The 72,089-nt window shown below is 41.1% G+C and overlaps 2 protein-coding genes across 2 annotated transcripts; both read right to left on the bottom strand.

The window, feature by feature from the left end:
- Positions 1 to 15,710: 15,710 nt before the first annotated feature.
- LOC142959309 (sodium channel regulatory subunit beta-4-like) lies at positions 15,711 to 25,232 on the bottom strand. Its single transcript, XM_076100556.1, has 5 exons — positions 25,073 to 25,232; positions 16,781 to 16,944; positions 16,321 to 16,540; positions 16,003 to 16,132; positions 15,711 to 15,810 (listed from the first exon to the last, which is right to left on the bottom strand). Exons 1-5 carry the CDS (start codon positions 25,164 to 25,166, stop codon positions 15,711 to 15,713), a joined length of 708 nt encoding a protein of 235 aa, XP_075956671.1. The 5' UTR covers positions 25,167 to 25,232.
- Positions 25,233 to 36,531: 11,299 nt separating this feature from the next.
- scn2b (sodium channel, voltage-gated, type II, beta) lies at positions 36,532 to 45,260 on the bottom strand. Its single transcript, XM_076101004.1, has 4 exons — positions 45,182 to 45,260; positions 37,946 to 38,106; positions 37,579 to 37,795; positions 36,532 to 36,728 (listed from the first exon to the last, which is right to left on the bottom strand). The coding sequence occupies exons 1-4, from the start codon at positions 45,258 to 45,260 to the stop codon at positions 36,532 to 36,534; spliced, it is 654 nt and encodes a 217-aa protein (XP_075957119.1).
- Positions 45,261 to 72,089: the final 26,829 nt, after the last annotated feature.

Here is a 72,089-nt window from a genome sequence, read left to right as displayed (position 1 = left end):
CTCAAAACACAACTGATACACCCACAAAGGCTGCGTGTGTGTGAGCATACGTGTCTGTGAAATGCTTTACACCTGGTTCGACAAGCATTTAGCCGCTTTCCTATTATAAGTGATACATCCATTTGTTCATTAATGTGCTTGTTCACAGTTTTGCCCCTCTGTAGACTGATCACATAATCGCTACACATCCACGACTCTGAAGTAGAAAAACTGTCGCCTTTGAAAAGCGACTGACAAAGAGCTTTGAGGCCTATTCACACAAGTATTTCATGTGACTTCAAGTTTAAGTGGGCATTTTATACGCACACTTTCATCAAAAGCAAACACATAAACTGCTGAAAAAAAAATGTGCAGCAAAGGATTTAATCTTACAAGGCCAGAAAATAAATGACTAAAATCTTGTTGTAAAGTGAACCGGATGAAGTTGTAAAGTACTTTCTTTCTCCCCCTTAATACAAACCAAGTAGCCTAATTCTACATTCATTCCTGAAGTACTTGACCTTGCCTCAGTAATCTGCCCAATTCTGGTTTTAAGATATGCCTCAAACTACTGACTGATGTGGTAGTGGGCTATGATTTGATATGAATTCACTCAATGCAACTTTAATAAAATAAAACCAATAAGCAAATAATAAGATAAATTGGCTATATTGTAATTTATTTGCATTAGAAAACAAGTTCAAAGCAACGATTAACAAAAGCGTCAGAAAACAGAGAGGAGTAAGCTCTGCCGTGGGCCCCTGTGATTCTTGACCCATAGTCCCTTACTGAAGGAGATATGGAACATTTGTATACGGCGCTTTGGCACCAAGCGGAGCGCAGGCAAAGAGCACCGCTCCGGGACAACAAGGGCCGTTTAATGGGGTCTCTATTTCACTTTCCTCGCGCCGGCCCGCTCCCTGCACCTTTTAAATGGGCCGATCTATTAACCGTTTTAATGAGCTCCGCCAGACAAACGCGAGATGCATGGCCCATTGCACAATGTGAGGAGGACGACGCACTCCTCAGCTCCGGAGAGGAGAGCCGCTGACAGACAGCGAGACACCGAGGCGCGCGAGGCCTCTCTCTCTCTCCCTCTTCTCTCAAGCACCCACGCACGCACGCAGAGCTTCTCGCGTGCCGATCGGTCGTGCCAATGAGCAAGCTTTGCATCTAAAAATGCATATGAGCCATATTTTTGGAAACAGGCGGATCAATGAATGATGACTGACTAAATATTGTGGTAAATGTGAAAAATTATGATGTGCCTTGGGACACACACTGAACGGTTCATTGTCACTTGTTAAGCTTCCAAATTATTTTCATGGAGCTTTCCTTTAGATCCCTCTATATATCCTTTACACTGCGTTAAAGAATGGATTTAAAACATTGGCCTGTATGCCAGAGGTCTGTAAATCGCAACATCATATAGGTGGATTATGTGATTCATCGTAATTATTCCGAACAAATTATCAAACATCTCTAAACACATTGTAATCAAGTTTCTTTTTATTGAGAGACAAATATGCTAAGCGGACCTTTAATTAGACCTACACCAAGCTAGTTTGGATCATCAAAGCCCCCCCTCCTGTAGCCCACAATTCACCGCGGGGTGCGGCCTGCCTGCACGCCTTGGCTATACTTAGTTGGGAAGCAAAAGAGAGTTTTTGTGGCGCACCGCATTACATCTGGACGTGCGGACTAATCAGTCAACCTCCATCAATCACTCTTACGTTTACCACCTCTCCATCACCTCCTCTATTACATCCACCCCCTTTTTTTTTAATCACACGACTGTTCTGCAAGGAGGCCCCCGTACATGCCCGTTTTAACACGACTTCTCCGGACAGGCGGGAGGCACACACTGAACGCATTTACCAGCATTGCTCTTATGAGGGGTCTGGGAATTTAAATATTCACTGTTGACACTGTGCAGACCTGGCTGGGGGCCAGAGCGGGCCAGCTACTCGGGGGACACAGAACCCCCCCCGATTCTGACTGAAGAGGTAGACATCTCCGTCTTCCATCTCGAGAATAATAATCATTACACGAGGAATTAATACTCCTATATTCAAAAGAATGTATTTAATGGTTTGCAAGATATACGTCGATGCAGTTGTTGCTTGTTCCTTTTTGCGTGCGTTTCTATAATAAAAGATATTCTTTAAAAAAGTGTTGTGTTGCACAGTAAAAAGAGACTTGGGGGCCGCTAGGAAGAGAATCAAGTGTTTTATTTTCTGTTGTTGTTGAGTATGATGACTGTGTGTGTGTCTTATCAATGTTACAGTATTTTCTAAAAATTGGATAGAATCACAACAGCTCTATACATCCACATTTGCTCTGTTGATTAACTTCACCAGGATGTCTGTATTAGCCATGTGCTCGTGTGAAGTAAACCATTTAAATAGGAACTTGCTCTTAACCTTATTATATGCCCATACGACTACGTGCATCATCACCTGCTGCTTATTGGCGTTAACTGTTAAAATAGTTTAGTCATTCGCTGCAGCTGATAAACCATTTTGTTTGCATGTAGCCGATATTGTTGTGTGCAAAAATACAGGTCTATATGCAAAACGACATATGAACGACATATGAACACACTGAAGTGACTGAAACTCTCATGGAAATCATATAAAATGTTGTTTTGACCCGTCTGCCTATTTTTTTTCCAAAAGGTCTGCAACACAATTCTAGATTAATGGTGTGCGTTTTGCAATGAGAAGAACCTCAACAATTAAAAGTCAGCGTTCAAAACTCAAACGAAAGGCAACAGAGCACAGGAATTTATGCAGAACATTAATGAAAAATATATATTTTTAAAACATGTAGAATAAAGCTTGATTGACACAGCTTTAGAAAAAATATATATAATTCTTGATAATTTATTGTAGCAAATCAATGCATGAATAGCCACATCGATCATCTCCTTGCATACATTCTGAAAGTTGATTGGGTCCAAGTAATTAAATCGATTTAATGACAAGAGTGATATTACACTTAATTTATTCAAACTCAATGGACATTTTAAGTTATCATTTTATCCTAAATACAACAGAGTAAGAAGTCTGCCTCATGCAATAATTAGATAGCACGGAGTGTAAAGTCTGTAAACTAAAACACTCGTGCTTCAAAAGAATTAAAACAGTGTGAATTTGTTTTTGTTTTTTCAGAGTGACATATTTTACAATCGACACAGATCACACATTAATACGAGCTCGGAATGAACTGCGTGACTCACAAACACAACGAGTTACAAACAAGACCCCTGCAGCATATACCGTGCCTGTCTAAATCCTGGTTTTCTCCTTATTTCCCCTCCATCAAACTGCCTCTTCCAAGTTGCTCCCAGCGAGCTGAAGTGACCGGCAGCCCGCAGCAGCAGCGTGCAAGCAATCGCAATACAACTGCCGATGCACGGGGACGTGGGACTTTTTAACCTACAATACACTACATTACACTACAGCGCCCACTACATGCAACGAGCGATTCCGATGCTGGAGCGGACGCCCTGCAGAAAGTTCTTCCATCGCTGCCTAAACTTTAAAGTTCACACTCTTCTCGAGACAGCGTTTAATTATTTTCCTCGCGAGAATATCATCGGTTTTGACACTCTTGACAGGGGAAAGAGCGGATTCTGGTTTGCTGGCGGAGTAGGAAATCGCTTTACAGAAACTATTGATAAACGCGGTGATAACAGCGACAGTCGATAGGTATAAAAGATGGCATGTTTCAAAAGGAAAAAAAGAAAGGGATGTTGCACCTACTCGTGGCCAGTTTCCGTGCCCTGCCTTTGGACCTCATGGTGCCAGTCTCTCGGCGTGGGTTTGTTTGGATTTTTTCTTGGATCTTTTTTTCCTCCTTTTTGTTTTTTCTCTGTCCTTTTTCTCTGGGTTTCTCAATCCAAACGCGCTATCTCTCCAGCATTGTCAGTCTGGACACCTTCGCACATGCGCACAGCCCGAGATCTGCCGGCAGCAAGTGCCAGAAAAAGTTTCGGACGATTTATCACTTTGATATCAACCTGATCTGGTCGAGATGCGTGTGAATCGTGGACATCTCTCCCGTTTCGTGTCAAGAGTTCCCGACGATCACTAAGCGAGAAAGCAGGGCAACACTGCAAAAAAAAAGAAAAAAAAAAAAAATGCCCGACGTCGTTGAAGTCTCAGAGTCAGTCCTGTTGTTTATCTAACACGTGAGGAACTTTTCTAAACGAGATGCGCCCAGCGCAGCGTTGACTTATTTCAGGACTTATACCTCGGAACTATTTATTTGAAATGAAGGCAGAACAGGGCAACACTAGTCAGATTGGACAAAAGTCTTCTCACAAGTCAAAAACAAGTTACAAAGCAATGCAATAAAGATGTGCCGATCTTTTTTTAAAGGAAAAAAAAAATAAGTTCTACAATGAGCAGTAAATGAAAAGCTTTCGATGGATTTTTTTTTTTTGCAGTGCAGCATGCCGGATCTACAAGAGTTAGGACATTAATTACAACGATCTTTATTCTCAATCTTTACAGTGCACCCTTTCTCTTTAGGTGAAGTCACATTAATCAACGTTCACTTGAATTACCAATGCTGGATATAGTCATTAAAGATTTTATATATTTTAATTGTGTTTTGACCATTATGAGCACTGGAAAATGAATGAAAAACGTCCTCTCCCCCTCTCCCGCTTGGGCACCCGACTGACAGCTCTAATATGAGAGTGCCCAGGTTCTTTCCTCCCTCTCTCTCTCTCTCTCTCTCTCTCTCTCTCGCTTTGTGCTGACAATTATTAATATGTTAAGTGCTTAGAATTAATGCCTGTTTGAGACGTTTCTTTTGCAGTGCGTAAATTTCATCACTTGGTAATTGCTGAAGGCTCGAAAAGGATGTTTTCACTTGATTTAACTTGGAAGGAGAACGGCTCTATCAAGAGAGAAAAGAAGAAGAAGAAAAAGAAAGACTTCTGTCCAAACCTTCATCTCAGTGGGTGGAATAATGTTTGGCTCAACTTCTTTTCGTTTTGGATTTAAAGAAAAGGGCCACACTCATAAAGGCATGCCATCCAAGCACTAAAAGTCAATAAAATCACTGCATGTCTGCCGTTATCACATAAACATTTTATAGAGGCATATTTAGATACTGAGTCATATATCAACAAAATACCAGCGTACGAGCAGATGCAAAAAAAAAAAAAAAAAATCATGATTTGTTACCATTCTCTGTATTTTATTGCAAAAAACCTATATGAAAAAAATACAGTAAAATTCCATCCACACATAAGACCGGCGCATTGATATAAAGGTGCCTATATTTGTTCCCATACAGACACAGCATAATTACAGTAATTGGCAATTAATTAGACCCGCATGAGATCATGCTGACCTTGTAGATGAACTCTTTAATGGGTTGTGAACTCGAGCTATCGATTCTAAACTGTGTTGAAACTGATTAAAGTCCAGACATCATGCCCTGGTAAAGAAAAAGGAGAAAAAACATAGGGCTGACCAAAACCATGCCATATCATATCAACACAGATAAACTCTCAAACTCTGCGCTAGCATACAGACAATAGCATAACACCCCAATAAGTCCCATATCCACATCAGACTATGGCTGACTTAAGAGAGGTTTAAAATGAATACTTTATTGTGGTTGTATCTCGCTCTACCTCGACTGTAATGACACAAATGAAGCTATTAAGTGGGTTGCGCCTACACACCGTGCCTGAGAAGGTGGCGCGAGAGAGGGAGAGAGAGGGAGAGAGAGAGAGAGAGCTTCAGGCGGCGCGCTCAATTAGACTAAATGGAAACAGTTTTCATTCCCCGCAATAACTCACTCTTCTCTTCCCTCGTCTCCTCTCCCCTCTGAAGCACTTTCTCAATACATATTTTATTATGATACGCTGAACCCGGTGGCAGGGCGGAGCGCCGCGGAGATCCCCACAGCCCCGTGGATTGTAATTATTAGAAATTAATTGGGTTCGAGACCCGCATGGTTGCAAACAGGGTAGATTGCCTCACCTCTTTTACTTTCCGTTACCTTCACGCACAAATATACCTGCTACCAAACGAGTGTTATTCAATATTGCTTAAAGCAAGGACACTTTCATTAAAAAAAAAAGTTTGGGGTATTTTTACTGCGTTACAGTAGTAGCGTGGTCAGCTGTTAAGGGGTTAACAAAATAACATGATCTGTATTAGAGGCTGTGGAGGCGGACTAAAAGTGAAAAGGGAGCCTCCGGCACAAGGAAATTACTAGCGCCAGCGTGACCTTTGAGCAAGGTAATCAATCAAGTGATCAACAGGGATATTTATCTTTGTCCAACCAAACCTGTGCAGAAACAAAATAAAAGATGGAAAATGAAAATATTGATATTCTGGGATGTTGAATTGGGAAGCCTTGAATTATTAAATACAACATCTATTTTTTCTTTTTAGGTACACAATAATAATAATATATTATTACATATTACAAATTATAATAAAATCTGGTCAAAATGAGCAAAACTAAAAAGCCATAATTTTTTAAGAAAAAATAAATCACATTTCAACACTGTAGGCCCACATTTAATCTTGCCTGTTTACTGTATTATTGGCCTACTGAATTTTAGACAAATGTTAGGAACATGTGTTGATTGATTTGTCACAATTTATTTCACCTACTTTTCACACATAATGTTGTAATAAAATCCTGCTCCTCCTGCTTTTTGTTACTGTATTGTTAAAAGAAAACCTGCAAAGGCATGTATTTGGCCCAGTGCGTGCTGCCCCTGTGTGGAGTATTACCAACCCAATCAAATGCATTGAAAGCTTCCAATGAACAGCTAATGCAATAAAATAATACTCTGATGGAGCAAATTATCCTTGTTCACTGGGCAAAGAGTTGATATTGTTTCCAGTTAAAATTTAAAAAAGGACTTTTAAAGCAGACAGGAGTAAGAGGGGTATTTCTGACAAATCATTTAATTCAACATCCACATTTTAATTCTTTAGCATTGATTCATTTTGTGTGGTTTTTGAATGAGTTTTGGATGAAATCACGCCCTAAAAGCCTGGTCAGTTTCAAGGTGAGGGGGTCCTCAACACCAAACAACAGCAAAAACAACACTGGAATAACTCTACTGTAATTTCCTATTTGAAGAAAAATGAGGTCTACATGTCTGATAAACTTGTATTAAATAAAGTGTTTATTGTGATACACCATTCTAGACAAATACAATGTGTGAGGTCTAATATTTCAATACATACAATTTATATTACACTTATCTTTAATGAAAATATTATTATTTTTTCAAACAATACAAATGCTTTTGCAGACATGTTCGTGGAATATCGGGATGAAAATAAGAAATTGCATTTTTTCTCAAAACACTGGCTATGTGTAATATTCTAAGATTGTTTTTATTGAATGAGATGACATAAATTATTAATGACACAAATTAACTGTAATTCAGCAAATAAAACTCATAAACCCATTTCATTTGCATGTTTCAAAATAATAAAAGTCAAAAAGATCCCCTGAGATGAGGTACCAAGCCCAAAACATGCCATATGGTTCTGTATCAGTGCTTGTTCAGCATGAGGCTGAGTTGAGGTGAAAGGATGCACCGCTTGTTGAAAATGCTTTATACTGTACCGCCCCCTAGTGGACATCTTATATAAAGGGAACATTAAGACAAAGTACTGACGAGTGTGTAGTCATGGAGCAATCAAACGTCAGTCCCAGCAGTAAATAGTAAATACTTATAAATAGATGGACCGCAATAGATAGATCACGATCGTGTAGACTGTATATGAAAAATAGGTCAAACTCTCCATCAAGTGAATAAACTCAAAAGCAAATAAACTCAAAAGCAAAGGGTAACAGGTGACTGATTCATGAGCCGGCCTGGCTTGTACTGAAGTAAAGTGCATTTTAACAACCGCTTCTGAACTCAGCATCCCGCATGGGAGACAGACTACGATGCGCTGCTGAGACAATTTGTGGAAGTAGCATTGGTAACATTGGTGTTGGCCATATTTATCTCTGAGGACTGTTAGATGAGAGGGTCTTACGTATGTACACACACACACACACACACACACCCATCAATATCAATGTTCTCCTTGCACAGGTCCCGTCAACAGAGAGATGGGACAAGTAATCAATGGGACAGTCGATCAGGTTTATTTATCTCCGTTTCCAGTAACAGCAGACAGTGGAATCCTTGTCAAGTTCCCGGTTGCAAGGCAATTAAGGTAACATACAGATGGATGGGAGGCTTAGGACACAGAGAGTGAACCAATCAATAAGCTGGACAGCGCCCGGCTGCTGCTTACAGCGCACTTCTCTTGAACTTTAAACTGACACAAATCAAAATTGCTTTGTATGAACATTTTCAGTATAGCTATTGACTTTAGAGCGGAATCAATAATCAACATGCCCTGTTCACCACATTTTGACGGGTGTAAATAATAATAAGCACAAGTGTAAATAATCAAACTGATGATGGCTGATTTCATTTTAACTGCTTTAGCTTCAGGGTCCTGGTATTGTGCATGTTGGGTCACTGTCATGGTTTACCAGGACACTTGAAAAGAACAGAGCCATCTTTATTATTAATAAATGTCATCTTAGAAAGAGGCCTTTTTTTTGATCGAGCTTCTCAAATGTGAGGATTTGTCGCTTTTCTCCGTTTTATATCAATGCGAATAAAATGGCTATGAGTTTTAGATTGTTGACACCAAGCACGCACTGTCCCAAACACACTGAGACTATCATTCCTGCAAACTCATCTAAGGGTAAAAGCTGAACCCTGAGCAGGATAAAATGTGCCCTGCTTTCAGCAGCCGCATCTTAAGCGATACGCTAAAGTCATAGTTCACACTGGCATGAAGTGTCAGCTGTGGTGTTTTGTGTACAAACCTCCTGTATTACAGACCAGACTTTTTTTCCCCCTTATTGATAATATATCCATACGCCTTTGAAAGGGGTCCATACTCAATCCCTATGCCGTTTGTTAGACTTACCCATGTGTAGAAACCCCAAGGAGACAACAGAAGCATGGAAGCGTCCACAGGAGGGAATGCAGTGAGAGCACCATTTTCTCCAGAGGCCAGATGCTATGTTTTTACAAACAACATGCAAAAAGGTACAAATCAATAGCAAAACCCAAACGAAAAATGTGGTTGTTGTCATGACTTTGCTCTACTGCCAGATGGTAAACCTGGGCTCCAAATTATAGTTTTGACTCATGTCAGCACAGGTGAGCACAGGCACTTCAATGTGCAGCTATTTAATAGATTACATCGTACAGGAACTCCACACTAAAGTCAAAATCACTTCGTGCAGTGGCCACAATTGTGACACACCAAGGTCATCACTCTTATGTTTTTCACAACAACGCCGCAGTTGCGCTCCGCAGACTGCATGATGGGACACGCCTGGATGTAACTGTTTTTTTGACTTCCTGTTTATTCTTTGAAGGCAGTTGAAAACTGTCCGACTTGAACGCAGGTTTTTTTCAACGCCCCCTGCTGCTGCATACTTTCCAGGCGAGGCGCAGCTCATCTCGAACGAGCCTATTACTTACTGTTTACATCTAGCCATAGTGCGGCAGCCTCATAGGACATATTACATATAACCAAGATCAAAACTGGTCAAATCCAGCAGATGGCGACACAACAGGAAAGACGCAATTGGTTTACATTGTAGACCAAACTTTTCATATGCAATATTGCATATTTAGATTATCTTAACTATCACAGAAGCAGTGGGCCTTTAACATCATGCAGAATATGACACCAGGTCTGCATTTGAAAATCGGTAATCAAGGTTGATATGGATGTGATGTGAATTCAAATTAAAAATTGTGTTCTTGAGGTACATTTTAACAATCCTTTCAACTTTCATATATTGAATGCACGTGAGAGGTCTTCTTGCTAGTGGGACTTCATCCTTCAGCATCTGGACTTCTCAGGAACCTACGCCAGGATCCTGTTTGTAGACTTCAGCGCTGCCTTCGATACCATCATCCCGTCTCTGCTGCAGGACAAGCTCTCCCAGCTGCACATGCCCGACTCCACCTGCAAGTGGATCACTGACTTCCTGTCTGACAGGAAGCAGCACGTGAAGCTGGGAAAGCATGTCTCAGTCTCTCGGACCATCAGTACTGGTTCCCCTCAAGGCTGCGTTCTTTCCCCTCTTCTCTTCTCCCAGTACACCAACAGCTGCACCTCCAGTCACCAGTCCGTCAAGCTCCTGAAGTTCACGGATTACACCATGCTCATTGGACTCATCTCTGGTGGGGTAGTCAGTCATTTACTTAATATTTACTTAGTCAGTTACTTAATATGCCAGCTTAACCCAAATATAGACTTGAGCGTTTGCTTGCTTTACCAGCTATTGGACTGGATGAGCATTCTCTACGGGCGGATACAGACACAATGAGACTCAACAGTGCTGTGGGAATTTCAAACATTTTATTTCCAGTATGCATTTTTTTTTTTTTTAACAAGTCAAAAGGTTTAGGTGCATAGTCATGAAGGGAGCATGAGCAACATGGTCACAAACACAGACAAACAGCTGAATAATCAGAGGAACGTTGATGGACGAAACCTGGGGTTGCAGAAGTCTACTGTGCTGATGTAAGCAAAATATAGTAATTTGCTGCAAGGTATCGACTTACTATAAAAGACTATAATTCGTATAACATTAGTGTTTAATGTGTAAATATGAATTTGTCATTTTGATTAAGACTAAATAACATTAACAGCTGCTAGAACATTGTTGAAAATTGTTTAAATTCAGGACTGCAGTGGAAAGGTCAGTGTTAGCCGGTGCTTCTAATTCAAATCTCCAGCTAGCTAGCCTTGGTCTATGAGATAATATCTTTCAAGAGCTATAGGAGGCAGTTTGCTATAGGCATGTTATATAATATTGACACACAATAGGTCACAATATGCATCACAGTTTGGCATCGCAAACAATAATTTGATGTTCACTATCTTAGTTAAAATGATTCTAACAATTCTAATTATTCAAATTCTGACAAGGAACACAATTGTGTTAGTGCCAGAATTATAACATATCGCTCCTATTTCATCTCGTTTTTATTTATCATCCCTTTGAATCAGGATTGTAGTAAAGTTGAATTTCCTGCTGAACTACACCGACATTCGATCAGTGTTTAGATCTTTTGATTTGTGTGGAATGTGGGAAACAGAGAGCAGACGTCAGACTCTTGGCTTGGCAGTGTGAGTTTCAGCTGCTAGAAATACAGAAGGAGTATAGAGCAATATCATCTACAGTTTAGCACTGAAATACCATTAATAGAGCGGTAGATGGTAATACAACATAATTACTGTGGTGTAAGTGTATTAAATAAGTTGTGTGTCATTGTAGTAAGTAGTGTAGTAACAACAGCAGACGTGAGACTCTTGGATTGGCAGTTTGAGTTTCAGCCGCTCTGGCAGTAAGAGCAATACTAACTCTGAGTAATCTGGTCAGTCAGAACTCTTTGTTATTTTAGTGAGTAATGTGACAGTAACACTAACACTGAGAGCAATTTGATAAAGGATTCATGTTTGTACAAATTGTTGCGTGTATCCTTTTCCTAAAATATTTAGTGTAAACTTATACACATCACCTCTTTTTTAAATGTAGATAAAATGTCAAATGGGCACTGGAGTTAACAGTATGTATATTTGTAAACAATTAATAGCATTATCTAAAGCAATTAGCAACAATTTAAACACTATTTATATTATGTTGATGTTGTTTTAACTATGGAAATTGCAGCAATGATTTTATAAATTCCTTATGCAGTCATTTCGATCTGTATCAAAATGTGCATTTTGAAATTGAATGTCTCATCAGCTTCCACTAGAGGGAAGATCATCTGATGTGTTGGGCATCGACCACTGGGTGGCAGTCCTACTGTATCTACCGTGCTGTACTGCACCACTGCAGAGAAGCATCCCACACTGTACAGGGCAGACTCAGTACTGCAGCAATCACTACAAGCAGTTGGCAAACCTCAAGGCTCAGGTACGTTTCAGGACAGATAAAGACAAGGCAGGTCAGAGTGTACAAAGGGGCTTCTGTGAGAAAACAAAGATCATAAAAAACAAAGTTAAAACAGCCAATATTTCACAGGGTTCCACAACTAGATCTAGACTGCATTAGATGAGATAGCATTGGTTTATCTTTCACACATATGCCGGTCTGGTTTGCTGGGCATTATGGAGGTTTTCCACTTTGTCACTTCAGGGAAATAAAGCCATGATAGTCACAGATAAAAAAAGAATCTCCCAAATATATATATATATATATATATATAATAATAATGGGCTTCACTCCAGAAAACATAAAACAAAGGGGACCACACAATGGGAGCTGTATCCACAAATATACATATTATGCGTCACAATCCTTACATGAAACCAACCGTTATGCTTTGTAAGGGTTAAAAGTATGAATTAAGAAAAGGGTCAACTCCACAATATTGCTTTTCCTTACAGGAAGACGTTGGATGTATCTTTACAGAGGGATCTGCACAAGACTCGACAGACAACGAAGCAAGTGAGTGTGTGCGTGTGTGAAGTGCTTTCTTATATCCAACACAGTTTTACAACACAAGGATGCTGTATCCCTTCTAACACTGCACAGTCACAGTTACAATGTAAGGAGCCATTACAGTTTTCCAAAGTAGATTAACCTGTCTAATATACAGTATGAACCTAATGCCGATGCATTAGTTCAACTGAAATACAGTAAATACAAACGTCGGTACAATGAACAGTGCCTTGGACAGACAGAGTTGCCGTCACAGCCAGTCCAGACACGTCTATAAAGTGCCTTATAACAGGTTATTGCATATTCGGATGTCTGTCGTATTGCTTCCATTGAAAGCAAAAAGGGGGGAATGCACTCCAGTTGTAGAGGGCAGCAGGTTGACAGAGGTGAAAAATTTGAAAAATATGAAATCAAATCTTGCCACAGAGCTCTGTTCCAATGAGAAAGCATGTATTCGGACAATGCTTAAACCATTTTGACACAACGCCGTTGTCAGGTAAACACAACCTGAAAATGTTGAATTTTGTCAACTCTCCCAATGTGTTACAAAAGAGCAATGACTTTTGAGTCACGTCCATTATTTCCTGTTTTGTGCAGCCACTCTGAACGGTGGAAAAGTGCTGTATTGTTTGTATGCAAGGCCATCGTACTACACCCTGGTATCAAAGTGGCTCCTAGTATGTGTGTGCGTGTGTAGGCGTGTGCGTGTGGCTTTCAGCCTTCATAACTATTCAAGCAATGTGTGAGTGTGTGGCAGGTCCTGTGTGCCAGCTTCACAGACGTGACCTCGCCGACCTCTCTCTACCGAGAGTCGCATCGAGAGCGGGTTCTAGTTTCCAGTCGGCATCTTAGCTCTAAGTACGTTCACGATAATCACGAGATGCAGAAGTGATTTAACGGAGACTTTGTTGGCATCCCCCCCCCCCCCCCTACATTTTCCGGTTACAAGCTATTTAGTTTGAGCATGTTCTAAATTCATATTCATCTTTTCTTTCATTTAGCTTATTTACTCCCAGCTCCCTCCACACTCTTGATCACTTGTTGATCTGTACTTACTAATAAACTTTTTAGGGCTAAGACACCAGTACTATTTAGAAACCCAACACAAACTTCTCATTATCTTCAATGCACAAAATTCATACAGTCACAGCAAGTAGTTGTTGGCTAAACTGAACTTTGAGCAAAACACTGAAAATATTGGCTGATTGTTGAGTCACATGAAATAAGACAGTTGGCAAAGAAAAATGAACCACTGGTCTATAAGAATATTCACACATTAATTTGATAATAACATTAATATATTCAATATTATGTTCAGAATGACTTAAAATATACTATTTCTGGACAATATTAAACATCTATTCCCTGACAATCTTTACATTCTTTTTCACTGATCTGTCCCAATGCTGTGCCACCTGCGTTGCTGAGGCAGTATCAATAGACTAAAGTGTTTTCTTATGGTTCTCAGAGCAAGTTTGTATTGGAAGGTAGCCAGTTAGAGTCTGCATACAGGCGCGGAAATCTGGTAGTGAATTGGTATCCGGAGAATTGCATTACGTTGGCTCTCCCCACTTACAGTATATCCTGCTGATATGCCACTGGGCAAAGTGCCAATTTCTTAAAACGTCTAGCAGAGTTGTTCGATTGTGTGATTCACGCGCTCGCTTTTGAATAAGTGTAAAATGCCTTTCACCCTTTCTTTCCCACAAATACTTGCAGGCCATCGCTCTAAAAGAAGACTCACCTTTCCATCACCCTGACCTGGTTTAAAGGGTAAGAAAAGTTGGAGCAGTGTGGGGAGGTGTTTATCAAGCATTGACGGAGCTTCAGTTGATTGAAGGCGATGTGAAGAGTTAAATGGGACCACACAGAGACACACAGAAATGTTACTGTACTGTGGTCCTAGACAACATATACTTATATGAAGTTATATAAAATGTGCACATGCTAAAAATGCATTGGTTATTAGTCAGAAGCAGCATGATTCATTTCATTCATTGCTTTAGGGAGCTAGGTCATCTAGGGATTGTCTTGGATGAAGGTTAGGGTTGTTTTTGTTTTTTTATAATACGTTTTCTATTTTTTATTTTCCCACCAGCAGAGGGAGCAGAAGCAGAACAGGCACCTGTGTTTCATCTAAAGCAAAACAAAAAACTGTGCATAACTGGATCCTTCAGTCACCTAAGAAAGCCCAGTTGTCAGCCTTAGCTCTGAAGTAGCTGATCAAAATCTACTGTTGGCCTTAATGAACCAAACACCCCCCAACAGTGTGTCAAACCTGGACCCTGCTGTAAACATGCAAGTTGAAATTCCGGCTGGCAATGGCAGTATTTAGGGTCAGATCAGGAATAAAAGGTCAGGGGCAAAGAAATGCCTCGGAAAACACTCTCGCAAACCAACGTATGATTTGTTAATCTCAACAACGGTACAACATGTTCAGTCAGTAGCCTACTACAATATTGGTACCTGGTCCTTAAATGTTAAAATGCCATTTTACAAGCAGTGTTGAAAATATGTATATTTACCAGTTTTAACCAGCAAATTCTATTTATTTTGTGAGTGAAAAATGGCTTACGTTTATGAACAAAACTCTGGTTGAAGAATCCTCTGGTTTTGGGTATTCTGTGCTGTTTCAGTTGACATCATGGCAGTACATAGATTATGGCAATTCATCATGGCATCGAGGTGTGTTTGCTCCCACTGGTCAGGTCTGTTTGGGTCCAAGTTTGACTTTGAGTTGTAGATGGAAGAATCAAACATTCTGGTGGCTTGCCAACTGAGACTAGTTAACTGTATTTTGGAGTGGCAGTTGATTATTGAAACAGCTGAGGATCTGCTCAGTGCAAAGTTATTCCTCTAAGATGAGGTAAAGAGGGTATGAGAACAGCAAGTATATTTGGGAGCAGAGACAGTTTATACTGTTGAGAAAGTGTTAGGTTTTGGGAGAGCAGAAGTCGATAACAGAGGCTGCACACTGTGTAACAAATGGGCTGCCGTGTAGCTGAGAGAGTGATCCAGGCCTATGTACATTCCACACTTTCCAAATCTCAAGCATGATTTAAAATAGAAATTGACATGTTGTATTAGCCGCTAGTAAGATAAAACAGTCCACTGGTAACATCGCTTTCTCTGAGCTTGTACATTTGTCTAACATATATACAAACATACGGACATACTTTGCATTTTACTCATGCCTTTGGTGTCTTTGGTGTCCCTTTGTTGTCTGCTTTGGCTCCTGTAACTCCATTTTCTGTGTTGTCATTTCCTGAGCTCACCAGGCACTCTTTGCTGCAGGGGACAGTGAAAGCAAAAGGTTAAGATGAACACCCACAGAGGGAGGAAACACAAGTGATAAAGGCGACATATCCATATAGCAAGTACAGTCAGTCATATGTTTGATAAGAAGCATATTACTGTCAACTGTCAACTATATTCTGTATTTTCATCCTGTGTTATTACCATAGTCAGTGACCTACTCACTTCTTCTCATCATCCTTCAGCAGAAACTGAAGAACCAAGCCCTTTATCACCATGCCAAAGATAGCTAAGCCAATGACTCCACCCAGCACTGAGACAATGATGACTGTCAAAGTATTTTCAACCTCCTTCACTGGAAAGAGGGAGAGAGGGAAAGACATTGTGAGGGAGAAAGAGTGAGATGAGACACCAGCAGGGAGACACTGTGCATTTGTATCTGTCTTATTAAGGTACAAGCACTTGTAAGCAGGTGTAATCTAAAGCTAGGTGTTTTTTTATGTGCCAAGTGCGTGCAACTGCATGCACTCATGTGTCACATACGTTGGTCCACCACTATAAGAGTGTAGACAGCGCTGTGGTTGCGGTACTTCTCTTTTGGGTTCCTGGCGAAACAGATGTACTTTCCCTCATCTTCGAAGGTGATGTTCCACAGCAGGATGGAGATGTTGTTGGTCTTTGAGGAGCCAACAAACTCCACACGCTCATGGTACACACTGACCTTGGGCTCCACGCCTTCCATGGGAATCACCGCTTCACATAACTACACGCACACACACACACACACACATACACAGAGATGGGTAGTCAGATCAATTTCTATAAGCACATAGATCTACATTAGCATGTGTTAATGTAAAGAGCCCAAGGCATGCAACACAGAAAAGGTCAATAAAGGCCGTTTTTTGTGTTTTATTTGTACAGTATGTCCAAGTTGCTTATGCTTGCACATGAGTGTGTGTGTGTGTGTGTGTGTGTGTGTGTGTGTGTGTGTGTACGGTACCATTTGCATGGTTCCATTGTCATTATAATGCCAGTTGAAGTAGAGTTTATTGATGCCAATGCAGGAGGAGTAGGTGCAGGGCAGCAGGACCGTGGAGCCATTAAGTGCTTCAAGGTGAGGCACTTTACCGACCGAGACCTCCAGTCCAGCAACACTCCATACACCTGAAACCAAGGGAGAAAGGAAAAGACTGAGAAAAAAAACCAACGTAAAAAACACAGATATAAAAGATAGTACAAAAAGAAAATATAGTATGGCACATATACAGTGTGCACCAAAAACAACGCATTCTAGTTCGAAGTTGGGTCAATTATAGTTCAGGTTACTTTGCTTTCAAACCATGTTTTAGAGCATAAATGACAGGCAACATTAAGTCATGTTATATGCTGGCTCACTTGGCTGGGCTTTTACTGCAAAAGATGAGTGCAACTGATGAGTAATGGCATTACAAAGTTAAGTAGCTAATATTACAGTAAGTACAGCTAATGAGTCTCTTTGTTAGTCTAGACTCAAACTCAATTCATGACTGATGGTGTAGCCATAATCAATACTGCAGCCTTCCAAAATAAAGTAAAATGTGCAAATTGACAGCTGACGGTCGTTGCTTTTAAGATCTTCACTTGAGTCGGCTCTGATGCTGATGGCACCAGTTAAGTTTCTCAATCTTAGTATTATCAATAGTATAAGTCATGAAGTCAAAATATAGTGACCTAGTCTGCTACCCTGTTTCCAGTAAAGCCTCTCATTCCAAGTCAAACAACAGTTCTATGAGAGCAGTTGACTTCCCCCGGCCTCCCCCTGGCTTTATGTAACACACTGTAGTAATTATCACACAGTGCCAGCGATTATAGAGAGGAGTCAAGCAAGAGGGGGAATGTGGAAAACATGTTGCTGAGGACAGAATGTCACCGGAATTTAGAAGGATTTTTAGACTATGAACCCCGGATCTGAATGAGTTAATAATTCATGACTGATGGTGTAGCCATAATCAATACTGCAGCCTTCCAAAATAAAGTAAAATGTGCAAATTGACAGCTGACGGTCGTTGCTTTTAAGATCTTCACTTGAGTCGGCTCTGATGCTGATGGCACCAGTTAAGTTTCTCAATCTTAGTATTATCAATAGTATAAGTCATGAAGTCAAAATATAGTGACCTAGTCTGCTACCCTGTTTCCAGTAAAGCCTCTCATTCCAAGTCAAACAACAGTTCTATGAGAGCAGTTGACTTCCCCCGGCCTCCCCCTGGCTTTATGTAACACACTGTAGTAATTATCACACAGTGCCAGCGATTATTGAGAGGAGTCAAGCAAGAGGGGGAATGTGGAAAACATGTTGCTGAGGACAGAATGTCACCGGAATTTAGAAGGATTTTTAGACTATGAACCCCGGATCTGAATGAGTTAATAATTCATGACTGATGGTGTAGCCATAATCAATACTGCAGCCTTCCAAAATAAAGTAAAATGTGCAAATTGACAGCTGACGGTCGTTGCTTTTAAGATCTTCACTTGAGTCGGCTCTGATGCTGATGGCACCAGTTAAGTTTCTCAATCTTAGTATTATCAATAGTATAAGTCATGAAGTCAAAATATAGTGACCTAGTCTGCTACCCTGTTTCCAGTAAAGCCTCTCATTCCAAGTCAAACAACAGTTCTATGAGAGCAGTTGACTTCCCCCGGCCTCCCCCTGGCTTTATGTAACACACTGTAGTAATTATCACACAGTGCCAGCGATTATTGAGAGGAGTCAAGCAAGAGGGGGAATGTGGAAAACATGTTGCTGAGGACAGAATGTCACCGGAATTTAGAAGGATTTTTAGACTATGAACCCCGGATCTGAATGAGTTAATAATTGTCCTCTGATGGTTAATGTGATCAGAGTTTAAAATACGTTGCGCATTTGTGAATTATTTTGAAAATATACTTATATATATATTGCTGTGCTATTTATTTTTGCTCCTTTATTCATTTCTATCGGTGCATTCACTGCTACCGTTTGTGTGTGTAAGACTTGTGTGGGTAACTGACAGCGTGACAGAAATGCTCCCAAGTCAAAACAAAATATTACAAAATATTATTGGTGTCATGTGACATTGTTGTGCAAAGCAGAAAACACACGGTCAACTCTTTCATTTCTAAAAGAGACAGCTCATCTCGTTTGGATATTTGGGTCTTGCCGGGCCGGGCATGTTTTTCCTTCTTTTTATTTTTCCAGTGACAGCTGGTGTAATTCTCAGATTGTGCTCTCACACACTCGGGGGGCCTATTTATAAACGCTCTTCTACGCACTGACCTGCTCAGGCTCACATTGCACTTGGACATGGTGCAAACAGTGTTTGAAGTACATGTATGCCTATGTGTTTGTGAGAAACCTGCCATCTATAGAAGAATTTCGCACCGCAGGTTTTTGCAGCTCTGTGAAGACATCAGTGATAACAAAACCTCACTACAGCAGAATCCCTCGAGTCATTTTTGGATGGAATCCCTGTGTACTTTAGCACATTGGGTGTTAAATGCTCTGGACACACTGTAATCATTTGGGGTGCTCACTTTTGAAGTTGAGATAAATAGCCATTTTTTGGCACTGCCATTCTGCGATAGGCAATTCACTGTGATTAAGTTGCCCAATACCAAGTGGAACTGTGGATGTTAACAATGTATATAGAATAAAAATACTTCCAGTATCATAACACAAGGACCAGAGAAGAGAGCACAAATCAAACACACTTGGCTGACAAGAGACGAGAGAGAATTTTGCAATCCCACCAGTCGCGGCACCAAATCTGGCCAGGGGCGTACATTGCTTGCTACCCCCCCTACTTCAAACACCCTTGCTCAGACCACACCCATCTTCAAACTTGGCCTTCATTTTGATCTCGACGATACACCTATTCCTGCTACGGTATGTGTCTCCAGGACCACATTTTGCCATGATGACTCACACACAGACTCACAAGGTGAAAACAATACCAGTGTCACTGTCGCCGCTGGGAAAGAATGAACCGGTCATTAGTTATTTCTAATGTAATGCAGTGTGTAGCGGGCCTAGTGTTCTTCGCAATCAAAATAAAAGTCTTGATCAGTTAATGGGTGAGGATGATATAGTAAGCAAGTGGATGTCTCATTAGTGTTTCCCCCTCTTTCTTTCTCCTTTGTCTTTTCTCTGTCTCGCATCCTTTAGGCCCAGTGGTGCTGAACCGAATGCGACAAGGCTGTAAAAGCAAATATGTGAATGCAGCCAACCCCGACTTGATCACCAAATAAATTGCTAATTCGGTACATGAGGATTTGGTAATCAACGGGGAAATGATCATAAGTGGTGAACAGACACCAGATTTCAGTGCTGTGCATGAATTTAACTCAACTTTTCAATAACTGTCTGGTCTGTAAAGTATCATGAGAAAAACAAACTGGATACATTTGTGCACATGAATACAGACTCAGAAAGTAATTTATAGTGACAACTTTCTGGTGCCTGTAAGGTTCATGTGGCAATACAGTTTTAAATCTTGAAATGTTGCATTAAAAATACATAATTATGCACTAAAGGTATTTCAGTGTATATGGTTTGGTTGTACTTTCAGTTTTATGAATTAGCTTTTTCTTCTTCTCAGTCTCACCTCTTTCCTCTTGTCTTCTAACATCCGATATTTTTACCTCTCCTCTGTAGTCTTGACTCATCTCCTTTACTTTCAGTAGCAACTCAGGCCACTTGGGTTCTCCTTGTTCTCTTCCGTTTCTGGTTTTGCTCTCTTTCAATGGGCTCTTACGATTCTTTTTTTCGCAGCACTGGGCACTTTTTTTCCCCCCTCAATATTTCCGTCTTACTTGCTCTCAGAACGTTTTCCTCAGGGACGCTATAATTAAATAAATAGAGGAGAGATGTGAGGAGCCGGTCTGTGTATGGTTTGTGTGGTTTTGTTCGTGTCATCGATGCCAGCTGAAAGGTTTCAAAAAGTTTTATGTTGCTGGCTGCTTGTCTTTATCACCGTTAAGTGGATTAATTAATAATATTGTATCTTCTATCAATAAGTACTGGCACAGCGCCATGGAGCAAGGCTTGTAAACAAGTGCCCCAGAGAAAATAATGGTGCAAAGGAAAACAGGGGAGAAAACAAGGGAGAATCTCCCTCCTAAATGGCTCATGCTTTGTGAAAGCGCGCTGATCTTTTTCATATCTGAGAGGAGTGTACCCCCTCGTGCCTGGAAATAGATTTCACACCTCCCTCCTTCTACACCTCTGCTCTCTACTATCCTCTTTCCCTCCGCCCCCTTCCTCTTCTTCTCAAATGTTTTCAGCTTGTCCTGACAAACACCAGTTATGTTGTGCCTGTGTGTGGTACATGTGTGGTCCGTTCCTACGGTATCAACACATGCACTTGAGTGTACATGAGTAATGGTTGTATGATATTTTTAGCTCCACTATCAAATATGTCTTGTCCCATTTGGGAAACATCAATATCTGAATCACTTATGGGAGGAAAAGCAACTGACTGCAAGCGTGTGTGTCCTTGGCTGACTGTGAAGGTGAGTTTTTTTTCTTCTTTTTTTAAGTAGGCCACAGATTAAAGGGTTAATGTGTATCCGAGTGAACCCATAGAGAGCCGACCGAGGACACTATTACCTCTCTGAGAAAAAGAGGGAGGGACAAGTGATGGGAAGGGTTCAGAGAGAAGGAAGGGAGTGAACAGGAAAGGGTGAGAGAGACGAATGGCGGAGCAGGGGTAATGGAGGTGGTGCAGTGGGTGGGAAGTGATGGAAGGGGTCACGGGGGGGATGGAGAGGTAGTGAGACGTCCTCTTCAAGGTGAGTAAAGTGACAGCAGGGCAGAGAATTACAACAGCAGCTAAGTAACTAAATCAACAGCGGCCCAAGGCTGGGTCACGTTTACACTGCACATACAGACACACACTTATGTAGTATGATAGCCACGCAAACAAGCAACAACATGTGGTACAATTATCACATTTACACGCCAACTACCGATACCGACTGCTGTGGTTTAACCGGAGCTGCACTGAATCTGTTTGCCCCATTGCTCTTTCTGCTGTTTGTTGTTTATTCTCTACAACTAAATGTGTTGCATAATCCCGTATGATAATGGCACTTTAGAGTGAAGAGGATGAAAGGGGTATAATGTCGGTGGGTTGAAGCGATAGTTGTTTTGTGTGTTCGCATATCTTTGAACGTCTTGGAATCTTTGTTTTTAGAGGAGTGCGTTTGGTCCTTTAAGTAATCCGGGCTCTGAGGGCTTGTCCGTTATAGTGAGGGCTTGTAATATCAGTGGCCTCTCTTTGTGAATGATGTACAGTGGCGGCTCCCGGGAGGAGGGGGGGGGGGGGGGAATTGTTACGATGATGGTTAAGGTCAATGGGTGATTTAACCTATGTCAGCTAGAGGCTACATATTGTACAGAATTTTTTTGTGTATAATTCAGACACCAGATGTATTTATTTTATTTTTGGGCCCTCTTCAAACTACTCAGTGGTCAGATCGAAGAGGTTTGAACTGTAATTTATTAAGCTGATATTCCAACAGTGCTAACACAAGACTAACCTTCTATTTCTATTGTGAAGTTTGAAGAAGCGCTTTGCTAAAGCAACACATTGCCTGTTGATTCCAGCTTCTCACACATCTCTGGCCATGATATCAAAACCGTTGTTGAGTAGTTTAAAGGGCAGGACTTTTAGAAATATTTGAATATAGACATTCTTTTCTCTTTATTCCACATCTGGCTTTGTTTGGAGTTTTGTTTCATTTGTATTTCCCCCGGCTTTATTTCTGTTTCCAATGGTTCTGTTGAAAGAGATTGCTGCAATGTTTTGGAAAAGGAATGTAATTCCAAAGGAAATGAATAATGTGAAACGGTTGGTTTTATACAAGCATGACATTTCAACAGATGTGTAATGGCCATATAAGGATGCATAACCATATGCTGTATATTCTAGAAATTGCAGAATATAGATAGTGATTTTAAGTAGTGTCATGTTGGAGAATGGAGATGGACAACACTGCCACAAATGAGATGGCAATTGCAGCAGGGGTAAATTTGATTCATCATGATATCACAAACTGAAGAACTGCAAAGAATGGAAAGACAGCACCTTCACAAATCAGAACCTGTGAATTGTTATTGGATTGACACCCAAAGACGGCTTCCACAAAATGAGTTTGGTTCAAGGTCTTAGGAAGGTCAACAACAGAAAATGAGGGAATGATGGTGATCGATTGATGATAGGGAAGGGACCACAGTGGGACCTGGTTTGTTTTTAGATCAAACATTTCAGATATAGAGATCTATATAGGAGTGTTTTCCTCTAAAACACTTTCAGCACACCAGAGACTGTTAAATGTGTTGCTTTTTTTACCTTCCATCCCTTATTTGGTCTGCAAGACGTAAGTTTCATGCTGCTATACAGGGTTGTACACCGTTTAACTCTCTGGTAACAGTTCTACTGGTTCCTTTTTTTGTTTTGTTGAAATAAGATTGTCTTATCGTGCCTCAACTGCATCGGATTTACCAGATCTCGTAGCAATTAAGAACAGAATAAAAGAAGGTGACCTACTAATTACAACAGCAAATAGCCCAAAGCTGAAGCAACACAACTAAATATACAGACTAGCATCCAACGCCACACTATAATAAACCATACAACCAAAGACAACAAAGTGCTAAAAACACATGTTTTGTTGCCTGCGTGATAAAGCAGGAGTTATTTTGATAACTTTGCCAAATAAAATCTCTCTCTCTAAAAATTCTAAAATCTGGAATGCGGGCTACTGTATAATGTACTCAAAGTAATACAGCTATCTTGTTGATGTGAGTCACAGTGCGGAAGAGAACTCCCTTGTTGCAGTGTTCTCCGTTGGAGTCCAAATGGGTCACATGTAGTTATCAGTGAGTGTGATTTTCATTCATCCTCACTCATCCTTAATAAAGCATTATGTCACAATGTTACAGGTAAAATGTCACGTGGTGTGGCGAGACAATATGGTGTTAATGATGGTGCAATGACAAGATGGTGTTGGATTTAGCTCTTTTCAACACTTTTGTATGACCCGATGACCATAACCTGTATTTCTTTTCCTGTTTTTTACTGAATTATTTAGTTGTTAGCTTTTCTCATATTTCATTTGTTCGTCACAAATGTTCTTCCTTTTAATCTTCTCATCTAGTGACCTTGTACAAGCATTTAGTGTGTGATAAGCTGATGCCAGATTGGTTTTACTGGGGCCATTGTGACAAATGTTCAAGTAGGACTTATCTTGACTGAAATGCAATACTTTTTTTTTAAACATAAACTGTGTGAATTCAGTAACAATCAGTAACAGCAATATATTTGTGGACCATGTACTTAAAAAAAAAAAAAAAGAAAGAAATGAATGTGAAAACAAACAATTACAAGAGAAAAAAACAGCTGCTAGCTGTGAAAATATTCCTGCATGAGATTTTTGGGTGTAGAGTGGACTTTAAGATCAAGATAATATGAAATATCATAATTTGGTGTACCTTACCTAAGGGTAGCACTTAAATTAAGTACTTAACGTAACCCCTTGGTCTTGTTTTTGTGTCTTAAGGCTCAACTGTGTTAAGTTTCAAAACAACTGAGAGAGAGCAGTACATTTGGCGACGTGGAGGCAGAGTGTATGAGCAGAAGCACAAATCACCACTGCACCGCACCACTACGTCACTACCAGTAATACTACAACCCCCCTCCCCCCCATAACACACACACAAGTTATAACTGTAGCTATAACAAATGCTTTTATGTACTCTTAGAGGCATATGTTTTTCTACATTTTTATTTCTTTGCATTTTATCAATTTCCCTCCTGAAAAATGATTAAATACAGGCATGAAGAGGCATCTAGCAAGAGTTGGATGTTAAATATTGACCTTGATGCCCTCAGCACAGCAACAAGTAAACATCACCTGTGACATCACCATACATTTTAGCCTTAAGATGTGGAACGAGAACGATGAGACAGGGGAGCCAAAGCAGACGTGATAGAACAGCAGATGTTGGCGTGGAGTAATGAAAAAAAAAAGAGTAAAGATTTACTGTGAAAGCTGTGAACCACCCACCTAGAGCCGCATAAAAAAATACTTAAGCAAAAGAAAGGAAGGGGAAGAGGGCATAAAAACAAGAGGAATGTAAAGACAACATGAGGCATGTGAAAATGCTATACAGAGGAAAGAAGTGCAATGTTGTTGTGTAATGTTGAGATATAGTGGAAGAGTGAGGAGTGAGGAGTGAGGGGCAGCTGAAGGTACAGAGAGAAGTATAACTCACCGAGCAGCAGTGCAACTGCCAGACCAGTGTGAAGCAGATCCCCTGATCTCAGCCGACCAGAGACACTTGAACCGGTGCTGTCCACTGACGCCATGACACCACTTGTCTGTCAGTCTGTCTGTTTTTTCGTGTCTGTCTACGTGTGTGTACAGAACGTGTGCCTTTGTCAATCTGTCCCCCGTCTGCCAGTCTGGTCGGCCTGAACTGTGTCCAATCTATGCAAATGTGTTTGTGTGTGTTTGTCTCATGTGTCTCTGGAGCAAGGCGGGACACTGAGCTGTGCAGCTGAAGTCCTGCTCTCAGGTCCCTCCCTCTTCTCTCCTCCTCTGCACTCTGTCCCAGGAATGAACAGAGGGAGGAAGCACAAAGACAGAAGGATAAATTCCTTCACTCCATGCAGGCCAGAGAAGCAGAGGCAAACTGCAGGAGAAGAATGCAGCAGCAGTTGAATGAAGAGTGCAGGCTCTCTGTCTCTCTCCCTCCCTTCACGTCCTCTGTTGCTGTCTCTTTCACACTCAGTGGTTGATTATCCAGCGAGGGAGAGTGTGAGGCGTAAAGCAGCGAGGAGAAGCAATGCAGAGAGGTAGCGGCGCAGCAGTGTGGTGTGAGACAGCTCCAACAGCAGCAGCAGCAGCAGCCAGGTAAGCAGGCTGGCTGGTAAAACCCACAGGAGGAGACATAGGCTGGAGGTGGGGAGGAGAGCGCACGAGAGAGGCACGGTGGGATGCTGGAGCAGAGCCAGCAGCCAGGCAGGAAAAGCAGAAAGCGCGTGTCTCCCCGGCCAGCGCAGGAAGGAGTGAGCAGGAGAGGTACTGCAGCGGTAGAGGCGAAGAGAGAGTGAGAGAGAGGGAAGGAGGGGATACAGTGGAATGGCGAGGGGGAGGCAGGGGGCGATAACTGCTGCCACATGCACGCACATACACACACACACATGCACCCAGCGCGGTAAGGCTGACTCAGCCTTACTCAAGAGGGTCTCAGAGTCGGACACGTGCTGGGTGCTTCACCCATAGACCACATACCTCCGTCTTCACTGCATCCTTTACGCCTGTCTCCACTTTCATGCGTCTCACATTTCATGCTCCTACTAAACTCTCGATTTGGCAGGCTAATACATTGGCAAGATGTCATGTTTTATCTCTTTCTTGTTCCCTCTTCAGTTCTACAGTAGGACTGTACGTTTTTGGAAGGGCTTGTTTTGAAATGAAAACATAACAGTAACACCACAGAAACCTTTTGGTATTGCATTACTGTTCTAAGGCACTACATATGCAGTATACTGCATGTACACAAGCACGGGCCTGTGTATTTTAATACATTTAGACTTTACTATTTGCATGACACAGGGTTTTTTGTAGATGTTTTTTGAAATGATTTGCTTGGTACATTTGACTACAAACCAGCAAAAGGCCCAGACAGCATCCTTTGAGGCCTGTGGACCAGAGCTCAGCCTATCCTCCGTCGTCTGTTCTTGAAACCTTTACAATCAGCAAACGTGACTGTACTGTAAAGACCTGGCCTTGACGTATGTTCTTTGGCTTTCAATCAGATTGTCACAGACTAACTTCAGAAACTGGTCTCAGTTGATATGCCTTTGCCTGCAAGGCACATAGGTGCAGTAACATGTCAATCACATGGAACCACCAGGACAGTACACAATCTAGTTCAGCCTTCAACACAACACGGCGGCAGTGAAGGATCACCAAAGTCCACAACTTGAATTTGCAGTCTGACCTCCTTCCCAAGATTCATGACTTCCTCGCACATTGAGCGACACATCAACAGTGTAATCACCAACGTCAGTGGCCCATTTTTTATAAACCGAATACAACTTCCCATTTCACTCAAACGTGGACAAGTAAAACCTAATATTAGCAAGCAAGGGGATCTATCTGTCTTTGCTTTTGCAGGACACTTTTATTGTTGTAACTGCTAAAACGATTGAAGTGTACAAATACCTTGCTGGACCTTAGTGGGTGAGCTGCCTTTTGACACGCTGTAGACTTGCACAGGCATGGCAAAGGGGACTGTTCCTCATCTGTTAACTGCTAGCACTCCATGTACAACCCCACCACCACCACCACCACCTACTTTACTGTGGAACATAATTGACCCCTTGGTCCATCCACATCTCACAGAAAATTATTCATGCATCCGATTAGTCATACTCAAAGTAACCACAATCACCCCCGACTCAGCACACCCACTGCATCGTCACTTAGTGCTGCTTGTCAGGCTACAGGAACAGAATAACAAGATGCGAGGACATTTACAAATATTTCTTTCTTCTATTGCTGATACAAACCCCCACAATATAGATGCTTGAATCCTATCTTAGCTTAAACATAAACCTTTGTGCTATAGTTTTTATTCTGATGTTTTCTTTATTGTTATTTTTCCTCTAGTGTGGCTGCGGTTGCACCATATTTATCTGTAGTTAGTCAGTTAACATTTCCTGCATTTTGCGTGGATGCTTGACCACAACACGCACGTGCACGTGTCAGGTATTGTCATTTCCAGGTTTTAGTGTGTGGGGGGGGGGGGGGGGGGGGGGGGGGGGGTAGTGATAGATGAGTGAGATACATACCATGATGCAGCAAGCTCCTTGTAGATAAATACGTCAATGGATGCTAGAGGCAAATACATAAATACACACGCATATATGAGGAGAGGGGGAATGGAATGCAAACATGCAGTGATACATGTGTCTTTGCATATGCACACCAAGACATAGTCACATGTGAGCACACATGCACGCACACACACACACACCTGCCTCTGGACAGGGTGACCTTGGATGCTGTGTATAGAACGGAGGCGGAGCAAAAGAGGACATTACACTGATGAGAGGAGAGGAGAGTGTTAGGGATCAGGAGGGGTAAGAGGAAAGAGAAGTTCAAGGGGAGGAAAGATGGGAAGAGCGGACAGGGGAGAAGGAGAGAAAGGGGGTGGGGGGGGCGATAGGAGCCAGGGGAGGAGAGATGACAGGAGGCAACGGAGGGAGGTGAGATGAGAGGCGGAGGGAGGGGGAGAGCGGAGGATCTGTTTCTGGGACGGCCAGGGCAGCGAAATGCTGCAGTGAAGCCACACAGCTGAGCCGGTCCGAGCACAGCTACTGAGAGACACTCAGCTCTCAGCCCGTATCTTCTCTCTCTCTCCATACCTTCATCTTCCCACCACTTTCACCTCCCACTCTGATTAACCTTCTTCTCACCCCTTACTTCAACCTGCCCCCCCCCCCTACTCTCCATATCTCTCTCTTTCTCTTTGCACCAGCCGGTGAGTGAGCAGATTTCAGAAAGCATCCTGAGTGGAGGACAAGTGGGGCGGTCCTCTCTCTACCTCTCCTTTTCATCTGTCCTTCCTATTTTTCCTCACCCTTTCTTACACCTCATCAATTTCCCATCAATTCTTCATATTTTTGTTGCTTGTAAATGTTGCTGAATGCCTCTTACTCTCTTGTTCTTCCCTCCGTTCTTGTCTTTGCGTCCCATTCCTCTCTTTTTCCTGTCTGTTTTGTCCCACGCGGTTTGTGATCCTGGTTTTATGTCTCTCCGTCCATCGTTCCGTCGGTGGGGAACAGGGACCATTAAAAGGTAAGTCCTCTCTAAAGTTAAGAGCAGGTCTGCAGTACACACCTGTGCAGAATATGCAGCCGGCCTCTTGGGGGAGAATTTGTGTTGGAGGCTTTCAGCCTCACAGTTTGTTGGATTTTAGTTGGAAACTGCTATGATTTACTTGATGTTGGTCAGACGTTGGCTTGATGTCGAAAAGGTTTAAGTACAAAAATGTTAAAAAAGATCGCAAAGTCTGTGGGTTGGTGTGTGTGTGTGTGTGTGTATGCGCGTAGTGTAATTGCAACTAGAAAGTTTAAATACACTTATTAGGTATCTTACACATTGTCTTCTTCTTCCTCTACTCTACTTGCTGTTTCACTGGCTTTATATAGTCACAATAACATTTTGTATAATTCGATACAACATTCTTGAAGTGCATGACATGTGTCATAGTCCTTATTGAATGCACACTTTGCAATTTAATCATTGGTTGGTTTTGTTTAGTAATTGTTTTGATGGTTTTGTCTTGAATATGTTTTTTTGGATGAAAACTACGCAATCTACGGAGGTAGTAATGATAGTAATGAATTCTTAACTTCAACAACTCATAATTCAATTGCTTGAAAAAATACACGAAAAAAAATGTGCATTCCATTTATGGTCCCACTCTGTGGTTAAAATTGACAGTCTGCGCAGTGGCCTATTTTACTATAGCACCTAAGTCATCTGAACTGACACACATTATCTGTAAACTAATGTGATTATCAATGAAACTTTTTCTTTTAGCCGTGTTCGAACAACAGCACTGCATGTAAAATATTAGACCCCTTCATGTATATGAACCAGGCCACTGGGCTGACGCAGTGAGGGTGCAAACGAGCTCTGGCAAAAAAAAAAAATGCAGGGTCATCCAGAAAAAAAAGTTGAACCAGGCTCAACTGTTACTGCGATGCACTGCTTTGACCGGAACTGAACCAGCCAATCAAATACATGCAAACGCACAGCTGGTGGATCCTTTGTAGCCTGAAATACCTCGCGCTTGAAATTATTGCGATTTTTTAAATACTGTTTAATAGTGTTATAGACAGCCTTGCACTATTTTGGTGTCCGCGCACAGGGCTGTTTTTTTTTTAATCTGGGCTACAGTTCAGAACCAAAATGACTCCCATTTGTCTGCAAACGCTGCAAATACATAGTCTACATTCACAAAGTCACCTCTGGCTGACTCTCAGCGGAGCAGTTCCAGGTTGTCCCCCCCATGATGAGATCAGCTTGGCTTCCTGAGTTTGAGACTTGTTACTGCTCACATACATGCGTAGGGTCAAAGCACATGAGCATACTGTGGAGCAGTCAAAACTCTCATGCTCTGATATAAGGCTTTAAACGGAGTTGCTGGGGCCTTTCTGTGTGGATCTGCATGTGTCCACTTTGCTTATTCAGTGTCCTACCACCGTGCAAAAACATGCTAGTGGACTATAAATTGCATGTAGTTGTAAATGGTTGCTTGCTATAGGTGTCAGCCCTGCAGCAGACTGGTGATAAACAGTGGTGTTCCCTGCTTCTTGACCAGTGTGAGCTGGGAAAGGCTTGAAAAGGAGTATCGATAATTAAAAGATGGATACAAAGTGAAATACAGAAAACTGTGACATTTTGCTAAATCATCTTTATTCAAAATACACAATGTAATGACAGCTGCATGTTCAGAGGCAGCAAAGTGTAAGCATTAGTTTGGTGTTCACTAACATTTAAAGTTGTACAAGAGCAACTATTGTGGGCAGACTCATAGCCAGAGATGGTAAACAGCGATGCACAATGATAAATCTGTCTACTTCATCGTACAATATTAATGTTTTTGTTAGTTTAGTTGTTTGAGAAATACAGTATATACAATATACAGTAATCTATCTGACTTCATACCGCCAAATATGAATTAGCCCCAAATGTTAATCAGTCCTCACCTCATGGGTGAACCACACAATCCCTGCAACCTTAAACAAGCTTCAACCCACTCAGATAGCAGTGTCCCACGAAATGTGTCAGACGGGGCTCTCCCAACCAAATAACTCTGCAGTTAAATGCATACAGCCAACTATTTGAATATATCAATACATCACCATTTTATTATAGTTCTTAACAGCATGATTGTGTTAAATGACCATATTGATCACACAATACACCACATATAATTATAAAATCATGAATAATAAAACCATAAAAACCCTTATTAAGTTATAGGCCTTAACACAGGCCTGTACATATTTTTTTTTAAATGTCAGAAACCAGGAATGGCCAAGCCACCAGATTTGGAAGTGCCAACCACTCTCCGAAATCTGGATGACACAGCATTACAGGCATCATAGAGACATCACTCTGTGACAGCTGGCCTGTCGTCACAACATAGTTAAAACAACATTCAGAGAATAACAAAGCTCACATGCTGCAACATGTAAAAGTGGACATTAAATATTAATATCAAGAGAATATTTTTTTTTACATTTAAGGTGCTCCAACCAAAGACATGATCAAAAACAAATGCACTACCAATACATGTCCCATTTAACCATACAATCATCATGCCATGTTTCTGTAACGGTCCAACTTTCCCATATACCACCTTATTAAAGTGAGCTTTATGTGATGTCCTCATTTCCATTCCATCCGCATGCTCTCCACTAATTAAACTGATTATATTAGAATTGGTATGAATGTGTTGATGTGCAAAAGAATATATACATGTTGATACACCACTGATGAGGTAAAGGCATAACTTTGGAGACAGAGCTTGGATGTAAGTTTTAAAACTTTCATAACTATTACATATTAATCTGCTTTAAAATGAACAAATAAAATGTGTTTGTATTGAGGTGTAATGGCTCAGTTTAAAGTTTTTTTATCTCTTAAACCGGGCTCCAGTTGGAAAAAAGATATAGATTATGTGAACGGAAGCTTTTATTTTTTCATAATGTAAACAAAGATTTTTGAATCTTGAAGTTGGCAGATTAATCTCATCTATGTGCAACCAAATACCTCTGAGACTTTATAAATCAAATATGCAAGCAAAACATATTTATGCATGAATCAAAATAAAATCGAAATAAAATTCTGGTATTATAATATTTGATAAATGATTGCTACATATGAGAAAGCTCAAACATGCTTTGACTGACTCACATTGCTGTGGCTTTATCAAGTTAATGAATTAAACAGAACATGGTTACATTTCTTAATTCATTATAATATTTTTCTTTTTGATATGCACTGTTTGACATGCATTCATGGCAGTATAGTAAGCTGTACATGCTTTAAATTGACAAAATAGCAGATTCTACCTATTTTCAATTTAGCACCTCTCTGTCAGTCACGAACACAAGCATCTTGTGTTCTAATTTGGATCATTTGGTATTATTTCCTGTATTAATATGCGTGTGATATTTGTCATGGTAAGGATTACTATAAAATGGTGGCTGTGTAAAATCTACTTTTTGGGCAACCTTTATTAAGTCCTCCCATACATATTAATAATGGTTGTCACTGGCAGGAATTACGTGATTGTAGGTGCAATGTGAGTTTTTCCACTTAAAATAGTCTTTGATATGTTTCTGATATAAATTCTGTCATATATCAGCGATAATTCACTTCACTTTATCTCTAATACCATCCTTTTCATCCAGTAACATTATTTATGTAGGGCAGCATTCTGAGAGGAAAGCTCATCACTGTTACTGACAATTATCCCTATGCAGTGTGTGCAAATAAGTGCACAATGTACTGCAGTCACAGATATTGTAAGCGTTGTATGGTCTGATATAAAGACACATTTTATCCGATAAATAACGGAACAAACATCTGTGTCTGCTACTGTAACCTCTGTATTCAGGCACACTAACACATCATTCTTCGAGACAAGGGCTGGCTGGGTGCAGACGTTTCTGTCATAGGGGTGGACGGTATAACCAGTAATAACATACAGTAGAAATATAAAGATTGGGCGATGCTGTTTGTGTTACTAAAGAATGAATTTAAAGGGTGACATCTGTGTTTTTCAACATGGACCCTATTTCCCATGTTTTTGTGATGAAACTGGGGACAACAATTTTTGAAAATGGTCCAGTATTGAGGGAGAACACTGCAGCTGCTAAAGGGGCTGCAAAGTGATCATATCGACGAAGCACAATTGCGCAACGTCAATTTACATCCAATACAGTGAATGTTTTTACCACTGACCGGCTCAGATTGTTATTATAAGTGTCTGACAACATTATGGAGGGGACCCTACAGAGAAAAACATGTTCTTTACCTTTCAATCGATCCGCTCCGTTTGTTATTGTGGTGTCTCACTCGGAGAAGTCTAGTTCTGGAGTCTGACATCGCATCAACATTGTCGAAATCAGCCAAATATTCAGTCATGACATTGAAAATCTTTAAAAAATCACTAAACTACGCTTTCTGTACTCCAACATAACAAACTCTCACTCACGTCGTCTTACGGCAACAAGTCACATGAAACGGTAACAAGAAGGAAGTGAAAGGTAAGAAAAGCGTTTTATTTCTCTGTTTGGTCATTTCCATAATGTTGTCAGGCCCTTATACTAACAACCTGAGCCTGTCAGTGGCAAAAACAAGCACTTTTAGTGGGCGTGAATTGACGGTGCGCAATTGCCCGATACTATTACATTACAGCCTGTTTCTTTAGGTCTGCATCGTTCTCTCTGAATACTGGACCAGTTTCAAACATCCCTGCTCCTATTAATCACTTAAATACAATAACATGGGGGGAAAGGGTCCACGTTACCCTTTATGTTGCATAAAGTACTCTTAAATAATCACTTCAACTCACTGCATGTTACTCAGTGCAGCCCTTTTTCACAGAAGACATTTTGACATGTCACAATAGAAAAATCGCAGGTGTAAATAACAACATAATGATGGCTGAATTCCATTTCGGTGCTTCAGTGTCAGAGTCCTGGTATTGTTCATGCTGGCTCACTGTCACCCTGGCTGTGTCTGGAATCACTCCCTCATTCATTCACTACTCCGTATATAATACACATTCAATTGTATATTCTATGGTGAGCGGTGAGTGAGAGTAAACTGAAATTTCAGACACTTTTTGTGTTACCACTGACAGTGGTAATGCCATGGGGCTGTAATTTCAACAACTTAAAAATGCAAAATAAAAACCACAGCTACTGTCATGACTTGCAGGGGCACTTGAATAGAGCAGCGCTCTCGCTAATGTTATTCGTACCACATGTGCTTTTCCTGCTATGAAGTCAAAATGTCTGCTGTGAAAAAGGTCTGTTGAGCAGAGTGCAGAATCAGATTCTGCTGACTATGCAGGGCGATGTTTTTTTGCTAGGAAAACATCCACGCAGGTATGAGGAATGTTTTTTTCTCTCTCTCTGGATAACACATGCATGTTATTTAAGGCATGGTGCCAATACTGAGAGATGCATTTAAGGCAGAGTTGAAAGACACTGGGTTCATAGGATGTTAAACCAAAACATTTCACCCTCCAAAACTCTCAAAGCTAAACTGCAGCAGTTGTAAGAGTGGAAACTGAACAATTTACACACACACACACACACACACACACACACATTTGCTGTGCAGTCTGCAGTATGAAGCTCTGCCTCCCCAGCCACTCGTAGCGTTATTAATAGTTAATTCATTATATAATAAACTCCAGGCAATAAAATTAGATATTGTGACGCTGTGATATTGTGCTGTACTATATTGTAGTATACATTTTAGGTCATACCGCCCAGCCCTTGCATGTCCTATTAGTGTGTGATGAAAATTCCAATCCTTATTGAGAGATTGACTCATTGTGAGATAGTCCCTGAAGTTGACTTGTGGCTATGAATAAAAAGTAACATGTGTTTAGCAGGTAAGTTCCCTGGCTTATTTCAAGGAAAAAGACGCAGCTCACACAGACATATAGAAATACGCACTCACACAGACACATTCAGCACCCCCCCCCCCCCCCCCCCCCACCACCACCACACACACACACACACACACACACACACACACACACACACATGCAAAAGATATGGAAGTATCAGTGGACAGTGATTCAAGCAGTGGTTACTATAGATCTTCAGGTAGGGAGTGCTTATGTCTGAAAGAAAAGAGAGGAGAAGAGAATGAACAATATTTGACCGATGCTTGTAATATTCTTGGTAGATGCCCCAATAAAAAAAAGCTTCTCTAGAGATGAAGCCAGCAGGTAGAGAGATCTGGGGCAAAACACACACACAACACACACACAAAGGAACCTGTACGCTTGCACACATGCATACACATATTGTATACGCGTTTCTTTTTTTAACACAGTGCACATCCACAGTCCTCTTTTGACAGAGGGATAAATACGTTTGTGGTTCTGTTGGCTACTGCAATTCTACTAATTGCAATTCTTAATGTATTATGTAACATGCAAAGAGAGCAGTGTCCTGTCAGTCTGGTTTGACTTTGATTTTTATTTATTTGATTAGTTGTATTTCATATTTTTCTCGATACGGTCCATGTGAAGTTCTGTAGCAGACATGGTGTTGATGACAGACGACAACAACAGTCCAGATTGGGTGACCATGAGCAGGTATTTACCGGAGGGGGTGTTGGGGGTGAGAGCTCCACGGGCCGCTGGTTCAATCAGATGACCCAGCTATGGTTGTCTATAAATAAAAGCCAAGAGATGCCCGACAACATCAATAGAGGGAGAAGGTTTGAGGTTTGTAATCCAATTACAGGAGAGAAGAGGGTAGTTAAAGTGACAAAGACAGAGTTATGTCTGAGCTGTGTGTTTTTTCTTTTGTACGAATTACATCTTGGACGGAGACTGAGGACCATGCTGTAAACCTGCACTTTAACACATTTCAAAATAGGCTAAAAACATGTGTGTTTTTGTTACACTGCATGTCAGCATACAGTAATTTTAGGAGTAGGAGTAGATGTTTCTACTATTGACTAGTCCAGACAGAAGAAAGATATGAAATTAAGCCAAATGACCAGACCGGGCGGGATGCATAAATCCCCACAGGCATTTTGTTTCCGTGTGCGGGCCTAATGTAAACAAAATAGGCAGTGCCAGCACGTGAGTGTATTGATAAGGCTGATAATATAATCATCAGCACATCGTCCCTATTAATATGCAGCATACGTGTCTGAATTTTGCACTTATCTGGAAACAACATAGGTGAAGTCATTAACCGAAATGCAGCTGTCTTCTGGGGGGGTGCTGCCAATGTGTGGACGTGGTTTGGACCAGCAGACGTATACAAGTCAACATGGGGCTAACCTGGAATACAGGGGAGTCCAGGGGATCCTCCCGTGGGAATCTGTGCGCTCTTCCATTTCTCCTCTACTCCAACCCCAACACACACACCGTTTCATTTTTGACAAGCTGTTGTTTGAGGACTATCTCACAGTCAAACACATACATTTTTCTTTTTTCAAGCTTCACTTTGATATTCCTAATGTTGCAAGATAATTAAATATATAACAAACATTTGGATAATGCACATCAATTAACAAAGATAATAATGAATCATCATCATCCCTGATTTTCTCTTGGTTGGGGGTCAGCCTGGCCCCCTGGGGCCCACCCATGCTGGGTTTGCCGATGACTGGGCTGTAGAATTTAGGTTTTATGGACGCAATAATGCGGGTGTTAAAAAGTGCTTAAGTTAAATGTAGGATCAAAGTGCCGAAACGGCTATAATATACAACTCTTAATTCATTTGCATATTGATTCCTAGTGGTATGCTGCTGGTGACTGTCGGTATGCTGCTGATGTTCATATGTCATTTCAAACGAGACACACTTTCTTGATGCTTCTGCATCTTGATGCTTCTGCTAGTAACTAGTAGAAGATTTAGGATGTTATGGGGAGATTTCTTACTTGATTCCCTCCTCTGCAACACCCTCAGCCTCCAGTTTTCCCTCCTCCTCCATCTTCTCTTCTGAAATCAGTTCCTGTTTTTGGTGTCGGCGAAGACATTTCACTACTACCATGGAAAGGATCAGCAGAGCTAATGCTCCACCCACTGATGCCCCAATCGCAACTGCAATGGTCGAATCCCTTGGAGGGGGAACTGAGGAGAGGAGAATAAAGGGTTAAATAGTTTGTAGACAAAGGATGGAGACAAGTGCAATGCTGGCTAAAAGCTGGGCTGATTAAACAGAGTGGAAAGAAAGAAAGTGCTGCTGAGTTAGCCAGGGTCATGTGCGTGTGTGAGAGTGTGTGTGGGTGCGAAAAAGATGCTGAGGAACTAAGTTCAACCTCTTGTTGGTCATTAATAAGTAAAAAGCGGACTCATCACCATTAGGTCTTCACACTCCAGGATACACACACACACAGTGTGTTATTTATGATCACTGTATGGCATTTAGCAACATTAAAGAACAGTGGCAGAGAGAGTTCAGTGCAATGCAAAACGCAAGCAAATGATAACTTTTACGCCACTTTTGACAACAAATACAGTATTTCACGATAAGAAGAAAAGTCATTAATAAGTCCAAATTCTGGGTTCTGTCTGTTACAGAATTTCAAAAGTCTGTTTTTGTCAACATATACCAATGCATAGCTTACTGCGCCAACCTACAAAGTCAGTGTTTTTAGCCATATTGTGGTGCAACTATAACAATATGAATGAGTCACAAGGGCTATCAGTTTGCAGTGCAGCTGTCTCTGCTGTTGCAGCTGTAAGTAATATCTTCGATAGCAAGATCTAGCCCTAACACTTAACACAAGGAATGTTTCTTTAAAGCAGCACTCTCCCTTGAAAATATACATTTTGGTTTAGCACTGAATACTGCATGTACGTTTGGTAGCCGAGGGGTAAATTTGAAGGTTTGAGAGATGCAGTTTGTGGGTATCTTTATGGCAAGGATTAGGATTTATGCAGTGTAGTATCTTCAGAAAGTGTAGGTTTAGTATCTTACGTTCGGAAACAACATTGAGCTGTAAGCCATTATGTCCTTGGATGCGGTCTGGGGGGTTTATCACATTGCAGTTGTAATGCCCCTCATCCTCGATCTGAACATTGGATAGAGTGATTGACATGTCATTCTTATCCGGGTTCCCGGCAAACTTGACCCTATCTCCGAACCGGTCCGAGCGCAGAGGCACCATTCCTCTTTTCTTATGGTACATCATAATCTATGGAGAGAGAGAGAGAGAGAGAGAGAGAGAGAGAGAGAGAGAGAGAGAGAGAGAGAGAGAGAGTGTCCATAACAGGCTTAAACTTTTCAAATGTAGACACCTATAGTTGTAGTTGTAGATGTTTAGCATAATGACAAGCCATTTTACCATCTCCTCTGTGTCATTACGTGTTTCTTGGTAGGTCCAGTTCATGACAAACTTGTTAGGATCCATCTTATAGCAGGAAGTAAATGTGCAGGGGATTTTGATCGTTGTTCCATTCAGTGCATTAATGCTACCGGGCATGATCACATCCATGCTCGAACAACCTGCAAATAACAACAACACCAGTGTTAATAATGCCGTTAATGTGAGTAAAACATCTGAGCTGTCTAGCAAAGTGATTGCGGATCAAACAATATGTCTTCTACATTAACATCTCCAGCAAAGTAAACTCTAAAACATAGACAGCAAACAGAAAGTGGTATCTCACAGCATGTTTGTTTGACCCATTTAAATCCACAGCGTATGCCTCTTTAGATGGATTTATTGCAATTTCCAAGCAGCGGCTCTGTCTAGACAGTAAAAAAGCTTCCACATAAGCTTCCACAACAACATCGCTATTTTTGTTGAGGGTTTGCACATTATTTCAGTTATCTATTGCTGCTGCAGAAGGTGACATCCATGTTGAAACACAGGGATCTTAGCTTTAAAAACTGTCATTTGTGATAATTGAATGAAGAGCTTGATTGCGGGTAGCTGTGGAATGGCATTATTTTACTTGAATATGGCTACGCTGAATACACTGTAATAAAGCTAAATTATGTCAAACCCCATGACTGGAATAATAGAGATAGTTAGTGTAGTGGAAGCAAGATATGTTGTTTTTGGCATCTCCTCATTGTAAGCAGGTTTAACCCTTTATTAATGAAATAGTATTATAATATTTCCATTGTTTTATATTCATGTAGTACTTGTGCAAATCATGATGGCTAATGTTAAAGGAACAGTCAAATATAGTGGACTGATGGCATCAAATGTAATATTTCTCAGTTATCACTGGTATGATTTTGTTGAAACTGGGGGATGATGATTTTTTTGGTACCATGATCTGGCATCGACACATTTGGCCTCATGAAACCAGTAGAATTAAATGGATTAAATCAATTTCACTAATGTAGTGTGGGCATCAAAGTGTATTCGAAGTCATTACAATCATTGCAGTTGATTAAGTTATCAGGAGGGATGGCAGGATAGCACAGTCTATGGAACACTGAAAGGCAACAAAAGCCTTTTATTGGCTCTCATGATCATGATACTTGCACAGTAGTAGCAAGAAACTATGTTAAATATACATTTAGACTGCTGCAGTCAGCCATATTCTACATTTCGACGTTCTAAAATGAAAGCCAAAAAGCATATAACTGCATATCATGGAACTTGAAATGAAATTAAAGTATCGTTTAGTTTCCTCCTCCCTTCTACCATTACGTCTTAAGCATGGGCTTACACTCCCCAGACAGAATCCGTGCCTCTCACTCAGTCTGTGTGTGTTTGTGCGCGCGTGTGTGATGGGACTCTGCACCATTCTTTCCTCTGCAGTCGGGTGTTTCTGGCACCCTTCCCACTGCTGCTGCACCACTCCACAGGCCTGCCTCTCTGCACCACACACACCCCCCCACACACACACACATGCAATTTCTGCATCTCCCACCCACCGTATGTATAATTTACATTTGCACGCACACACACACATATGGGCACACACACACTGTTTTCCATGCGCACCGTTCACCAGTCAGGTGTCTTGTAATGCAGCTGCTTCTTGCTCTCCCTTCCTATTACACACAATCACACACACAATGACACACAACCTCATGTGTGCATTGTCAGCAGTGCGCAAGGCATGCTAGCTGTGCTATGTCAATGTCATCCCAGCACAACGACCTATCTGTACACACAGCTAACACATTTAAACACCAAAGTCACTGACACAGACACACACACAGACGTGCGCACTCCATACAGTTACAGTGCCTACAGCGCGACTACAACCCATACACAAATACGCAGTGTGAGAAACAGTTTGATACAGGCTCTTGCTGACTCAGCAGTCCTATGGATAGTGAGAAAGGGGCAGATGCAGACGGAGAGGCTTGCTAACAGATGAAATACTGCAGTGAAGCAGCCTCATGCGACTCCTCCCTCCCTCTGCCCCTCCTTCTTTCCTCTCCCATCTTCGTCCACCTCTCTTGCCTTCTCTCACGCCTCTGTCCTACTACTATCCTCCGTCCGACCCCATAACTACCCTCAAAATTACAATTTTTCTGTTTCTTCCGATCTTCACTTTCCGGTCCCCCCCCCCCTTTGCCTTCTCTCTCTTACGCACTTCTATTTCCCTCCATTGTTCCCTACTCCCACAAGGTCAATGCAGAAAAAAAAGAAGGTAAAACGTAGGTAGTACTGTTACGTCATTTTTTCATTGGGCTGCACGTATATGCACACAAAACTATTCACAGCAGAGGTGTGTATTGGTGAAAAAGAACAGTTTTAATTTATTAGAGTGGAAAGGCTGTCTGCCTGACTCACTGATGGGTAAAAGAAGTAGTCAAACAGATTGTATATATGGTTGTTGTATGAACAACCTCTTAAAGAGTGTACATCTTATATTTCCACAAGAATAGTAATGAGGCCCACACTGTTCCAATTTGCATTAAATAAATAAATAAAAAAGAAAGCTATGGCCAACTGAGAGGCACCACAACTCATCTAAGCAACATTGTCAACCAGTATGCACAAATGTTTTTGATTTCAACAGGAATAATGGTTCCTAAAACTACAATCCTTGGATGAGTCAGAAAAGGTTCAATACATATTACAGTGAATATATTTTTTAAGGTAGCCTGGACTAGACTAAACTCTTTCGCCTCCAGATCTCAATCCAATTAGGCATCTGTGGGATGGCATGGACAAAGTTAGTCTGAGCAGGAACCCGCCGAGGACCAGCTTGACAAAACCACAGACACCTTTTGAAGGTCTCTTCTGAAAGTGATGTAAAGCTGCTTGAAGGGCACAAAGGGCTTCAGCTCAGTATTTAGAGGCTCTCATTACATTACAGTCATTTAGCAGACGCTTTTATCCAAAGCGACTTATAATTCAGATTCTACACCGTAGGCTCAGCTACAGGAGCAATTTTGGGGTTAAGTGTCTTGCTCAAGGACACAACAGGCAACTAGTGGAGGGGATCGAACCGCCGATCGTCTGATTGAAGGACGGCCCTGCTATCCACTTCGCCACAGTCGCTCCATGATGATCATACACTAGGACCCAGTTGTGCAATCTCTAAAAGTATTACTCACTTATGTTGGTGTTGAAGGTGGTTGTAACTGGATCTAGGGTTTAAGAAGTGCTGGTCCTGAGTGATTTGTTGGAGTAAATACTGGTCTTGAGTGTGTTGACGCTTTAGGGTTAGTAACTGGGCACCCTCCTTCTTGAAACCTTTGCAAAGGAGCCAAATCTCTACAGAGGGCTATGCAACTCTACACGACGTCCTTCAGATAGTTCGGCTCTCTTCTACTCTTCTGCTTTGGGCAGCGTCAGTGAGGGCTCTGATGCTTTTTTTTAAGGGTCTGACCTCTGATCCCCACCTCCTTAGTTCACCACAAAGCCTCTACAAAGCACTATAACCGGGAGCACTTGTAAATTCCTTATATATCTCCAGGGCAATATTGGCTTAATGGTGATGGAGGGGTTAGACCATAACATCTAATCTGAGTCCAGATAGATTGGTTGCTGGTAAAAACAATTATTTAATTCCAAGCTGCTTTTAGTGGGTCCAGACATTACTTGTTACGTGCTGATCTTCTTCTTCTGCTGCTGCTGCTTGGCATCTGAACACTTGCTTGTGTTTGATAAGTGTTACAATTGAAGATGGCAGTAAAAGGTTGGTCAGCATCACTCAGCCAGCACAGAGCAGATTCTGGGTATTCGGGTAAGTATTGTTTTATGCCTTTGCCTCTCAACACACCAAAGGGGCATTGGCGTAAAAGTGAATCATGAGTTTGCAACTTAAACACTACTTAGCAAAGCCTGTAAAGCCTACAGATGTTTTGTGGATGATATGATGACCCCAGCATGCTGCCTTTAAATTGTTATAAGTCTGGCATTGTTAGGTTTTGATTCTTTTGACTCAGTGCTGCAGGACTTAGCTCTAGTGCCCCCTGCTTTGGAGAAAGTCACACTGCATTCTGCACACTGCAGCACTCCACACTCAGGTAACAAAAGGGGGAGCAGTCAGCAGTCAATACATTCATTTCTGGAGAAACCTGACGGATGGAGAAGCTTTTCTCCGGTTATGGACTAGACAGGGATAGCAATCGGCCCCAGAGCTCCATTAAGTAATGAACAAAAACATGTGTGGGTCTGCAGCGTCTTTGTGGGATAGGTTACTGTATCAGCACAGACAGGAGCACATTATCCAGGACACTGACCTTATTGAACTGCAGTGTTGCAGGCGTAATTATTGCACAAGCCCATAGTCTTCTGTGATCACCACAGCAGTACTATTGATGGAAATATATTGGCCGGAGTTGAAAGGTACTTTCTATTCCTTGTCCTCCTCTCCCCTCCACTCTTTCACTGTTATGCATTATTGACAGTCGTGTCTACTCATAATAGAGTCTGGGTGCTTTAAGATACAGTATGCTGAAACTTTGAAGAAGCACTTAAAGGGTTTGAATGGAGTCTACAGGAGATACAAACAAAAAACACCGACATAAAACACAGAAACATGTAAGTAAATAGATACAGAGATCAATGTACATAGCAGTTTGGAATGGTGGTAGTGTTAAACATTAGTCACATGGTTTAGATCAGTTAAGGTCACATGTTTGTACCAAACAAAGGTAAAGCTTCTGGACAGGAATCTGACGAGAAACACTGGGTCCATCTTAACATCTTATAAATAAGGAAACATCAGCAGCCGTCCTACATTTTCAAAATGTATTTCTAAAGTAATTTATTTCACAAATTCTAACTCCTGCATTACAAACAATAATAAAGGTTTTAATTATGTGTTCCAAAGGGATGCCAAGGGATACATACTTATAGAACTGCACAGAAAAAAGCACTGATAGTTCAATAGGAAGGAAGATATATAAGTTAAGGTAAATTAAGTTGTTTTTTTAAAGGGTAACATAAATGCCATATTCATTCAATTGTATGTTACTTTCTTTGTCAACTACGGAGGATTTGCTACATTGTCACGTCATTGGCAACGCTTGTTGGACCATGTCACGATGCAAAATCAGGAGAGGGAGGGTATCTTTGGATTATTATTATTTAATATCTAATTCTAGGCTAAAGGATAAAATGATACTATGTCAGAATGACATACATTGTAATTCAAATAAATAATGTCATGGTGACTGTGACAAACGCTGTCATGAATGATTCTTGTTGAAGTGTTTCAAGAAAAAAAGAATATTCAGAAGCAAGACAAAACTAAAACTCATTTATTTGTATTTGTGAAAGTAAGGAACAGTTAATGGAAAATGTAGGTCCACCGAATGCAAATTCAGTGGTCTTTTCAGTCTTTTTATTTCCTTTATTTGTATTTGTTTTTTAAAGGCTCTGCTGTAATTTAAACCAGGATTCTCTGTTAATTAGAAAAGCACAAGTAGCTCCCTTACCCCTTTCATAGAAATATCTCCCTGCTGGCCTCAATTATAAAGCCACTGTTCGTAGCAGTTATCGTTAGGGTCGGTTTTGAATTTTCTTTTCTCTCAGAAAACTAAATGCATTGCTGTTACATTAAAGTTTTGACTGAATTGTGGTAATTTGACGCTTCCAATGTAATAATGCTATTAGTCCATGCAAGTACATAAATATTAGATGCCTTGTCTTTGCAGTGTGCTGCTGCCATCTAGTGCCTCTTTGCAGGAACTGTAACTGTGCGGTTTCTGAGTAAAGTTAAAACAATAATGGGCAGAAAGAATATTAGTGGGAAACTGCAGCAGCTTCACAAGTCAGCAGAAGTCCACAGGAATACTGACAAACGTGTTGTTAGCCTGACGGTGTTCTTCTGAAAGGCAGCACACAAGATGCATTTTATGCAATATTCTTTCATTTTGACAATCAAACAGCGGGGTAAATAAGAATTAAAGAGGAATGCAATGATCTTACATTTTTCCCCCCTTTAGCATAGAACCTACATCCTGCTGAAAAGAGATAGAAAGGAGCAACTGTACTTCTGTACCCCCCCCCCCCAATTCTATCTTCAGGGAATGACTCATTGTGCAAATAAACATTCAACCATGCTAATCCTTCAGATAGTGATCCAGCCTCTTTCTAAACTACCCTCCTCTCCCTAACTGATTGGATGACCCATCCTCGCAACCTGTGTCCTGCTCAGGTTCATAAACCTCGCCTTGGCGGCGTTGAGTTTTACTAGTGTGCCACACATACACGTTGCACATTTACCAGTGCCACCAAGTGGCTTTACTGTAGCGTTTATTATTGCAACTTGAGTAAGCAGCAGGAAGGGGAGCGTATGTTATACAAGCTCAACGCTGACATACATCACCACAGCACTGGCTTGTATAATGATGGACAAGGTTGGCTTTCGATTGTATATCCATATTTAAGCCTCATGTGATCATCCACCCTCGTGATCAGATGTGGGCCATATTGTGTGGAAGCGTGTTTTGATCTGTGGGCTATCTTTTTCATCTGGAAATGATCACGAACCGGTTTGGATTGGCTGTCCTGCTGTGCACATCTGCTCCCTCGTGTGTTTATATAAATCCCAAAAACTAATATTTAGATGACCCCATAAGTAGGTTTGTATTGCATGTCTGCTACTGAATACAAGGCCCATAAATATCAACAGCACATTGTCAGCGCCTCATTACAGGACTATTTCTGGCCATCACTCACAACACTGAGACCTACTGTGTAGCCTACACTGTCATCCTGTGTGCAGACTGAGGCAATATTTATTTTTATATAGTGCATCCAAAACCCTGTTTAAAGGTTGTGATGCGCGAGGGCACTGGTTTATATGTCAAAAGAGGCTAAATGGAGACGTATAGTGGGGAAATAAGTAATGACAGAAGTACCACAACAGATCAGAATTCAGTTTCGCTAAAAGCCGTCCAAGAAAGCCACAACAGTCTGGTTTTAATGGATGGCTTCTATCAAACTAGGGAAACGCTGGGATCACAATTAACCGACATTATCTCGAATTACAACCATTATCTCCCTCTCGTCCTGCACACACTCACTCACACAGTCAGATATGAGGGGAAAGGCCTAACGATGTAGCGGTTTGCGGGCGCTATCATCCCAACTGTCGCGTATCAATGTGTCGGAGCATCGATCGGTTTGGCTGCTTTGGTTTCTTACCGGAGAGCGAGAACAGCAGCAGCAGCGCGGCGCTCAGCAGCTGAACGCCAGACCTCCTTTCCTGCGCGGGGGAAGACATGTTCTCTCCTTATTAATAAATACAAAAAACAACGACGCTTTTGAAATATAATATGTTTTAAAAAAGGAGTAGCAAATCGGCTCTTGTTGTGTGCATTAAAATGCTAAATATATTTTTTAAGGGGGATTTAGAGGCAGGACATGGCTGGCAGTGTCTGTAGCCTTATGACGGTTGATCTCCTGGTTGTAGGTTCGTTGGCGGCGGAGGAGGGAGGGCAGGACAGGAAGCCACTGGGATAAAAGGATGTCTCTTCCTCACATATAGGTTGAAAACAAATAACTTACTATAAATAATAAATACACTAAAGAGCAACAAATAAGCTCAAAATCAAACAGACTCACATGACAAAGTATAAACATGGTGGCCCAACTAACACACTTTAATTTGTTACTGGTGTGTGAGGTAAATGGACTGTATGTGTATAGTCTTTCCGACCACTCAAAGCGGTTTTCACACTACTTGTCATATTTCACTTGTCATCATTCACCTATTTACACCCATTCACACACTGATGGAAGGGGCTACCATGCCACCTGCCCATGAAATGCATGCAAGATGACAACAACAACTATTTCAGGATTCTATTTCAAGATTTGTGTGAAGAATCAGTAGCAAAATCCAACATCTGCATGTTACATACGCTTCTGATAAATAACCTAACCCTATAGGGTCATAAGGATGAGGAGGCCCCACTCAGAGGAACTAGGCTGCCGTGCAGACAAACAAAAAAATAAGCAGAGGCCATCTCAACCTCCCTCCTTTACTCCGTTCCTCTATCCATCCTGCCTAGATGAGAGGCAGCAGGAGAGGATACTGGGGGGGAAATAGGCAAACACGAACTGGTGGTCACAGGTTTCACCCCTCACCTGACCATCCGTCTCTACAATTTGTACTTACTGGAGGCAAAGAGAGGGTGTGATGTGCATTTGATAAAAGGAGGGAGGTGAAGAGAGAGGCTAGCGTATATGCAGGGATATGGAGAAGACTCAATAATTCCTCCGAGCAGACTGATAATCTCATTTTTCAGGGAAAAAAATGGCTGATGCCACGCAGGGTACAGGAAAGAGGAGAGGAGCATTAGAGAAAGTGAGGGCTGAGGGAAGGAAGGAGGCAGTTATGCAAAGACAGGAAGAGAGGAAAAGTAAAAGGCAAGAGGCACTTAGAAGAGTGGTTTGAAAACATTAAGCCATTATAGTAGTAATAGAGGCGGAAGAAGAGGGAATGGGCGGTTTGCCAGTTTGTGGTTAATAATACAACACTGCTGACTGTACAACAATTGAGAGAGCTTCCAAATTCACTGTCAAAGTAGATGCTTTCCATATCAAGAAGCCATAATCATAGTCCACTTATTTCATCTACCAGGCCTGTAGGCTCGGAATGCTTTATGGATGGACACAAGAAAAATACACCTCCAAAAGCCCCGAACTGTTGCTTACTAGATACTGCTTAGGACACAACTAATTCTATTTTCAAATTTGGATACCTTAAAGTCTCTAGGGATGCCTTCTATAGCACTGTTTACAGTAGCTGATATATCCGTGAGTATAAGAGAAAACATACTGACAAGTACAACATAGCTCAATGTGTTTGGATTACAGTAATTCCATAGTGACAGCATACATGTTATGCAATCACCGCCATATATCTCCCTCTCTCATCTGCATTGGGGTCCGACACACGAACACCACTGTTCCTGCCAAAGTCGGTCAGAGACTTCTGGAGTTGTGCTTTTATCTGTGCTCTTTTTCCTGGTTTGAATGGGGCGGGGCTTAGTTTGATAAAAAAAAAAAGGTGATGTCACGTGTTTCTGTGCACCAATCACAGGTTAGAAACAAAATGTGCTCATTTTTGCCAGCACTGTGGGTGGCATCTGATCAAACCACACCCACCCAATCCTGTTGAAACATAACAGCTGAGTGTTTGAGTGTTAAATTCTCAGTAAATATTAATTACATAAAGGATTGTTGATTGTTTGTTTATGAATAGTAAGTGCTTTAGAACAGTATAAGATGCAGGAATGAAGTAAATCCTTAAAAACTGTTGTTATAAAAACTATACTGTTAAAATGTTTCCCTTTTTACAGCTATTTAGTGCATTATTTAAGTGTGTGACTAGAAGTTGACCCCATGTTCATCACGAATATAATTGATACTGTTGCTGTCTGGCACAGTGGTGAAATGCACACATTCATGCTCCCCAGTGAACGGATCTTTTTCATTTTGGACACATTTTGAGCTCCCATGTAGCACCAGCTTCAGGCCAAAGAGTCAATTTTGAACACGTTCTTTCTTCCAATACCTCTGTGTGACGATTGTAATAATTTGCTGTAGCATCTTGTGGCTGCTTGAAGACAACATGTTAAGTTTGTAGTTTTTAGCATAATTGGAGCTGTATAGGATATACGTTTGGTAAAATATTGACAGGAAAAGCAACATGCAACAATTACCCCATCTACATTAACATACACCTCAAGCACATCATGGCACCTTTAAAAGGCTCCACCTTTATGCCCCTCTCCTTGGTGCTGAATGTCTCTACGCAGTGTGTCCTTCTCCGTGGTGCTGAACTTCACCACTCAGTGTGGAAAGGCCCAAATATTGAAATTAGTTTACAGAGCTACAAAGTGTAGCTCAGTAAATCATGTTTGAGTTACTTTACTCATTATAATAAAGTATATTAACTGTCCTCTTTCTCCCTGTCCCCCTCTCTCTCTCTCCCCCCTGCTTGTGGAAGGGTGAATCACTGCTGTGCTGACGGTTGCTGATTTATTACAGACAATCAGAGGTAAGAGGTCTGTTGAGGTAATACACTCAAAAGGTGTCAGATATAATTGCGGGATAAAGGGCCTCAAGCTCAATATCAATATGTATTTTTTGCTAATTGTTTTAATGGCACATAAACAGGTTTCTCTCCTTTTAAAGATTCCACAGATTTAGTTTGTGTTTTTGTTATTGCAGTAGTTTTGCAGTAGTGCAGAAGTTTTTATTTTCTTAAGGTTAATATTTTATACATATACTCTTTATGGCAATTATGACTCTTCGTTGTCTTATGATAACCTCCAATACACTTTAAAGCTTCAGGAATGACATCACAGAACTTCAGTTAGGTTGATGAAGAGCATGAGGTTAAAGGGTCTTTTTCATCAATTACACCAAACTCTGTACTAAACTGTATCCAGATCATCGTTCCATTTAAGCCAATCAACCACTGCCAATCAGATAAGTCCACTGATGAGCAAGTACTGGAGGAGATTCTGCACACTCGAGCCAATCAAGCAGACCAAAAATGTCTTTCTTTGTCTGATTTGAAAGAAACAACCATATTCTTCAAGCTTTATATTAACGGTAACCTCATACAGTAATTGCCAGTACATCATGTCCTTCTGAAATGTTACAACTTGTACTGAAAAATCAAGCATTCCAAAACCTGCCTTAGCTTTTCATGGAACTTAAACTCAGAAATGTTAGACTTCACACGTTCACAAAGACACACTGTGTGGCTAGACTGTCTGGTTTGGGGAGGATGAGCAGGCTCAGCTTGGCCTTCATCTCTATTGAAGGACCAACCCTGGACGACGTTCTTCATACAATCCGGCACCTCATTTGGGACACAGTAAGCGTATGATGTGAGTCATGAGACGCCGTTTAGTCTTTGAACTCAAAGCCCAAACTATGGACAAAAACATCTACAACAATAAAGGAAAAGTGTCAAAACGTTTTGGTTTTCAGTGTCAAATTTAAACACAATTCTCTGCTGAAATTGTACATTGTTGTCAATTATTGCCATCATTTTTGGTCTTTACTTATGTCTTTCTGACTGATTGTGAACTGATCAATCCCTCAGTATGGAAATGCTACGATTTACTATAGTGTTTTGTAATAATTATGTCGTTTTATGACCATGTAGCAAGTTTACAAACAAGGAAAAGGAAAATATTGAAATTAAATAAAGATTTTCTATCGAGGTCAATGTCAGTGGGACAAGTGCATTTCCTGTTCAATTCCACCCTGAATCTCACTCATAGATATTTGTCTTTCATTGCTGACAGACACTGGTTCTTCATTGCTGCAGCCTGAGGACCTGAGAGACGGGCTGAGAGAGAAGAAGGAAGAGCAACTCTGAAGAGTGAGAAAGAAAGTGGGAGTAGTTCAACAATTTGTTGCTTTTTTTTTGTACCTTGTAATGTACATTTAAAATGAACTATTTACCAGATTAATTATGTCTAAACGACTAAAACGTCCGACATGGAGATTAAGATAAACTTGATCTTCAGTAAGAGAAAATAAGACATGATTCTCTCATTATTTTGTATAATAAGTATCCACACATGCAGAAAACTCACAAAACATTAAACAGCTTTAAAATCACATCTGTAAATGTACTTCTCTCTGGATCCAAAAGAGGGCGCTGTGACTCCATGATACACATGCAAATGCTTTGTAATAAAACCGTCATTATTTTAACATTTTTAATGTGACTTCTTTCTGAACAAATTTACCCTGCAAGTTTTCTTGAGCTTATTAAGCATCAGTATCAGTTCTTAAAAAAAGGGAAAAGAATGGTTCTCAGTTGGAAGTTTTTCTAATGAGATGAATTTTTTCAGTTTTAAGTGAACTCTCATTTTTTAAAACCAACATTTCACTTCAAATTTCTCACATTAGAGTTGGCTTAAATATATTGAAATGGCAATTAGATATGGCCTGCTAACATCAGGTTACTTTGGCAAACCTTTAGAGTATGTTACATATTTACATATACATATATATATATGTATTAATGCACATGCCCATACGTGTTTTTAGCGAGATAGAAGATAATGACAACAATCTTCTCAATTTGTTACTGATGTTCCCGGCAATTATCTGTTATCACCATCACCAATTATTACCAAACATTTCAAATTCCATTCATTTTTTAAATGTAAAAAGTGTAGTTTTATAGAATAAAGCTGCACTGGCAGACATCTCCCTCGATTCCTGATCATTTTTTCCACATTCTTCATCAGAAATTCCCCGTAATCTAGAAGAAGCCCAGGGTGACAAGGCAGGAGGTATGATAGTACTCTGATGCTCCTCCAGGTAAGCTCAGAAGTCCACTAGCGCACCACTGGGATGCGAGCTCCACTGAGTTTGACAGAATGTTTGATTGACAGCTCTATTCTCCTGCCCGCCTTTCTCATCTCATCTTCCACACACGTCCATCTTGTCCCTCGCTTCTGACACCGCAGACTCTTTTGATCACTCTACATGTTTGTATTGTACTGCAGCGAACTACTGAGGACTACAGTGAGAGGAGTGAAAGAGAAGGAAAGTGGGGGATAGAGAGAAAATATTCCATGTCTTTGTTTTTCTCTCTGTGGCATCTTGCCTTGTGGGAGTGAAGCTCTTTGTGGGGAATTTGAGAGCTTAACACTGGTGTGTGTGTGTGTGTGTGTGTGAATGAATTTGTGTGTGTCACTGTGTGTATGTGTGCAGGAACCCGGGAGACCGTGGCAGTCTCTCTCTTGTTGACTTCTAAAAGTCCTCCAGTGGCCTGAGACATGACGCTGTACCATGTCCTCAAATAACCAAAGGATGAGAGGACAAAAACTGAGAAGAAAAGCAAGAGTGAAAGAAATAGAGGGGAAGGAAGTAAAAGAAAGAAAAGGCAGTCGGGGAAAAAACTGTTCTAAAAAGTAGGCGAAAAAAGGATCCATGAAAGCTGGATAAAGAGTACAAGTGAGATGCGGTGCAAAAGATGGAGATAAAGACAAATGAGAACAGAGGTAAGGGGGATAAGATAGATGTAAAGGAATGATAAAAGTATAGATGTTCAATGAGACAACAAGGAGACGTGTCATTCATCTGTCAAGGTGACGAGAAGTACAGCTGTCAGTCTCCTTAACAGAAGATGCCACTGCTGATTTTTTTCCTTTGTCTGACTGAGTTCAAACTGCGGTGAAATGGTGAGCTCGAAGTGTCACCTACCTGGGTGAGAGGCTATCAACCACTTCATTCCCGTACACAGTTCCGCATTTATTCACAGCCCCTGCTGGACCCTTTCATGGTGCTTTTTCTGTCCGTGTGGATGGATTGCATTGACACAGCAAGTCACAACATAACATAACATAACATAACACACACACACACGCACACACACAGCTGAAATGAAGACAAGCAAAGCACAATACATATAACCCAAACACATCATAGTGATGAACACTCGCAGCCATGGCAGCTTCAATTCAATTACATTTATTTTTGTACAGCCCAAAATCACAAATTACAAATTTGCCTCAGAGGGCTTTACAATCTGTACACATGACATCCTGTGTCCCGGGACCCTCACAACAGGAAAAACTCCCCCAAAAATCCCCTTTAACGGGGAGAAAAGACGGTTGTTGTTTGTGAACACAACATTCAAAGTTGTCCCCTCCTCCCTGACTCACCAGAAGCACATTCCCCCTGACCGCAGTTAGGGTTAGGATGCCAAGCCCAGATTCACTCCCGTTTCGTATCAAGCTTTTCGCTTTTCCTGCGCTGTGTCTGCCATTTTCGTAGCTTCTTCTTAGGTGGTGCTTACGATTTGGCACCTGGTCGCAACGTTTTCATATAGGTTGAGGCCCAAAAACGTCCCCAACAAAGCAAAATAAGAAGATACAGGCAAAGGGCAGGGTCTCTGCAGATACAGACATCGCCACACACTTCTAGCAGGTCATAAGGGATGAATGAGAGGTATTTATTTTGTATGAGTCTATACACTGTTTTTTTCACATCACTTTCAGTTTTCTCCTTGTCTGCTATAAGGTGATATAAGGTCCATGACATTTGAAAACATTCAGATATAATCATCATTGTGTGTGTTGGAAGTTTTGGGTTTGCCCTGTCAGCATTAAGAGCCTTTTTTATAATTAAGTTACAGGAAAATATGCAAGGGAAGCACTGCTGATTACACTGAAGTTAGATCCAAGCAGGTGTGGAAACAAAGCTGAGGGATGATAATAGCTTCCCACACTATGCACAATGTGAAACTGTGCAAATACTTTATCCTTACACCAAACCATGTCTGAGGCTGAACATGTCAGAACGAACGTCTTAAATCGTATGTAAAACCCCAGCAGCAACTTTCATTCTTCCAACATCGATCTTTTCATTTCTTTATGGCTGTATTTCTTTCTCTAATTAACAGTGTTCTCTTCTTCTCTTCTCTGTGATGCTGGGTAGAGCAGGGGATGGAGGCTGTCATCAAATATGCAGCTAACCCTGTTTGTCCTCCATTCTTTTAAATCTGGCCCAAAAGCAGCAGGATCAAATGACTTCTCTTGCATGCAGAAAGGGTAAAACCAGGACTCCCCTTCCTCTGCTTTTTTTCAGTTTAGCAGAGGAACTCTACAATCTCACATCCTGCACTTTTTTTAACAGTAAAAAAAGGAAGGCTTAATCTTATTAGGGGTGGGATTCCAGTAAGCCTAATTTGCAGTATTGTAAGAGATCAAGGTAATCTAATGGCTCTTTTAAGGATACAAGACAGATTACACAATGAGGACTCCAGCCTTCAGATAATGAGGACAACCCAAAATATGCAAATGAAAGAAAGAAAAAAATTGTTATCTCTTACAAAGATGCACGCGTGGTACAAAGGAAGCTCTGCACTTGCCTGATGTGTGCACACATACTGTATGCATACAGTATACGCACAATGACCGAAAAAAACAGACTCGTACAGTCACACACAAAGAGACACACAAAAAGCCCACAGCCCATGCGGAGAGATTTGCAAATGAACCAAACTCCCTCTTAGAAAAACTCTGCATCTATCAAAGAGGTCTCAGCAGGAGTTGGCAAGCACTCGTCTCTTCATCTCTTTCTTCGCCTGCATCGTCCTTCTTTATTCCTCTCCAGGGATTTTTTTTTTTTCAACAAAATTCAAAGTGAAAGGATTTTAGAGGCTAACATTCGCAGCTTTGTTTGGAGATTAGTCAAGGAGAAGAAAGACGCGTGTGTCTATGTGTGTGTGTGTGTGCACAAGCATGTGTATACTGTGGCCCTTCGTTGACAGCTGATGCAGATTTAATGTGATAATGACAAGCAGAGATGCAATTTGTTTCCCAGTGAGCCGCGGCATTCAGCCGTTGTGGGGGGGGGTTATAAGGTCCGCAGCAAAGCAACATCAGCAGACTGTTGAAGCTTTTTTTATTTTCAGCCAATCACACTGACATCACATGGATTTTAGACTAGCAATATCACTTCTTTCTGCCACGAATGTCAGCCTTTCCCTTTACTCCTCCTACATGTTGGCCGGTCCGTCAGTGATACTGTTATTGATTGTTTAAAACCTGGCTTTCCTAAAAGGACTACTCCACCAATCGATCATTTGAGTATCACATACTCGATGCCTGTAGGCTTGAAAGGGAGCTCTGAAAACAGATTGCTATTTTGCGGTGGATGGCAAGATAGTCAATTTGGATTCACACCAGCTACAATGGATTAAAATGATGTCCCGGCATCAAAAGAATTGTTTAAATATGCGACTTCTGCCCTCGAGGCCACGAGGAGGCAATAATGTGATAGTGCATTTGGCTATCATTTGTAGAAACTCTGCTGACAGCATGGTCTTACAGATGGCAACGTCACTTATTTGATAGGACCGCACCACAATTTATTTAAAAGATGAGGGAGACCTATATTTTCCAGGGCATGTGTGTCATAAGTCACTGTCAAAATGAACCAAACTACAGGAATATACAGTGTACTCCAAACGTTCAATAAAAAGGGGTGTAAATGCAGTCATAGAATAGACCATGTTAATTACAATGCAGTTTTTGCAATAAGCTTTCTCTTGCCAAGGTTCTTTTATTGTTTCGTCCCCTAACATTAAGTAGAAGTAGAAGGGTCAATCATCTGCACAATGATGACTTCTGGTTCATTCTGGCAGGATAACTCTGTTCAATACAACTTCAAGTCAAATTTTTGGAATATTTCAAGATACGTGTAGTTGCACACAAACAAAGATGTTCAAACCTACAGGCAGATGTGTACACATTGACGAAAATCACATGAACATATGAGAAGTACTTACAGTATGTTGACGAATACGAAGAAATTGACTCCAGTTCACATTAGCTCTCAATAAACGTATACTTATACTTAAGGTGGGTGCTGAAGACTAATATACAGGATGAGATACTAAGAGGTTTAGTCATAACCACGCAAAATAAAATAATGTATGCCTGTGCATGCACAGACAACATGCCGGCATGGGTCAGGACTTAATTAAAAAAGTGCTCTGTTCTTGGAGCTACAAGGCTGCCGTTGTCTGCAACCCTGAAAAATGCATAATGAGAAGCAAAGATAGTAAAAGAGCAGCAGTCGTCTTCTGTAATTTAACATTCTGTAAAAACAGCTCATCGCCCTTCACCATACTTAACCGAATGTAACCGAAAGAGCTCTCGTTAGGGCTCATTGTTCCACATACATCTTTTTATTTTCTACCATTTTCTTACCATTTTCATCATTACATTTTTTCCCCAGTGTTCAGAAATTACATTTGGACTCTTAAGATAACAATAAGCATCAGCAGTGTCAGCAATTACATGATAATGATTACGTTAATGACAACAATGATTAGAGACCATAGGAGCAGACCACACAACTACTCCAAAACATGAACATGTAATAGGCCATTTTCACACAAGACATTTTTATTTGTCATAGCAACAAAAGCATAGGTGTCATTAATGTCAGGGATGACGGCTCCGTTCTATTTAAGGGTCCAAGTATAAGCCCAGTGATCATTCATTGTATTACTGACACCATCCTACTGTGGCATGTCAAAAAGACTTGCTTGAAAACGCCTCTGTTAATCCTGTCCTGATTGTTTCCCTTTTATGAGTATTGCTTCCCACACCAACCACTACACTTTCTTTATTTTTGGGGAGGTCTAAACATAATAGGCACAACTTTTAATGTTTTTTCAAATGTATTTTTAAAAATGATCTATCTTGGTAATTATCTTGATGTTTTGTCATGTAAGGCACCCTGTAAATCCCTTCAACAAATGTATATATATAGAGCGAGTGTATATATACAGTATACACTCGTAGATTGTGAAAATGTCCATGATATTGCCCACTTCCCTGGTGTGTTACACTTGGCCCTCTCATTTTCTCTAGCTTTTAAAAAAAAATGTTATCATCTTTTTCTTCTCACCAAGTTAACAAGACCGTTGCTTATGATGGGATCTTTGGCTGGAGATCTGATAAACAGAGATCCTCCAGCCGGTTTGTATTCTCGCCTCATAACAGCACTGATAACGTGGTCCAGGATGCATGGCAAGTGTGAAGGGACACACCGCAACACTCTTGGGAACAGTGTTGGGCAAGTGTGCTCCACTTAGTGTTCTGCCAGAACAACTCTGACAGCATGTTAATGATAGTGAGGCGACGGGTGCCAATACTTTCTGCCGTATTAAGGTTTTCCACAAGAGCAGATGCCATATGTTTCTTTCTGCCACAGCCACATGTCCCCTTCCCTTTCAGCTTTGCCTAAAAGGGACCCAGTGTAAATGAGGGAAAAATCAACAGCTTCTCAGCTTTCTGTTGCTAATGTGTTTCTGTGTTCAAAAGCCAGCACAGTTGGGAAAAGAACTGTCTCGACAGAAATAAATTAATAATAAGAAACATCAGCATTCTTTTTTTTTTTCCTTCACAGCAAAAGCACCCTATTTATACTGGCTTCCTACTTTTCTCAAGGAATGGATTTCCATATGGTAGATGATCTTTGGCAGATATTGTGATCCTTACTCATACTGAAGGGATTCAACTTTTTCTGCTGCAATATTTGCGTACTGAATCAAGGGCAAGAGCACAGGTGCGTAAAAGCGTGTGACAGTACGATAGAAAGATATGAGATGGAGAGAGGCAATAACTAAAATATAGTTTGCACTGAAACCAAAATAAATAATGCAGGGATCAAATCAATGTCTATCGTCCTCATTCACTTGTCTTCCCTTGCTTTTGTCAGTTTTTCTTTTGATGGAAGTGAGCTTGTCTGTGTCTGTGAAAGCGCAAGAGAGGGAGTGAATTTAGCTTTTCAACAGGAAAGCTACAGACTCCTGCAGCTGCTTTTCTTTTTTTTAATGCAAACTTTATCTCATATCATCAACTTACATCAAACTATCAGTGACAGATAGTGAGTGTGTGTCTATTTCCATGCTCCACCGTCAGACGGTTGGTTATCATTTCCAAAGCAGAGCGAGACACACACACACACACACACACACACACACACACACACACACACACGCACACACACACAAACACTTCAAAACTAAAACATCCACCAAATTACCAGATAGCACATTTATTACACTGCTGGTCTCATTTGTGAACAAAGCACTCTGCGTTACTCTGTAATTCGGTCACATCGCATTTCCTACACAAACCTCAGGGGAGATAATAAAAACGAAACTAAACAGGACAATCATACTCAGGCACGGTAGGAATCCTTACTTCACTGAACTGCCGGCTGCCTCATTATTGTCATGAGCAGAGATGCGGTTTGGTTGATAACTCGCCTTATCTCTTCAAATGATCTTCAGGTGTCCCACAAAGCGCCTGATGAAGTCCTACAAAATGACATGTCTAAGGCAATCGCAATTGTATCCTCACGCCGTCTTGTGAACAAGCCACCAACGTTCTCTACTAATGATATAAGGCACCTTGTTCATCTACTGGTAGCTCTGACGAAGCTGTAAATAATGACTGTCATGATGAACTGAGACACGTGAATAGAACAGAGCCATCGTGAATGTTATTTGTAACACCTCTGCTCTTGATACAAGGACGACAACATTTCTGCTGTGAGAGAGGTGTCTCGCATCAGTTGTTAACAAATCAGACCCCATCTGACATCAGTGTTGACCTGCCAATCTATTATTTCACAAAAGACTCTTCACAACACAGTCTCTTTTTTTACTCCTTTCCTCATTTTCTCTTTTCATCACATCTCGATCCCTCTTTCTCTACAGTGCATCATCTGGCATGAACAAAACACTTGACGTTTATTTGTGTTGCTCACCATGTCTACAAATCCGTCACATTGAGTTGGGATCATCATTTATTGGGCAGATAGTGTACTTTGTTTTCCCTTTTCTTTCCTTGCTCCTTCTCTCTGCTACTCGTATTTATCCAACATTAGCCCCATCTGAACCACTCCGACTTGTTTTGAGTTCCATTTGTATGACACGATATTTCCCAACACCTCATAATGAAGAGGGGGGGGGGATGAGTTTGTTTACTCAATTTACCAACTTATCCATCAGACTCAGTTTGGATTACTCTTTATTTTTGGGATGGATTTACTTTTCCTATCAATCTCCAGTGTGATCCGTCGGTCTCATACTCATGCACATCTCTCTCTCTCTCTCTCTCTCTCGCTCTCTCTCTGTCTGTGTTCGATGTTAATAATCTTATTAAGAAGAATGTTAACAAACACATTTGTCAAAATGTGGACATAAATGCTTCCCGCACATTGCATTCCCTAACCCCGCCCCTGTGTGTTTGTGTCACACTATTTTATAAGAAAATGTATTTAAAATAAAATTTGGCTACGAGTTTGAATCATCTATCAAGGTATTAATAGGTCTACACTGACGTCTTACTTTTCTTAAAAAAAAGTCCTGAAAGTTTTTGGATATCAACGGAAAGCCTCACTCACTCTGTGTCTCCGTCTTCAACTGTATCATTACGTTAACGTTGCCTCCGACATCATCCAGTGGGTATTACCATGTATATATTGATGACTGTTTATTTTTGTTGTCTCCCTCTCTCCCGCCTGGGCAAGCCCGGGAATGTAAACCTTATCAAACATTCTGTCTGATCAAAACCTATGAATTATGAATAGAGGAACAAACAAATGTATGTGTGACAGTGTCTGTGTGTGTGTAGGAGAAAGAGAGAGAGAGAGAGAGAGAGAGAGAGAGAGAGAGAGAGAGAGAGAGAGAGAGAGAGAGAGAGAACAGAAAAACAGACAGGGAAAAAGATGGGGGGATTGAGTCTGATCAGGATTAATGAGTTATGTTAATGAGAACAAACAATTGTTTGATAGTGGAAGAGGAAGCCCTGCAGATATTTTCAGTCGAGCGCATGAGAGAGACAAACAGAGGGAAAGTGTTTTGTGCACTTTCTTTGCTCTGAGCAAGTTGTACGATCCTTCTGTTCTGCGTGTGTATGTTTACAAAAATACTCACTGTAAGTCTGTATGTGTGTGTGAAAGTCATTATCGCCAAATCTTAATTTTGAACTTCTTTTTTATTGCTTTTTATTCATCAACTCATCAGATCTTGTGTGTGTGCATGCATGATTTTTTGACAGAAAACAGACACTATTAGTGTTGCTTTATTCAGTAAGAAACGTTTCTTGCATAGTAAGAAGCTGAACTGTGTGATTATATGAAATGACTCTGAAACTCTATAAGTATATCTATATTCTCATGGGTTCTTTTTTAAATGTTTAGGCCCCTCTTACACATGCACGCCACTTTGTGAATGAACAGTTCAACGTTGATGTAAAATCCACATGTTGGTATCTAAAAAAAGCCGTGAGGTGTTCACTAAAAGTCGCTCTGGCAATCTGCCGGGTCAGGACCGTGCAACACTCCACTAGCATGACTCACACAATGCGGTCCATTCTTTAGCTACACCGTCGCTGCGTCCTGTGCTTGGTGCCGACCCAGGACGATTGTGATTGGTTTAAAGAAATACAAACAAACCAAAAGCTTTTTTTCCCCCACTATAGCAGATTGATAATGTGTGGAGCCAGCCCTTTCTTTAGTGCTGACACAGCACATTGGAGATAGGTCTGGCTATGAGAGACTAACATTTCCCTAACCTCCTCTTAAACAGCTCAAGTCTGAAAAACAGCATCCACAAAAGAGCTGGGTGATATGGTTGAAATTAATATTCATGAAACCTGATATTTTTATACTAAATACCAAAGTGTGAACTATAGATTTTTAGAGTTGCTCTTTTTACACAGCTGGTAGACCTACTGAGATTTGGCTCTTTGGGGCTATGCTCCCTCTCTCTCTCCATCCTCAAAATTGGTCAAATTATTTTGCCACACAAGTAAGACCATGAATGTTCGGTGGTACAGACGACCATTTAAAAAACACTGCTGATAAACAAAGAGCTGTTTATCCTCATCAGCAACACACTGCAATATGTGCATGTGTTTGTGCATCTGTGTGTCCTCTTTGAAAACTATGACCATCGTATCTGTCTGCCAAGGCTTACTTCCTCCCACACACCTGGATGGCCACCTGGCCCATCCACCGGGAGCATTACAGAGCATTACACACACACACACACACACACACAGACACACACACTAGCTCAAAACTCCACTTGACAGTAGGATGTGTGTGTAACATCATGAGCTGTGCTGTTCACTTAAAAGATAAACAGGCTAGCCTTCTGTTCAGCCTCCCCCCTCTCTTTCTTTCAATCCTGGCCTCTAAAACGTTTGTATTATTATGTGTTTCATGCACATAATTATTTTTTTCCACAGCAAAATAGTAATGGGAATAAGGCAAAATAATATAAGACAGTAGTCTTAATCAACTATCCCTGGTTACTAAAAAGATGAACAACCACAGATCAGAGGTGATGCCTTGCAGCAGCCGACCAGGCTTCTAGTTCAGTCATGCAAGGACTTAAACAAGCTTGAGAGCCAAAACCTAAAAGTTGGTCTCTGTACACAATGCCCTGAGGAGGAGGAGGGGGGGGGGGGGGGGGGGGGGAGAGTATGGATGTTGAATGAATGAAAGTGAATATGACAGTCCTCAGTGAACATTGGCTAACACAATGTCAAAAACGTAAAAGGCTTTGGTGAACAAAGAATGCAAACAAGACTAATTTATTGTCAAACACAGGTAGGAGATAAATCATGACAAATCAGAGGAAATGTCCCTTTGGGAAGCTCTTCTTGCTCAGAAGGAGGTAAACGGCGCTGCTTGAAGCTGCCTGGAAAGAGGGCAGCGACATCAGAGCTGCATATGAAAACAATCGAGGACGACTGCAAGAGCCGGTGGACCATGTGAGAGGAGGCCAAAGCCACACATCTGATGGAGATGGAGTTAAAATGCCAGAAGACGGTGATGTGGTGAAAGAGAAGGCTAACCTCTTCAGCATTAAAGCAGTTCCAGAGGAAGAGTTGAACCAGAGCAAGATGGAAACGTGGTCCTCTTGAGCAGATCCTTAGTGCCGTTTCTTTTACCAACTGTTCTCTAATTAGAGCAGATGCAAATCTTTTCGTACCGTTCTGTCACCAAGGAAACCTGTTGGTTACAGTCTCTCCGGGCAGCCTCTCTGCTGACAGATAACAGCCATAACGGCACATGCTGTATTGCATATTGATCTATAATGCATGTGACTGGCAGGGAGAGAGCAGAAATTAATTCCCCAAAAAGAGGGATGACGATAGAATTGGCAACCCCGGGCTTCCTGATGTTCTGCATACACAACCGCAATCGCTGATTGAGAACAAACAGCACCCGATCGCGCTAAATGAAGTCTTATCCGATCATTTTGACAGGACTGCACAATGGAACAGAGATTGCTTGAATTAATTCCTTCTAATATTGATAGGTATTAAAGCACTGCTGCTGTGGTGGGGCCACTGAAGGAGGGGGACTGAGGTAGCTTCCCATAGATTTATAGCTTTGATTTGTTGTATTAAAGTTAGTCCAGTGAGAGTATGAACGACTTGAACGTTTGTATATTCAGGATACTTTCAATGCATCTCAGTCAAACCTAATTTGCCGCTCCTCAGAAGAGAGCTTCAATTCACAGTCAACGCTACCATTAAAGAAAAGGGAAAGGGAGCTTCATTTTCAGTTCGGTTTAAGCAACGAATCCCCGTTCAGCATAACCTAACGTTGCCATATTTGGTGATCTGTGTTGAATAAGAAAGATGAATTGCTGGGTATCAATGTAATGTGTTTTATGCAGGCACATCCAGATTAGTGCTTGGTCAGCACGTTCATGTTATGTCTTGCATGTAGGGAAACGGGGTTGACCTCACTAAGAGTGATGCCATTGGATGTTTCATTATTTGGGCCACATGACTAGACATATTTGGAGTCTTGCGAGATAAAGAGGTTCAGCGCTTGCTTTAGAGGGGTTGTTTGGATCTTTTATCACAATTCCTGATGCAATATGGCATTATCCTCCTCTTACACACATGCTTCCTAACTTGGCTGTAAGTACAGATAAGGTGCACCCCCTTTACTTCAGCATAGCAGAAAGACCAAATATTGTTTTGTTCCTCCTCAAATTATGTGGATAGCACGCTAGTCTGACTCATTTTTCTCGATCTGTTTATGTCTGTTGTACCTGCATCTTGCAAATGTGCTAGGCTGGCCTCATTGGATCTGTGAATGGCGTCTTTAACATTTTTGCCAGTTTCAACAGAATCAGATCGCTGAACTCAGGCATTATTGATGTTTTGAGTCGGTTTATCAAACTAGTAATGCAAGAACAGTGGAGCAAGCAAGTTTTGAATGGATTGATGCAGAGACATGTGGGACTAGGGAAAGCATAGGGAAAAAAGGGTAAAAGAAAGTGCTTTAGACAGAGAGCAGTAGGGGCTACACAAGCTCAAAGAAAGATATTTTTTCAGGCAGGAAAAATATAGGAGTGAGATTCAAATTCAAGCGATCTGTTTTGTAGTGCTGCAAAGGCATAAAACTGATGCAAGGCCTTGTAACGTGGGTGCACACACACACACACACACACATACACATGCATGCAAAGCACACTAAAATGATTTATTTATGTCCTTATCTTCAGCAAAACATCAAGTTTAAAGATCACAGAAGGAAACGTCTACAAAACTCAGCAGCTTTATGTGGGCACAAGTCAATACCAGTTCATAATAACAGTAATACATGGACTGTACTTGTACAGCGCTTTTCTAGTCTTCCGACCACTCAAAGTGCTTTAACACTAGATGTCATCATTCACCCATTCACACCCATTCATCCTTTCCCTATCTACACGAATGACGACAGTAACTGATGACAAAGAATGTGTTGCCAGGTACTCAGGGCTGTGTCGACTCTTCGTCAAATTATGGGGAATGTGGTCACTGCCTTGGTTCATGACCCAACACTTGGCACTTTCTTCTTGATGTTCTGCATCTTTCCAACTCATTCGCCGGAATACAATGTTTTGTATAGCCCAAAATCACAAGTTACAAATTTGCCTCAGAGGGCTTTACAATCTGTACACATGCGACATCCTCTTGTCCCGGAACCCTCACATCGGAACAGGAACAACTCCCCCAAAAAAAACCTTTAACGAGGAGAAAAGAGGAAGAGACCTGTGGGAGAGCAACAGAGGAGGGATCCCTCTCCCAGGATGGACAGAAGTGCAATAGATGTCATGTGTACAGAATGAACAGCATAACAGAGTTATAACACATTCAATGTGCTATTGGCTCTATACATTTCTGCAAACTACGGATATATCTTTTGAACCAAAAATACCTGTTATATCAAAAATAGAGTGTTTTAACCGCTCATGGCGCTTTTGCAAACTTGGTTTGGTTTCGTAAAAGATAATGTTTTGGGTTAAAATTCCACGCAGGACATGATCACCAGTCTCCTGGGTGAAAGTCCCGTGATTGATGATCCATCCATCTATCCATCCATTCACCCACCCCATCCTTCCTCCTCTTTAACCTGGACTTTGATTTCACATATTTGTTTTATGCCAAATAACACGTTCTCAATCACAACTCGTCAAACACGGCAGCTTGGTCAGTGGCCCTACGCTTCAAACTATGGTACCTCTTTAGAAACAGTTTTAGTACCAGTTTTGCAGTGTCAACTACCGCTTGTTACATGCATACACTGTCTTGTTTAGGAAAATATTGTGGTTTGGGTTAAAATAAGTATGTTTCTTACGTAGGCTACGTTACGTAAGTGACATAGTGACGTTACGTAACTTAAAATAAGTCAACATTGACCAAGCTGCCGTATCTGATGAGTTGGGAGTGAGAACAGGCTGCAAATACAAACTTATCACGGTAGAAATAAGTTCCCTTGAAATGTAGCTGACAATGCAGTTTTGCTGTATGGGAACGTCATTTTTAGGAGGCCAGGCTGATCTCTCCATCAATCCATCTGTCTCAAAGAGAAAAAAATATCAAATATCAAAAGTATCGGAGGAGCTGGTTCCATTCTGAAAGGTAAGTATTCTCAAACCTTCCCCCAAAAAGCCTGATGACACTTAATGTAGATCACATTTTTCGCAGAGAGAGTTTTGGAAACATTCCAGGATTCAACTTGGCTCTTCTTGCAACTTGGCTCATATGACCTTTTCGAACAACATTCACTTCCCATAAAAGAGAAATCAAAAGGCTGCACTGACACACAGTGGAAACTGCAGTCCAAGCCAACAACACTTTTTTACTTTGAAAGACATGAATAAGTTTCCTGTATGTACATGAAAGAAGAGGTTGTGCAAGTCATATGGTGTGTATAGAATAACTGATACTGTATTTAAAAGTTCTGAAGCACTACACTCTAACTCAAACTAAGGTGGGGAAAAAGTCAGACTGTGGGTGTTGTCTGTTTACTAAAAGCTCTAATTAAGATACCTCTTTATGAGGTGAAGATATCAAAACGGAGGAGAAGGAACCATGAAGGCAAATGTCACAGGCAGTCTAGGAAGATCTACTCAAGCTAGAGATGTGGTGTAATAAACTCCACAAAGATATCCAAATATCATGCTCTAATTATGTTATCAACCTATGCCTCTATCATCAAAGTGAGCTTTTTCATTTAAAAAAAGCACAATCCTGCCCTTTTCCCTGTCTCTTATTCAAGCAGAGACTATTTAAAGACCTGTTATGAGCACATTACTCGTCTAAAAAGTTGGGGCGAGTCTGGAAACTTTACTTGTGTTGCTCCCAAACATTTCTGCAAAAAACAAGGGTGAGATCTCTGCTTGTGGATCATAGGCTAAGACATTCATGACACACCACAAAACCAGAGTGTTGGATAAAGGAAGCAACTATAAGCTATTTTTTCTGCGCCTTCATAGAATTCCTTCCTTTCTACTTCTGCACCTAACCACTTGTCACAATGATGACACGGAAAAATGAATATTACTGCAGTTTAAAGTGTTGAGACCCTGCACCATCTTTCAGGCTTTGTCTCTGATGCAGAGCTATAAATGTAGTCTCTCTATATCTTCACCATAATTAATCAAAGCAAGTTGAGTTTAAGTACATGCTAACTGCACCAATAATGTGGTTTTCCAACCTTTCTTGGTTGTGACACCTTAACTTGCATCACCTTGTCACAGGTTCTTTGTGAGCTGCTGAAGAGTAATTCTTCCTTTTGTCGCATTTGAATAATATTCAAAGGCCCGGAGAGACAAATTATCCCGCAAAAAAGCCTGAAAAATAAACATAATTTTGTGGAACCAAAATGTGTTTTTCTTCTTCCTATTCCATTAATCATTTTACCACCCCTCAAATTTACTGGGACTGTCATAACCTCCAGGTTGGGAACAACTGCTTTATAGAGCTGAAAGCACACACAGGTGTAAAACACTGACAAATTAAAACAGTTCCCATTTAATCCATTGCTGTGAGGAAAATAAAACAAGTTCCCTCTTGTAGACATAAGTGCTATTGATCATCATGTGGCCCAGCGGTGGTACTTTTCAAGTACTTTGACTTTGGCGTGGAAGTATGTCTGTTCTGTTGGAGATTGATAGCTCACCAAAATGTCTAAACACAACAACCCTTGATTGATTTCTCTTCTCTGCAAGGTTAGACCTTTAAATCGTATTGTGTGCAAATTTTAACTGTATGTTTGTGTTTATGAATGAGAGGTGTGTGGCAGTGTGGTTGGGTGCAGTGTGCAAACTCTGGCTTTCGGGTAGTTTACTTTTTTTTTCTTTTACATTTTTCACTCAAATCATGATTTGCTTATGTCTTATTATAAGGAGCCAAGCTCCCCGTGGCTCACCTGCAGTTTGCATCCTGTGGTTGTGTGTTTGCAGGAGGCCATAAGTGTGACAACCTGCCTGACAGACACAGAGAGAGGCTGTGACAGTGACTGAGTGGAATGCCTTTAAGCATTCAGCTTTCAATCCGATGTCAGTGTTGGGTGAGAGGATCTGTTTGTTCCACACGTGGCCTGTAGAGGTCCCCGTTGTACTATGACAGTGGTCAGATGTGTGAGGCAGTGGGTGCAGTGGTCAGGGCTGCTATGACAGTCACTGTGTGTTTCTGACTTCCAGCTTCGTTGGCTAAAGGTCACATTCCACAAATGTTGAAAGGTTAGGAAGGTAAATCTTGTGCATAAAGTGAGGCAGTTCTTACCATATTTTAAACATGTATGTCACCGTGTATGTTTTGCTGAAGTGATGTCTGTTGGGAGACAGACTTTTAATCTTTAAGCATAATTTGGGCATTCAAGTTGAATGTGCGTGTGTGTGTGTACCAGCACCAGAAAATATGTTGGTATTGGACAATTTTTCAAAACCCTGGATATGGTTCAATGACAATCATTTCTGGAATTTAATATCAACACCTTTTACAAATCTTACAATATGTGTGCGGCAACTTAAGCCCTGGTTAAGGACGCGGTCATGGTTAATAGACAAACACACATCAATTTAGTCCGCTGGCTGCACCTTGAATGGATTATTATCTCAATGGAAAATACTGTATATACAGCTTTCAGGTTGGGTTTCTTGGCCACAATGAAGCACCAAGCTCAGCACAAAAGGGAGTGAGGTGTGATTGTAATAACTTTCCCCCTCAGGACAGGTAGCCTGAGACCCAACAGATGGATGCCAAGATAGGACTTATGAAATGCTTTATGAACAGGAGCGATGGGAGCAGCAGTACTGTCAGCATATACCACCGGTGACCACCGCCGTTCTCTTTCACTTCCCCGCATTACTTCCTGCATTGACGTTGAGCGTTTGGCATCGGACATGAATTGTGTACTGTGGAATTATCCAATATGAACACAATTCCTTGTGTTATTAGGTAAGACGATGAGGCATGTATGTGACTTTACAGTCAAAGAGGATGGAAGGCATCCCATTGCAGAAGGTTAAATGTACGTGACTGTACTGAGGGAGAGTCAGAATATGAAATTCGTTCGTCTGTGTGTTTTAACATTTTCTATGGGCAGAGACAGTGTGTGACCCTGTGAATACACTCTCTACGAGTACATGAGGTGTTAAAGAGATAAATATATGAGAGTATAACAGCTCCTCTGCCGCTCCCACACTGATGACTAATGTTAAGGCGGTGTCAAGTTATTACAGTATACCAGGGTAGTTACAGATCACGAAGATATGAATTTTCAATAACGCCAACAATACAGATCCTCCTCTTTCTATTAAAGTCATATGGAGATGCCACCAGAGGTCAGGTAGCGTAGCTGTAAAATATGCCGACTGCGAGTGGTGTGGATAATGTTACGGAACCGTGAAAATATCGCCACATATAACTTAATCTTCAGATTACTTCTTCCAACTACAAAAGTTGTTTATTTGACGCTATCCGCCACAGCAACAAGCATCTTTGGGTCCTCTAGCAAGAAAGTTTGGAAGAACGGCGCTTATTTCCTTTCTATCATTCTATGGGCCATAAGTATTTAAACACAGCAGGACTTGTCTAAGTAGGCTAATTTAATATTAGACGCACAGGATTCTAGGCTAGACAATGTCATATATGCTACCATGACTTATATCATCAAACACATACCATCATTTACTCTATATGCCAGTGAAATGTCAGGAGGGTATGAAAAAATACATACTGCTCAAGCCTACTGCTGGTTTTTCTCAATCTACTGGGGACTGTGTGTTGCTTTTGTGTGTGGGACTAGATCCTGCAGAAATGTACGACCTGTGGTGACCTGAGTCAAAGTTCAACTTAACCAGCTTGAAAGAAAGACAGGAGGGAGAATAAATAGAGACAATGGAGGGACAGTGAGTGACAGAGTGATGGCGTTAGATTAGAGCGAGAGTGTTGGAAAGCAGCTGAAGAAGGGAGGAGAGAGATCTGTGACATGGTGACAGAGAGATGGAAATGCGCTGAGAGTAGATTCTCGGGATGGTCGAGGTGGAAATGTCTATCTGGTGACATGTGCATTAGCATCTCGTCAGGGGGAGAAGGCCATGACACTGAGTGGAGGTGACACAGTAAGATGTGCAGTGGCCAAGTAAACCACCATCAGTTACTCTCCACTCTTGTTCCCCCACTATCTATATGGTCCGCCAGTGTTCCTCTCTCTGTGACCCCTCGTTCCATCCTCTTTTTTCTCTGTGTCTGTCACCTATACATTTCGTCTCTCTCTCTCTCTCTCAGTCCGCATCAGTCCATGAGGCCAGAGCTGCATCCTCTTGTGCAAAAAGTTTCTTCTTGTGTTTATAACCTTCAAACTCTTTACTCCTATTTTATTTGCGTTTGTGTGTTTAATAAAACCTTATCAGACATACATGTAACTCTTAATGTCCACCAAACACTGTCAGATGTGTCTGTTATTTTACTTTTGCTTTAATATTGTCACATTGATAGTAATTTATTGTTGGACCTGATTGTATCAGTTAGGCATGTCATATGTTTATTTGACTTCTGAATACTATATAAGTGTAATATTTATGCACAAGTATAAGTATAAGTAAATAAATAAGAATGACGTTTTCTCTGTTTTCTGCTGGAAAACTTTAACATGTCCAACTATTGACGGTTAAATAATGGTTTTCAAAAAAAGGCACTATGGTAGACAACAATGCACATCACTAATTCTCCAATCAGTGTGTCGCACTAAGGGAGAGTGAGAGTGCTAAAAGCAACATATACAGTAGGCTGCATCAATTTTAATTTGAAATGACTTATTTTTCCACCAACATATGCCTTTTCAAATTACGAATTAAGGATGCGAAAATCACAAAGAAAAAAACAAACAATTCTGTACTTCGAGACGTGTTCTATCGCATTTGAGCATCTTAAACAAATAAGCAGCAGTTATTCTGTTTGTCTATTTAACGCTTATTGAGTCTATCCATACACATATTGAGTTAGATTAAAGGAGGAATTGTTGCTTTCACAGCTAGATTGGCAGCAAAACCATTATTTGAATGAAACAGAATCCTCAACTTATTTTCGACTTACACAGCAATTATCTACATGGATTTCTCCTTATACAAAAGCAAAGAAAAGAATAAGAAAATCAAAAAAACACTTCTGGCTGATGCAAAAGATAGGCAGTGGTCACCACAGCTGAGGTGGCTGGAACAGAGCTGTCGCAGTGCTAAACTGCCTTCAGTGGACTTTCTGAGTAGAAATGTGTTTGTGTGTCTGTGTTGAATGTGTGTTTCAAGTGTTATTTACAGGATGGAGAAGGCTCCAGCCCAGACAGAGCAGCAGATGCCTTTGGAAGCCTGGCTCGGCCTCTCTGCTCACCCACAATCAGGCACCATATTGACTGTCTAAATTCAGCGCGACAATAGTCATAAAGATTGATTCATAAACAGCACTTCAAAGAACGACGCACATCTTTATTTGCACAGACTGCTGTGTGTGTGTGTGTGTGTGAGAGAGAGAGACAGAGAGGGAAAGAGAGAGAGAGAGAAAGCTGTTACTTTGAAAAAGTGAACTTTAAATCACTTGTGCTAGGCGCAGTATTTTTTGTAACACACAGACAAGGTCATTTAGAGCTCAGAGAGAAATTAAGACACACACACACACACACACACACTCAGAAAGGGAGATAAATACACAGAAGTGAGTTCGGTGTGGGGATCATGGATGGATTGCATTCATTTCTTTTCCTCCCATTTCCCTTATTCCCTCCACCGCAGCTGGAGAAGGAAATGTCAGTGATGTGTTAATTGCTGCAGCCTCGTCTCGCAAGCCCTGATGCACTAAAAGCACCGGAGCATGTCAATATGTAATGTGTGTGTGTGTGTGTGTGTGTGTGTGCCGTATGTGCTTGTCTGTCGGTGTGAGACAGAGACAGCGATGAGTAAATGAGGCTCCTGTGAAGTAAGTAAAGGCAACATGATTCAGTGGCATAATAACACATAATAAAGAGTGATGCACGTGATCGAGGCTTGTGTAAGACATATTATACCCTCAAGTTCATCTCTTCTCCTTTTCCAGTTTCCTTTCTGCTCCTTTGCTGTGTTCGCCCTGTCTCTCTCTCTCTCTGTCTTTTTTGCAGAGACAAACAGCTCTCTTTCCATCTGACCTCGTGCGACATCAGCATAACGCTGTTAGGTGATTACTCGCAGGGGGAGCGAGATGTAACCGGCTACAGAATATCATGCAGCGCCGCCTGATTAACAATCTGTCTGAGACGTGTTGTGCGGCTTCTGCTTTTCCTCCAGTGGTTTTGGCTGCTGCCTCAGAGGACAGCGAAGGGACAATGACTGGGGTCCAAGAGCACTAATGGAATCAGGCGTAGTCACTAGTGTGTGTGTGTGTGTGTGTGTGTGTGTGTGTGTGTGTGTGAGAGAGAGAGAGAGAGAGTAGTGGTAAGGGGACATCACTCATTGTTGAGCCCCAGGACTGACGCTGAATGAGGAAGAGGCTGGAAAATTCCAGTCAATAAACAAGACACTCAAACAGATATACACACATTAGTTTTCTCTTTCTTGCCATCGCTCTTTCTCTTTGTGCAACACATCCAACTGACTCAAACACTCCCTCTCGCTTGCTCTCTCTTTGGCTCACGCTCAACCTCCTCCACTGTTCACCTTCATGTGCAGACATGATATGAGTGATGGGGAGCTGAGCCTGATGTGCTTCAGTCACACCTACGCTAAAAGGGAAACAGTGAAAAGATCCGGCCCAGCTTGAAATATAACACACAATTTTCACAAACGCTTCCCTCCTGCCGATTTTCCAAAGGTTCATGACTCTTAGCGAGGGCAGCATAGGAGAAAAGAATGATGTGTTTTGGGGAAATACTGGTTGTGAAATTTCCCTCCCGCCTTGGAGTTCAGGACTGGGAGAGAGAAAGAAATGGCAACAGAGGCAGAGAGAGACAGACACAAAAAGCAGACAAATAGAGGAAAACGCAGAGAGAAGAGAGGCAGAGAATGAGCATCAGTGTCTGCACATACACCCCCACAAGTCGGAGCGATAACGAAAGACAGAGAGATGCAGAAAGAGAAACAGAAAGAGGACAAAAGAGGATGCATTCTTCTTCCTCTCAATTAAGTGGCGTACTCTATCTATGGTTACTTTTTACTGCCTAGATCCTCAACCTCTCAGTCTACTGGCGGTGTTTTCTTTTTTTTTATCAATGACTGGGTGAAACAGATGAAACCGATCCTATTTGTTGTTGAAGTGCTATTTTCATGTCAGCGCTTCTCGTTCTGTTTTCTCGGGGTCTGTGTTGTTTTTGTTTTGGCGACACATAGAGATAGGGAACTTTGCCCCCCTCCGCAACTGTTCCAATTCCACGTTCCCAGTTTGCTCACCAGGGAGTGTGTGTGTGTGTGTGTGTGTGTGTGTGTGTGTGTGTGTGTGCGCGTTTGTGGTTATCAATGTCTTTATGAGATATACATTTCAAAATGGACAGATGAAAACAGAGAGTTTCGAGAGGGAAAACAAAGACACAACAGCCACAAATCGTCAAAGCAAGTTTAAGAATCATTTCAGCAGTTAATCACCAGAAAATTGTTAGTGAAGACTTGGAATCTGTTGGTTAACACGAGGGCATGTAGTACCAGTAGCGTGTCCAGATAGACATCGGATTAGCATCCATTTACCATTTTTGTCTCCACTACACAAAAAAAAAAATCATTATTATGAATATATGAATATTATGAATTATGAATTACAGGATAAATAGATCTGCCAATCATAACACTGCAGAGAAGACATGCAAATGGAAGATATCATACGATATAGAAAAACAATGCACTTTCAAAAACACCGTCACGGTAAATAACCATTCATAGTTTAGGATTGTGGGGAATCACCAAGCAGCAACTTCCGGTTCCAAAACATGATACCAACGCTTAAGTGCCAAAAACTGCAGCTCCTCAAATGGACACTTGAGGTTGGCTCCAAAAGCGAGTCAATCCCCTTAGCCACAAGTGGGTGCTGCTGTCTCAGGTTGCTCGCTGCTAGCTGTCTGCTCTGCCTCAACTCCACCAACTACGTCCTATTGTTAGAGTTAGGGAGGCTCCGGCCCTTGCCCTCTTTGAGCTTCACAATGGCTCTCCAGAAACATGTGGTGACGGCCATAAGCCTATATCCATATTTTATACAGTCTATGGGTGGCACATAAAATTGTGCCAAGCCAGGCCACCCCTGGGTACCACCTTTAACAATGGGCCCCACTTTGGCTGTATGTTCACACCGTCATATTATAGAAATGGGTATTCATACTGTATATACTGTATCTCCACTGCCGACATTAAAGTATACAGCATTTTATCTTCTATTTGATCAGCGGGAGGATAAAACATCATATTGTTAAAGTTCTGTTTTTCAGATTCTCTCTTGCACACATGAATCAGGGCTTGGCTTCCCAAAAGCATCTTCAGATAGGGGTTAGCCAGGGGCCTTCTTTGCATCTAATAACATAAACTGGCTAGTTGCTGTTTGACTGCAGGAAAAAGAAAGCCTTGAAAGTTTTTTTTCCACTGTAATGGTTTAAAAGGAGTTCTTTGATTAAATAATAAAAATAAAAAATCACGATGTGATGATGACTTTTATTACAAAAGTCATAGAATCCATTTTTTCAGTCAGACAATCCACCCTGATGCATTGACACAGCATGTACAAATGAAGGC

This window comes from Anarhichas minor, unplaced genomic scaffold (assembly GCF_050575085.1).
Source record: "Anarhichas minor isolate MPS153535 unplaced genomic scaffold, ASM5057508v1 ptg000026l, whole genome shotgun sequence".
NCBI lineage: Eukaryota > Metazoa > Chordata > Actinopteri > Perciformes > Anarhichadidae > Anarhichas > Anarhichas minor.
The sequence above is the reverse complement of the archived record's forward strand: the minus strand, read 5'-3'. Positions and strand labels throughout refer to the sequence as shown.

Bases quoted from the DNA above. Each gene is read 5' to 3' on its own strand.
- scn2b (XM_076101004.1), bottom strand. From the start codon at position 45,260: ATGTCTTCCCCCGCGCAGGAAAGGAGGTCTGGCGTTCAGCTGCTGAGC. The intron at 38,107-45,181 runs GTAAGAAACCAA...TGTTATTTGCAG, and splicing joins GCTGCTGTTCTCGCTCTCCG to GTTGTTCGAGCATGGATGTG. The intron at 36,729-37,578 runs GTAAGATACTAA...TCCTCTCCTCAG, and splicing joins GCTCAATGTTGTTTCCGAAC to TTCCCCCTCCAAGGGATTCG.
- LOC142959309 (XM_076100556.1), bottom strand. From the start codon at position 25,166: ATGGCGTCAGTGGACAGCACCGGTTCAAGTGTCTCTGGTCGGCTGAGA. The intron at 16,945-25,072 runs GTGAGTTATACT...CCTTGGTTTCAG, and splicing joins GGCAGTTGCACTGCTGCTCG to GTGTATGGAGTGTTGCTGGA. The intron at 16,541-16,780 runs GTACCGTACACA...GTGTGCGTGTAG, and splicing joins ACAATGGAACCATGCAAATG to TTATGTGAAGCGGTGATTCC.